This window comes from Leucoraja erinacea, unplaced genomic scaffold (genome assembly GCF_028641065.1).
Source record: "Leucoraja erinacea ecotype New England unplaced genomic scaffold, Leri_hhj_1 Leri_753S, whole genome shotgun sequence".
In the NCBI taxonomy this organism is placed as follows: Eukaryota; Metazoa; Chordata; class Chondrichthyes; order Rajiformes; family Rajidae; genus Leucoraja; species Leucoraja erinaceus.
Genome location: NW_026576678.1, coordinates 1 through 71,708, shown reverse-complemented (window position 1 = coordinate 71,708; position 71,708 = coordinate 1). Strand labels below are relative to the sequence as shown.

General features: G+C 47.7%; 2 protein-coding genes across 2 annotated transcripts in view; one reads left to right on the top strand and one right to left on the bottom strand.

Moving 5' to 3' along the window:
- Positions 1–16,294, bottom strand: part of LOC129694682 (CD276 antigen-like) — a 16,334-nt gene extending 40 nt beyond the window's left edge. The window contains exons 1-5 of the mRNA XM_055631413.1: positions 13,999–16,294; positions 12,173–12,517; positions 8,282–8,578; positions 5,481–5,825; positions 1–4,198 (exon numbers count right to left, since the gene is read on the bottom strand). The exon at positions 1–4,198 is cut by the window's left edge and continues 40 nt beyond it. Of these exons, the coding sequence (XP_055487388.1) occupies positions 4,020–4,198; positions 5,481–5,825; positions 8,282–8,578; positions 12,173–12,517; positions 13,999–14,080 (1,248 nt within the window). The 5' untranslated portion in view covers positions 14,081–16,294 and the 3' untranslated portion in view covers positions 1–4,019. The remainder of the gene's footprint in view (positions 4,199–5,480; positions 5,826–8,281; positions 8,579–12,172; positions 12,518–13,998) is intronic.
- A 24,474-nt stretch (positions 16,295–40,768) lies between these two features.
- LOC129694683 (SUN domain-containing protein 2-like) lies at positions 40,769–71,689 on the top strand. The gene is made up of 14 exons (XM_055631414.1): positions 40,769–42,534; positions 45,600–45,786; positions 46,545–46,732; positions 48,193–48,261; positions 50,257–50,350; positions 55,215–55,267; positions 58,232–58,317; positions 61,974–62,195; positions 62,603–62,674; positions 63,824–63,867; positions 64,812–64,968; positions 67,581–67,793; positions 68,983–69,067; positions 71,431–71,689. The coding sequence occupies exons 2-14, from the start codon at positions 45,665–45,667 to the stop codon at positions 71,598–71,600; spliced, it is 1,575 nt and encodes a 524-aa protein (XP_055487389.1). The 5' UTR covers positions 40,769–42,534; positions 45,600–45,664; the 3' UTR covers positions 71,601–71,689.
- Positions 71,690–71,708: the final 19 nt, after the last annotated feature.

Sequence of the window (71,708 nt, the reverse complement as noted above, 5' to 3'; positions counted from 1 at the left end):
CGACACGCCGGCCCCGGCAAACACTCGTCCGTCCCGGCTCCCCGCATCTGTTCCGGCCGCTGGTTCTGCTCCCATCCCTCCCGCAGCCTCTTCTCTCCAACACCCGCGGACCGTGCAGTTTATCCGAGTTTTGACATTTTCGTTGATCACAAAATTTCTCACCACTGAGCGTGAGAAATTTCTGATGAGCGTGAGGGCGTGAGAGTTTGCTTGAGGGCGTGAGTCTCACGCTCAAAGCGTGAGAGTTGGCAGCCCTGATATGTATACAATCATGAGAGGAATAGATCGGGTAGATGCACAGAGTAGGGGAATCGAGAACAAGAGAACAATAGGTTTAACGTGAAGGGGAAAAGATTTAATAGGAATCTGAGGGGTAACTTTTTTACACAAAGGATGGTGGGTGTATGGAACTAGCTGCCAGAGGGGGTAGTTGAGGCAGGGACTATCCCAACGTTAAGAAACAGTTAGACAGGTCCATAGATAGGACAGGTTTAGAGGGACATGGGCCAAATGCAAGCAGGTGGGACTGGTGTAGCTGGGACATGTTGGCCGGTGTGGGCAAGTTGGGCCAAAGGGCCTGTTTCCACACTGTGACTATGATTAATTGGATTAACCTCTATCAGGCAATTCACCATGGACTTGACACTCACTCTGCATCTTGGCTTTGATGTGCAGTGGGAACACTCGGTCTAACCCGCCCTTCTGTTAACTGGGCTGATGGAATATTTTGTGTAGGAATTATAATAATTGAATATTGTCAAATTCCTGGGCGTGTATATTTCCGACAATCTTTCTTGGACCCAGCACAATGATGCAATCATAAAGAAAGCACAACAATGCCTCTACTTCCTGATAAGATTACGGAGATTCAGTATGTCAAAGAGGATTGCATCGTGGCCTGGTTCGGCAACTTGAACGTCCAGGAGCAGAAAAGACGGCAAGAAGTTGTAAACACTGCCCAGGCCATCACCGGCTCTGACCTCCCCACCATCGAAGGGATCTATCGTAGTCGCTTTCTCAAAAAGACAAACCAACATCATCAAAGACTCACACCATCCTGGCCACACACTCATCTCACCACTGCCATCGGGAAGAAGGTACAGGAGCCTGAGAACTGTAACATCCAGGTTCAGGAACAGCTGCTTCCCTACAGCCATCAGGCAATTAAACACAACAACCTCATATGCAATGATGATTATTATTATTATTACACTGTTATTGTTTGTTCTTTTTTTCCGGAGTTTTTGTTATTATTTATTATGATTACATATTCTGTTGTGCTGCAGCAAGTAAGAATTTCATTGTTCTATCTGGGACATATGACAATAAAACACTCTTGACTAGATTGAATAAGTTTATTGGCCAAGTATGTTCACATACAAGGAATTTTCCTTGGTGCTCCGCTCACAAGTGACAACATGACACACAGTGACAATTAAGAATGACACATAAAACATTAAGCATTAAGAAGAAAACATTATCGATTAAACATGTGAATTAAATAAAATACCAGAACAAAAGGAGGCTACATATTTTTGGTTATTCAGTAGAGCTACTACTCATGGAAAAAAGCTATTTTTATGTCTGGCTGTGGCAGCTTTGAAAGTCCGGAGTCGCCTTCCAGAAGGAAGTGATTCAAAGAGTTTGTGGCCAGGGTGAGAGGGGTCAGAGATGATCGCATAGGAATGATCCATAGGAATGAAGGGGCTGTCGTGAATAAATAGTCTATTCTGGAAAAAGAACGGTGAACATGAGAAAAAAGAGAATTGTCTAGCAGTTGGGTTCAGGAATCTCCAGGGGTCCACATAACCATTTTGTTGCATAAACAGTGAAAAGGCCTTTGCCAAACCAGAAGGTGTCCCCTTAGAACTAGACCTATCAAGCAGTGGATTAATAGCACAGATCAGGTCTCCGGAAAAAATTAGTTGGTGCGTGTTCAGATCGGGTATTAATGACAAAACCTTATTTGCAAAGTGAACATCATCCCAATTAGTGGCATAAACATTCACTAAGACGACAGGTTTTTGAAAAAGACACCCGGAAACTATAATAAACCGGCCATTAGGGTCACTGACTATGTCGGACGGTGTAAACTGTATTCTTTTGATGATTAATATTGCCACACCCCTGGACCTGCTATTAAATCTGGAGTGAAAGATCTGACTAACCCACGTTTTACACAGTCTATTATGATCTTCCAGTCTTAAGCGAGTTTCTTGTAGAAGTAGTATATCTGTTTTTAGTTGTTTCAGATGAGAAAAAACTTTAGCTCTTTTAACAGGACCATTAAGCCCCTTTACATTCCAAGATATAAACCTCACAGCCTCCATCAATATCACCATTAGCCATATTTCAAAATATACGTTTCAAAAATACATACAGGGTCTGCCATCCAAAACAACGCAAAGGTTGCATGTGAGAGCCCACAATGGGGAAAAAAAAGAAAAAAGAAAGTCGAGCGCATTTGTAACTATCAAAGAATAAGCTGCCATTACCCCAAAACCTTTCCCTCATCCCCCTTACAATATCAAAAAAAACATTTAACCCCCAAAAACCTAGATCTTCTTCCCCAACTGAGGACAATCGCAGGCATTACAAAACAAAAAACTTCCAAAGTGTTCCCTAACTAAAATTTTAGATCCAATTGAGGGTGGCTCCCTTCTTTGAAAGTTGTACAGTCGTTTGTTCTACTTTTAAGATATATAGCCTAAATATAACCCCGGACAAGCAAAGCATTACGAGAAAGAAGGAAGTAAAAAATTGTATCCCAGAGAGCAATTTAAAAGTCCTCAACTCACTACTCAAATTCTGTAGCATGGCAGTTCAGCTCAGTCGAGTTCCACAAAATTAAACTGAAGAATGAACAAATCTTACAAAGATGACCAGTTTACTGCCGCAGGAGGCCGTGCCAATGCCGCGTGGATATCCTAAAAGGTCATTGTTCTTCACGGCCGTCACCTCCCCAGCGCGAGTAATTAAACATTTTGGCAGCCTCTTGTGTATCGAAGTAGTGCTTTTTACTTTCATGAGTGACCTGGAGCCGGGCAGGATACAGGAGGCAAAACCAAACCCCTTTCTCGTAGAGCAGGGATTTTATTTCACTAAAAGTTGCACGTTTTCTCCCCAGCTCCGCGCTGAAATCCTCATGAAAAAACACCCAGTGCCCTGGGAAGGACAGTTCCTGCCTCCGTTTGGTGATGATACGATATTGATCCTGGAAGTAATGAAAGAGAACCAGGAACATTCTTGGCTTAGATGGCTTGATATTCGGGACGTTCGTTAGTGTTGGTCCAATTCGGTGGGCATGCGAATGCATAAAAGGTCTTGGGAAGAAATCAGCCCCCAGCACTTCTCCAAAAAACTCAGTCATAAATTTAACAGGGTCCGAACCTTCCAACCTTTTGGGAATCCCGACCACCTTTAGGTTGGATCTCCGCGAGCGGTTCTTGAGGTCATCTAGCTTCACTTTCAGAAGCGCATTTTCACTCCGTTGTACCTATGGCAGTTTCAGCGCTCACCAGTCTCACTGTGGTCATTCAGGCCGTCTTCAACCTCGCGAATGTGTTCATCATGCATTTCGTAATAGGATTTAACTTGCTCCAGACTGGTGTTCACCGGCGACAAAGCCACTTCAAGTTCTCTTTTTAGGACAGAGTTAACCGCTTGTGTCATATCGGCAAGGAGTGCTGAACGAAGCCTCTCGAGATCCTCTGGTAGTTCAAGGCCAGATTCAGGCAGCGGTGCCAAAGCTGCAGCACTCTTGCTTGAGATTTTGCCGTCTTTTCCTCCAGTTTTAGCTCGACGGCTCATTTTACTTATTGTATCAGGTGCTTAATACTGCCTCGAGTCCTTCATAGTGTTTAATAGTGGCTTATCTCAAAAATTGTTCATTCCATGTTCAACCCGGAAGTCCACTCCAGCATTTTGTGTCTATCTCAAGGATGTGCAGATGTGGTTTACACTGAAGATGATGGAGTCCAGCATTACTCCAGAATTTTGTGTCTACCAAGTCAAACCTTCTAGCCTGCTCTTATGTCTAATTTCGCTAAATTATAGAGTTTAAAACACTCACCATTTAGTAAGACATTTCGTAGAGAGAGGCAGAGCAGCAGCAGCACTATCATAGCAGCGATGGCAATCAGCTCAACCCACCAGAAACGTTTGGCTCTCTTCGACACAACCATTCCCTTCGTATTCTCTAGCGGGAAAGACACCGACACAGAAACATCCACTCAATATTGATGTAAATATTAAAAATCAGAAACCAAAAAAACTTTCATGCAATTTTCCACAGAATCCTTGGAGGTATGAGGAATACATTGTAGTTTAGAGCTTTAGAGATACAGTGCGGAAACAGGCCCTTGGGCCCACCGAGTCTGCACCGACCAGCGATCCCCACACATTAGCACTATCCCACACTAGGAACAATTTACATTTATACCAAGCCAATTAACCTGTACGTCTTTAGAGTGTGGGGGGAAACGGGAAATCTCGAAAAAAAAACCCAGCATCGCGCGGTCACGGGTTGAACGTACAAACACCGTACAGACAGGACCCGTAGTCAGGATCGAACCCGGATCTCTGTAAGCGATGTAAGCCAGCAACTCTACCACTGAGCACACCACCATGCCACCCAAATAGAACGTGCTGCCTGGACGTCTTTGGAGTGGTGAAGGGAGATAGTTGATGAAAATTTAACTTGTATTTAAGGTACAGACAACTGGGCAGTGGGAATGATCAGTGAATGATAAATTTATGCAGGGACCCCACGTACAGACACTGTGCTAAACATCTGGTGAAGGCCGGTGTACCTGGAAAGTTCTCATATAGACTGCACATAGAACAGTACAGAAATAGACACAAAGTGCTGGAGTAACTACAGCACGGGACAGGCAGCATCTCTCCGAGAGAAGGAATGGGTGCCGTTTCAGGTCGAGGCTTCCCTTCATATCAGATCATTTTTCGAAAAGGACCTCGACCTCAAAGCTCTTCACCCATTCCTTCTCTCCAGAGATACTGACTGTCCCGCTGAGTTACTCCAGTGTTTTGCGTCTATCTTCAGGTGTAAACCACGCACTCTGCAGTTCATTTCACACACAGAACGGTAACAGCGCCTCCGTAAAGCCCCCGGTGTTTCTCAACTGTGGAAATATCAAGCTGTACTCTCTCACTGAAACTAAAACAAAATTGTAACCAAACTGCAAATTTCCTACCAATGCCTTTACATTTTGACAACTCCCACTTGTCACCAATGCTTGTGTAGGAAGGAACTGCAGATGCTGGTTTACACAGAAGCACAGACAGATCCCTCTGTTCACCTACATTCTTCAATTCCCTACCATTTACCATGTAAAATATGCTGGAGTAACTTAGCGGGACAGGCAGCATCTCTGGAGAGAAGGAATGGGTGAGACCCTTCTCCAGACACCACCGCTGTTATTACAAAGAAAAGCTTAAAAACAAAGATCATGAATCTTTACCTGCTATTTGTAGTGTGACTGTAACTCGTAGAACCACGCTGTTGCCCTCAGTGGGGAGTTTCAACTGAATGAGGCATGTGTACGTGGCTGCGTCGCTCACTCGGAAGTCGGTGAGAAGAAGGGAGAAGTTGCCATGTTTGAACTCTGCGGTGAACAGCCTTGCCCTGGTGCCCAGGCCCAATGTGTTGTCCTCTCTGCCCTTATGGAAGGAATGGATTAACCGGGTGGCCACCTGCCAGTAAACACGAATATCATTGTTGGCTTGTTTCCCCACGTTGGTGTCCAGACAGGGCAGGAGGGCACTTTCACCCACAATCCCCGTCACTGTGAGGCTAGACGGCGACACTGGGGATAAAATAAGGACAAAATAAGCCCGGGTCTCGTCCACTCCTTCTCCCCAGAGAAGCTGCCTGTCCCGCTGAGTTACTCCAGCATTTTGTCTATCTTCGGCTTAAACCAGCATCTGTAGTTCCTTCCTACACATTTTTTTTTAGTTTAGAGATACAGCGCAGAAACAGGTCCTTTGGCCCACCGAGTCCACGCCGACCAGCGATCCCCGCACACTAACACACTAGGGACAATTTACAATTATACCAAGCCATTTAGCCTACAAACCTGTACGTCTTTGGAGTGTAGGAGGAAACTGGGGATCCCGGAGAAAGCCAACACAGGTCACAGGGAGAACGTACAAACTCCGTACAGACAGCACTCGTAGTCAGGATCGTCCCCGGGTCTCTGGCGCTGTGAGGCAGCAACTCTACCGCTGCGCCACCGTGCCACCCCGGTGTTTCACAACTGCGCTGAATGCCATTTTAAATTCTCAATGGCCCTTTCACTACTTCCAATTGTTTTACTACCCTTGATTGCCCAAAATAGGTGAGAGGGGGAAAGTTTAAAGGAGAAGTGAGAGGTCAGTTTTTTTACAGAGTGTGGTGGGCGTCTGGAATGTGCTGCCAGGGGTGGTGGTGGAGGCTGATACGATAGTGGTGTTTAAGAGGCTTTTAGTTAGGCACAGGGATATGCAGGGAACGGAGGGATATGGATCATGAGAAGGCAGGGGAGATCGGTTTTACTTTGCATCATGCTTGGCACAGACATTGTGGGCCGAAGGGCCTGTTCTGTGCTGGATCTTCATAAGTTCGTAAGTGATAGGAGCAGAATGAGGCCATTCGGCCCATCAAGTCTACTCCGCCACTCAATCATGGCTGATCTATCTCTCCCTCCTAAACCCATTCTCCTGCCTTCTCCCCATAACCCCTGACATCTTCTATAACTTTGCCACCAGCTACAGCCGGTGATGGCATAGTTATGGGGCGTGAAATAGGAGCTCAACAAATCAAAGAATTATGACAGAACGGAACCGTCATCTCAGTGAAAGACAATACAAGTTTTTTTATTCTATGGATCCCAGAAATAACAAATAGAAAATACTTAGCAGGTCAGGCAGCATCTATGGGAAGAGAAGTATTCAACGTTTCAGGTTGAATAGCCAAGAGACATTTAGTTTAGTTTAGTTTAGTTTATTGTCACGTGTATCGAGGTACATTGGAAAGCTGTTTTTGTTGCGTGCTATCCAGCCAGCGGAAAGACTATACATGATTACAATGGAAGAAATCTCACAATCCAAAACGTCACCTGTCCCTATTCTCCAGAGATGCTGCCTGATCCGCTGAGTTACTCCAGCAATTACTCATGACTGCGTAGCCGGTCAAAGTGCGAACTCCATCATCAAGTTCGCTGACGACACCACTGTTGTGGGACGTATCACTGATGGGGACGAGTCAGAGTATAGAAGTGAGATCGACCGACTGACCAAATGGTGCCAGCACAATCTCATGGCCCTCAACACCAGCAAAACCAAGGAACTGATTGTGGACTTTGGAAGGGGTAGGATGGGGACCCACAGTCACGTTTATATCAACGGGTCGATGGTGGAAAGGGTCGAGAGCTTCAAATTCCTGGGCGTGCACATCTCTGAAGATCTCTCCTGGTCCGAGAACACTGATGCTATTATAAAGAAAGCTCATCAGCGCCTCTACTTCCTGAGAAGATTATGGAGAGTCGGTTTGTCAAGGAGGACTCTCTCTAACTTGTACAGGTGCACAGTAGAGAGCATGCTGACCGGTTGCATCGTGGCTTGGTCTGGCAACTGGAGTGCCCAGGAGCGAAAAAGCAGTAAACACTGCCCAGTCCATCATCGGCTCTGACCTCCCTACCATCGAGGGGATCTATCGCAGTCGCTGCCCCAAAAAGGCTGGCAGTATCATCAAGGACCCACATCATCCTGGCCACACACTCATCTCCCCGCTACCTTCAGGTAGAAGGTACAGGAGCCTGAAGACTGCAACGTCCAGGTTCAGAAACAGCTACTTCCCCACAGCCATCAGGCTATTGAACTCAACTCAAACAAAACTCTGAACATTAATAGCCCATTATCTGTTTATTTGCACTTTATCTGTTTTATTTATTCATGTGTGTATATATTCATACAATGGTATATGTACACACTGATCTGGTCAGTATTCATGCCTTCTATATTCTGTTGTGCTGAAGCAAAGCAAGAATTTCATTGTCCTATCTGGGACACATGACAATAAACTCTCTTGAATCTTGAATCTTGAATTTGTGTAAACCAGCATCTGCAGTTCCTTCCTCTACATGATTACAATGTACGGATACAGGATAAAGGGAATAACCTTTAGTGCAAGATAAAGTCCAGTAAAGTCAACTTGACTTTAAACGTTTGTTGTCTATATTGAGGGCGTTTTTCAAGGAGAGAGATGTTTTTTTTTCCCACTTACTTGCGGTAAAGGTTTCAGTTTGTTTCTCCTTCAGCCTGGTGTTGTGAATGCTACAGGTGATGCAGTGTACTCCAGCAGACACCCACAGGAACGAGGTTACGTTGCACAGTCTCTGCGGGGAGCAGTCGGTGTGGGTTGTGGCCGTGCTGTTCGGATCTAGGTTCAGGGACCCGCAGGTCCAGCCCACCGCTGGGGCTGGATACCCTCCCCAGGAGGAGCAGGTCAGCCTCAGCACCCCTCCTGCACCTTGCTGTTCCTCCGACAGATGCGTACTCAGGGTCGGCTTGGCAAAGTGGGCTGGAATGGAACAGCAGCGTTAACATTAACAAGACAGCGCTGACTGGCTAGCACCCAACAAAAGCTTTTCACTGTTCCTCGACACACTTTTATTTTACATTTCAAAATATACTTTCTTCGAGAAATAAATATATCTAACACATGATCCTTACAAGTCTCCATCCAACATTCTCGGAGGCTATACATACATTCAATACTGTTTACACAAATCACACAATTTTACCCCACACCCTTGCCACTCATGTGGCCCACTTGCATGGAATCCCTTCCCTTATTTTAAGGGACGTCTCCACCACACCCTGCCCCCCATGTCCAGCAGCAGAAGGACCCTAGACTGTGGTCCTCCCCCACCGAGCCTTGGCGTTGGCTGCACCGAGCTTCAGTGCGTCCCTTAGCACGTACCCCTGCAGTCTGCAGCGGGCCAGTCGGCAACATTCCCCGACGGACATCTCGCTCTGCTGGGTGGTCAACAACGCTCGGGCAGACCAAAGAGCGTCTTTCACCGAGTTGATGACCTTCCAGCAGCACTCGATGTCAGTCTCTGAATGTGTCCCTGGGAACAGTCCGTAAATCACAGAGTCCTCTGTGACGGAGCTGTTCAGAATAAATCGTGACAGAGATGGGTCTCCAATTCTTTATATCCTTCATCTCCCCCTTCTGCTTGTAGATTAGGGTGATGCTGCCCTTCCTCATGGAGTCTGACATGCTGCCGGCTAGAAGCATGTCGTTGTACATTTCCAGCAGGTCCGGGCCCACCCAGTACCACAGAGCCGAGTACAACTCGGCCGGTAAGCCATCATTTCCAGGAGTTTTACTCGTCAAAGGAACGGATGGAGCCAGTCAGCTCCTCTAGGGTCAGTGGTTGGTCCAGACTCTCCCGCTTGCTGTTCTCCAAGACCTCCGTGATGGAGGACAGGAAATTCTGGGAGGCGGTGGTGCTGTCCGTGGCCTTTCTGGTGCACAAATCTGTTTAAAAGGTTTTGCAGATCCTCAGCATGTCCGTCTGCAAGGATGTTACCGAGCCGTCCTCCTCCCTAAGGCTGTTCATCACAGAGCTTTGGTTTAAACCAAAGATAGACACAAACTAGCAGGAGGAATCAGTGTCAGGAGGAATCAGAGGGATTGTGTGTCTATCTTTATGTACTTGTATCCCACGGTCTCTCAGTTCTAAGAATCTCCCTTTCATTCACTGTGTACCTGCTGGCGTAGCTTTGGGTTAAATGTACAAAATGTTGCATTCCATTGAATTAAATTGCAGCTGAGTTTGAGTTTAGTTTATTGTCACGTGTACTGAGGTACAAGGAAAAGAGTTCTGTAGAGAGCTCTGCCATTCGCTTGCCCATTTCCCCAGTTGAACTTGACCCTGGTGCAACTATAAACTACCTTCCTCACTGTCCACCACACCTACAATTTTGGTTCCATCTACACACTTGATCATCTATATTCTCTTCCACACTGCAAACAAAGACCAGCCAGTCCAAATCGGTGCCATTTTTAAATTGGTGAAGAGAGAAGATTGTTCATGACATGGTTTTTTTGTCTCTGGAGCGTCAGAGACAGATTGGAGATCTGTTAGGAAGTAAATAACATTCCAAAAGCTTTAGTGTTGACAGTCAAACCCTTTATCCCCAGGGAGGGAATGTCAAAGACTAGATGGCGTAGCTTTCAGGTGAGAGGGGCAAAGTTTAAAGGAGATGTGCGGGGCAAGTTGTGTCACACAGACACAGGGTGGTGGGTGCCTGGAACACGCTGCCAGGGGTGGTGGTGGAGGCAGATACGACAGTGGTGTTTGACATGGTAGTGCAGGGATTAGATCGATGTGGATCAAGTGCAGGCAGATGAGATTAGTTTAGCTGGGTATCATGTTTGCTGGGCCGAAAGGTCCGTTCCTGTGCTGTACTGTTCTATGTTCCACCTATCAGCTACTGCTGGGTCCTGAAGAATATCTGCAGACGATGACGATCTTGAGTGTACGGAGCAACGATCAGGGAAACGAGTCGGTCACAACCATTACGAGTAATATAGAAGGAACAAGTCCATTGGGCAGCACGGTGGCGCAGCGGTAGAGTTGCTGTCTCACAGCGCCAGAGACCCAGGTTCGATCCTGACTACGGTCACTGTCTGTACGGAGTTTGTACGTTCTCCCCGTGACCTGCGTGGGTTTTCTCTGGAATCTCCGGTTTCCTCCCACATTCCAAAGTTGTACAGGTTTGTAGGTTAATGGGCTTGGTATAAATGTGAAATTGTCCCTAGTATTATTGTGCGGGGATTGCTGGTCGGCATGGACTCGGTGGGCCAAAGGGCCTGTTTCCAAGCTGTATCACTAAACTAAACTAAATTTCCTAAGTATGCTTACATTTTATAGGTATGTTACAAAACTTACCTTCAGCGGCGCTGCAGTTCTGCCACTGGCCGTGTGCGCGACTTTGGCGCCTTTGAGGGGGGAGGGCGGGGTTAAAATGCCGTTTTCTCCTGCCTGTCTGAGATATATTTTCTCGGGCTGCAAGTTAAATCCGACTGCCGTTCTGTGAATTTTTTATATAAACCGCGGGACAATTTCAACGCTGTAGTAAAATAAAAATCCATTTCTAATGCTGTCAACGCCGACAACGGGACGGATCTCCCATACGGGACAGTTAAAGGTAAGCCGTTTATTTTACATATAAACGTGCTTCTTAGGATGACCTTAATCCAAATTTTACGTTGCGAAAAGGTGATTTAGGCCCCATACTAACCGGCAGTGTTTTTCCTGCCGATATGGGGTTTAAATTCACAGCAAACCGCAACGTTCCAATCAATCGCATTCCACAAAATCCCACTCACAAGATGATTTAAATGGCCATTAATTTACGGGAATTAAACACTAAATTCCTTCCATTTGGCCTATAAATTCATGACAATGAGATTTAAAAATCATGTTATATTGTGAATTCTTGTGTGAATGTTATTTGGACACAGACTATTTAAAAATGTTAATTTTTTTTAAAGAAATGGATAGATGTTGAGATCTAGTAATTGAATTTTGTAATTAGCTGCAATTAGGTAACTAACTAATTATATGCTTTAATTTCAGGTCATCCAAGTAAGATTGTTTCATATTTGTTTCAGAATGCTTCAATCTATAATAACTGAAAATGTATTTCAGTTCTCTTAATTTTTAAGAAAGTTATGGGCTTTTGACTGTACTCAATCACAGCTTTTGTGTTAAGTCAATGAAAAAGCAATAGGGAACAAGATGCTAACTTCCGAGTATGAAAATGGCCATATCTTTTTTAATACTGAAGATATGAAAGTGAATTAGGTGTCAAATTAAACTTCTTTTTATGCTTTATCTGATGGGATAAATTGCAGACTTGATTTTTAAAATCTCAAAATGTTGTAACATTGCTACATTTGACAACTTCCACTTGTCACCACCATTGTGTAGGAAGGAACTGCAGATGCTGGTTTACACAGAAGACAGACATAAAATGCTGGAGTAACTTAGCGGGACAGGCAGCATCTCTGGAGAGAAGGAATGGGTGAGACCCTTCTCCAGACACCACCGCTGTTATTACAAAGAAAAGCTTAAAAACAAAGATCATGAATCTTTACCTGCTATTTGTAGTGTGACTGTAACTCGTAGAACCACGCTGTTGCCCTCAGTGGGGAGTTTCAACTGAATGAGGCATGTGTACGTGGCTGCGTCGCTCACTCGGAGGTCGGTGAGAAGAAGGGAGAAGTTGCCATGTTTGAACTCTGCGGTGAACAGCCTTGCCCTGGTGCCCAGGCCCAATGTGTTGTCCTCTCTGCCCTTATGGAAGGAATGGATTAACTGAGTGGCCACCTGCCAGTAAACACGAATATCATTGTTGGCTTGTTTCCCCACGTTGGTGTCCAGACAGGGCAGGAGGGCACTTTCACCCACAATCCCCGTCACTGTGAGGCTAGACGGCGACACTGGGGATAAAATAAGGACAAAATAAGCCCGGGTCTCGTCCACTCCTTCTCCCCAGAGAAGCTGCCTGTCCCGCTGAGTTACTCCAGCATTTTGTCTATCTTCGACTTAAACCAGCATCTGTAGTTCCTTCCTACACATTTAGTTTAGTTTAGAGATACAGCACGGAAACAGGCCCTTTGGCCCACCGAGTCCACGCCGACCAGCAATCCCCGCACACTAACACTATCCTACATACACTAGGGACAATTTACAATTGTTACCGAAGCCAATTAACCTACTAACATGTGTGTCTTTGGAGTGTGGGAGGAAACCGGAGCACCCGGAGAAAAGCCACACGGGTCATGAGGAGAAGATACAAACTCCGTACACACAGCACCCATAGTCAGGATTGAACACGGGTCTCTGGCGCTGCGAGGCAGTAACTCTACCGTGGCTCCACCCTCTTTTTCTGAAGAAAAAGTATAACATACAATATTTCTAAGGAACGCAACTATTGTGTTATGGCAGCGCTGCAGCTCAAAGTCCCCCTCTTCATCTCCCAGGGTTATTGCGGGTCCGTCTGTCCTAGAGTCACGGCTGCCACTAAGTCTGGGCACTCGCAGTCGAGAACCTTCTGGCCACTGGCAATCCCTGTGGACTGGGATCTGAAACTATAACTTTGTCACTCACATGGAGGAAGGCTGAAATGACTGAGGCTTGGATTGAGTCCTCTCCGGGCGTGCTTCCCACAGGCTGGGGTTGCCCCACCACTGGTGTACGTGTGGGACAGGCTGTCGACAGACAGATGAAGCATAACTGCCTTTTCTCAGACACAACAGAGGTGATCCGTGCATCTTTTTAGAGTTACAGAGGGTGGTGCAGCGGTAGAGTTGCTGACTTACAGCGCCAGAGACCCAGGTCTGGTCCTGACTATGGGTGCTGCCTGTACGGAGTTTGCACGTTCTCCCCGTGACCACGTGGATTTTCTCCGGGTGCTCCGTTTTCTTCCCACACTCCAAAGATTCAGGTTTGTAGGTTAATTGGCATCTATAAAGTGTAAATTGTCCCTAGTATGTAGGTTGGTGCTAGTGTGGTGCTAGTATGCGGGGTGATCGCTGGTCTGTGTGGACTCGGTGGGCCAAAACATACACTGTATCTCTAAACTAAACATGAAATCAAACCCCTTGGTCCACCGAGCCCACACCGACCATCGATCACCCATTCACACTAGTTCCATGTTATCCCACTTTCAAATCCACTCCGTACACATTAGGGGTAATTTTACAGAGGGCCAATTAACCTACAAACCCGCACGTCTTTGGGATGTGGGAGGAAACCGGAGCACCCGGAGAAAACCCACATGGTCACAGGGAGAACGTGCAAACTCCACACAGGCAACACCCAAGGTCAGGGTCGAACCCGGGTCTCTGGCGCTGTGAGGCAGTGGCTTTAGTTCATGAAACTAATGGACCTTTTCAGAGAAGTGGAAATGAATTCTTACCTGTTCTGCAACACAAAAGCAGCAAAGCACATTGGAGCAGCCCAGCCACCCGTCTTGTCACCCTGCAACACAGTGAATGCATTGATATTTCAACGGTGAATCCGTTTACAAGTTACTGACAATAGCCACACGCAAATTGGAGGAATAGCATCTCATATTTCGCTTGGGCAGCTTACAACCAGCGGTATGAATATTGATTTCTCTAATTTCAAGTAACCCTTGCATCCCCTCTCTCTCTCTCCATCCCTCCCCCACCCTAGTTATCCTGCTAGTTTCACTGTTTGTATCCCTTTGTTATCACCCCCTCCACAGCCAACAATGGACCATTGTGGGCTCTTTGGCTGACGGTCCCAGCTCTGATTTCTTCTGTACATTTTCATACCTCCAGTTTCCCTCTTCCCTGACTCTCAGTCTGAAGAAGGGTCTCCACCCGAAACATCACCCATTCCTTCTCTCCACAGATGCTGCCTGATCTGCTGAGTTACTCCAGCTATTTGTGTCTGTCTTCAGTTTAAACCAGCATCTGTAGTTCTGTCCAACACATCTCAACTTCCTTATCTTTAGTCAGACTTTAATGGACTTTATCTTGCACTAAACATTATTCCCTTTATCCTGTACCTGCATCTGACGGCTTGGTTGTAATCACATATAGACTTCCTGCTGATGGAAAAACAAAAACAGTTTACATTGTATCTTGGTAAACGTGACAATAATAAACTAAACCAAAGTTTATTTTTTAGTTTAGTTTAGTGATACAGCGTATAAACATTTCCTTCAGCTCACCGAGTCCATGTGACCAGTGATCCCCGCACACTAACACTAAGCTACACACACACACACACACACACGAGGGATCATTTCCACGCTGTATCTCTAAACTAAACTAAACACCATACAGACAGCACCCATAGTCAGGAACTCGGGTCTCTGGCGCTGTGAGGCAGCTACTCAAATTGAATACAGGAAATGCTGCAGAGACACATCAGGTGAGGCCGGGTGTGAAGCGGTTAATGATTCAGGTTGACGGCTTTTCAACAGAACCGAAAGATGATTTAATCTCCTGGAAACTTTCCCAGCACTTTCAGCACAGCTTGAACCAGAGGAGCCATACACGGCCTTCCCTCTCCCCAGCCGCTGCCCGGCCCCATCACACTCACTCACTCTCCTGGATCCACTAACACTTACTTTACTTCAGTTTAGTACAGCACAGAATCTGGCCCTTCGGCCCATCGAGTTCGTGCTGACCAGCGATCCACGCACATTAATTGGCTTGGTATTAATGTAAATTGTCCCTAGTGTGTGTAGGATAGTGTTAGTGTGCAGGGATCGCTGGTCGCCACGGACTCGGTGGGCCAAAGGGCCTGTTTCCGTGCTGTATCTCTAAACTAAACTAAAAATTAACTATCTACACACACTAGGGACAATTTACTTTTTTTTATACCAAGCCAATGAACTGACAAACCTGTACGCCTTTGGAGTGTGGGAGGAAAGTGAAGATCTCGGAGAAAACCCACGCAGGTCACGGGGAGAATGTTAAACTCTCTCTCTTCTGCTCTCTTCTATGTTCGGTCACAGATAGAGCATGCAAACTCCACACAGACAGCGGCAGATATCCCGATCGAATCCTGCCCACAACAGCGCCACCTGCTGAACCACTGCACCACCCAGTGGTCGGAGGACTGTTCACCGGTGAGCTCAGACTCGAGACATTCAGCAGAAATAAATGTGCCCATTGCAAAACAAATCCCTGATTCTCTAATAATAAACTTGTTGACACAAATCTACCAAGAAAGTAATACTTATTTTCACGAAAGAGTCCCAGGGTAATACCCTGAATGAAAAATGGTGCTCGGTGAAAAAAAAGAAAATGTCATTTATTGCAGGGGGATTTTCTGATGGTCACTAGGAATGAGAAAAGAATATTAGTTCCCTGCCCCTAACCAATTATTTTCCTTCCTCCAGCTCTTCCTATTCACTTCTGAACTGTGAGCAGTGCAGCGTACTTTTTGCACAAGTGCTCAGGGCAGTGCATGTCAGCATTAGAACATAGAGCAGTACAACAAAGAACAGGGTGGTACGTTGGCTCAGCGGTAGAGTTGCTGCCTTACGGCGTCAGAGAGCCGGGTTCGATCATGGCTACAGGTGCTTGTCTGTGTGGAGTTTGTACGTTCTCCTCGTGATCGTGTGTTTTTTCTCCAGGAACTCTGGTTTCCCCCACACTCCAAAGATGTACAGGTTTGTAGGTTAATTGGCTTCAGTAAAATTGTAAATTGTCCCTAATGTGCGTGTGTAGGATAGTGTTAGTGTGGGGGGGGTCGCTGGTTGGTGCAAACTCGTGGGCTGAAGGGCCTGTTTCCACGCTGTATCTCTTAACTAAACTAAAATTAAATCAGATAATACAATACATAAATACAATCACGCCAAACTCAAGTACACCAGGTAGAACAAAGGGGAAGGTACAGAGTGCAGAATATAGTTCTCGGCATTGTAGCGCATCAGTTCCAGAGACAAAGTCTAGTGTCTGCAATGGAGCAGAGGTGAATCGAAAAGTACCATAGATTATGGATGGACCATTCAAAGCCTGATAACAGAGGGGAAGAAGCGGTTCCTGAGTCTGGTGGGCGCGCTTTCAAGCTTCTGTGCCTTGTGCCGGATGGGAGAAGTTGGATTAACCTGGGCGGGACAAGTCTTTGATTATGTTGGCTGCTTTCCCGAGGTAACGTGAAGTGAAGATGGAATAAATTGTGAGGTTTGTCTGGTGTGACGGACTGGGCTACATCTATAACTCTCTGCTATTTCTTGCAGTTTGTGCCAAACTGTTCTGAAACCAAGCTGTGATGCAGCCCAACTGCGTGCTTTCTGTGGTGCATCCGTAGAAGAGTCACTGGAGACTTGCTGAACTTCTTCAGTGTCCACTTGAAGTAGAGGCATTGGTGTGCCTCCTTGAGTGTTGCATCAATGTGGATGGTCCACGACAGATCACAGATTGTATTCATGGAGTCCATGTAGAACAACAAATGCAAGCCCCCATCACTCTTTCTGTAACAAAAAAAATGTGCCCCACACATCTCCATGAAACTTTCCCCCTCTCACCACATAGCTATGCCCTCTAATGTTGGACATTTCCACACTGGGAAAAGGGTTCTGACTGTCTACCCTATCTAATGCCTTTCATAATTTTATATACTTCTACCAAGTCTCCGCACAATCCTCAACGTTCCAGAGAAAGCAATCCAAGTTTATCCAACCTCTCCTTCCAACTAAAACCCTCTAATCCATGCCCCCTTCTGTTAAACCTCATCCGGACTCTCCCCAATCTCCACATCCTTCCTGTAATGCTGCCAACCAGAACTGCACACAATACTATAAATGTGGCCTGATCAAAGTCTTACAGAACTGCATCCTGACTCTTGTACTCAATGCCCCCAGTAACAAAGGCCAAGTCAAGAGAGTTTTTATTGTCATGTGTCCAAGATAGGACAATGAAATTCTTACAAGTATTGAAACATGGCTTGAAGAGGAACTGGTGGATGTTGTTCTTTACAGGAGGTGTGGAGTGACCTCCATAAACATGTCGCAGTCAATCATGGAACAATAATCAAGTTGCAGCAGCCAACCTTTGATCCATTCATCTGCAGAAAATCAATTGTTCTTTCTTTTCATTCATTTCTCTATCGTCTGGTGGTCGTCGAGGAGCTCGTTGCGGCGAATGCTGAGGGCATCGGTGATCGAGGTCAGGCCACGTGGGAGCCGTCGGGAACAAAGGGGGACCCAGCGTGGGGGGGGGGGGGGAGGGGGGGGGGGGGGGGGGGGGGGGGGGGGGGGGGGGGGGGGTGGGGGGGGGGGGGGGGGGGGGGGGGGGGGGGGGGGGGGGGGGGGGGGGAACAAAGGGGGACCCAGCGTGGGGGGGGGGAGGGGGGGGGGGGGGGGAGGGGATGGGGATGGGGGAGGCAGAACTAAGGAGGACTTGGCACGGGATACTTTGTGTGGGGATTGTTGGTGGGCATGGACTCGGTGGGCCGAAGGGCCAGTTTCTGAGCTATGTCTCTAAACTAATCTAAATGTGTCCTTCCTTATTTTATCAGTAAAGTGTGTCGGATAGAACCAGCGAGCGGGCAAGCGCTGGTCAGTGTGGACTTGGTGGGCTGAAGGGCCTGTTTCCACGCTGTATCTCCAAACTAAACTAAACTTAAACTGCCCTGGACACAAGCTCCGTGCAGGATGGTTGGGGGGAATGTAAAGCTAGCTAGCTCTGGACACTTCATCACGCCACAGCACAGGTAGCGCACAGATCCTAGTCTGACGTTGGTGGGACCTTCAGCCATCTTGCTGGCTCCGTTGCTAATTTCCACTTTCTGTTTCCTTGTTAGTTCACAGCCTTGTCTTTTGTAACCTCAGTGCAGTTCCATGGCCAAGAACGTTCCTTCAGGAAGGAGATAAGGAGGATTTTTTATAGTCAGAGGGTGGTCAATCTGTGGAATTCATTGCCACATAATGCTCTGGAGCCCTTCAATTAATATTTTAAGGCAGATAGATAGATTCTTGATTAGTACGGGTGTCAGGGGTTATGGGGAGAAGGCAGGAAATGGAGTTTGATTGAATGGCGTAGTAGACTTGATGGGCCGAATGGCCTAATTACACTCCTTACTTATGAACATGACTGTGATTAGTGTTCATAGATCAGAGTCCACCTTCTCCTCCTAACTTTCCTGACTTGACCCTTACACCTCTATTCCCCGCACTCACCCCAGACGCCCGTTTGTACATTCACGTTTACAAAAGGGGCCTGTTTTAACTTTTATTCCCAAATACAAAGTGCTGGAGTGATGCAGTGGACAGGTAACATCTGATTGCAGCCAAAGACAGTCTATAGATGTTCATTGCTGAGTTTAGTGTTGTCTAGTGTTCAAGAGCCTGATTATTGTTGATGACTGGCTGATTAATCTGTCTCCTGAGCTACCCTGGCCATGTATCACAGACTTTTTTAAATTTCAAAATAGACTTTCTTCAAATAGTAAATATATAAAATACATGAACCGATCAAAAAATTCATCCGACATTCTCAGAGGCTAAACAAAACATTCAATACTTTTTCCACACATTACCCAAATTTCACAATTTTACCCCACACTATTGCCACAGTGGCCCCCTGGCGTGGAATCCCTTCCCTTATTTTGAGGGGCGTCTCCACCACACCCTGCCCCCCATGTCCAGCAGCGGAAGGAACCTAGACTGATACTCCCCCACCGAGCCTTGGCGTTGACTGCACCGAGCTGCAGTGCATCCCTCAGCACATACTCCTGCAGTCTGCAGTGGGCCAGTCATATCCCACGGACATCTCGCTCCGCTGGGAGGTCAACAACGCTCGACCAAAGAGTGTCTTTCACCGAGTTGATGACCTTCCAGCAGCTCTCGATGTCAGTCTCTGAATGCGTCCCTGGGAACAGTCCGTAAATCACAGAGTCCTCTGTGACGGAGCTGTTCGGAATAAACCATGACAGGGACCCTTGCAAACCTCTCCAGACTCGCTTTTCAAATCCACACTCTGCAAAGAGGTGGGCAACCGTCTCCTCTCCATAGCAGCCGTCCCGAGGGCAGCGTGAGCTGGTAGTGAGGTTCCGACGGTGCAGGAAGGATCTAACTGGGAGGGCTCCCCTCACCGCCAGCCAAGCCAGGTCTTGGTGCTTGTTGGTGAGTTCTGGCGATGAGGCATTTTGCCAGACAAGCTGGGCAGTCTGCTCTGGGAACCACGCCACCGGATCCATCGAGTCCTTTCCCTGCAGTGCCTGCAGGACATTCCGTGCTGACCACTGCCCGATGGACTTGTGGTCAAAGGTGTTGGTCCAGAAGAACCTTTCCATGAACGACAGATGGGGCGGCAATGTCCAGCTGACTGGCACATTGCGTGGCATCTGCACCAGGCCCATCCTTCGCAACACCGGGGACAGGTAGAACCTCAGCAGGTAGTGACACTTAGTGCCCACGTGCCTTGGCTCTACACTCCGCCTGATGCAGCCACACACAAAGGTGGCCATCAGGATGAGGGCGACGTTGGGCACGCTTTTACCCCCGTTGTCTGCCGACTTGTACATTGTGACCCGTCGCACCCGGTCCATCCTCGACCCCCAGATGAACTGGAAGACGGCCCGGGTGATCCCTGTGGCGTAGGAGGGAGGGACAGGCCACACCTGCGCCAAGTACAGCAGCCCCGAGAGCACCTGTTGTCGGCACTGCCAGATCGTCCAGCCACATCGATGATGCAGTTGAAGTCACCGGCCAGAACGAGCTGCCGGGATGTGGCCAGCAGTGGTGGGAGCAGCTGGAGAACGGCCAGCCGCTCACTCCGCACAGGTGAGGCATATACATTAATCAGCCGGAGTGGAGAGCCCCGGTACATTACATCTCCTGGTGGTGCAATGTACCACGGATGCGAATTGTGGACGCAGCCCAGACCAGCGCACAAACCAACCTCCCTTCCATTGACACCATTTATACCTCACACTGCCTCGGCAAGGCCAGCAGCATAATCAAGGACGAGTCGCATCCTGGCCACTCCCTATTCTCCTCTCTCCCACCAGGTAAAAGGTTTTGGTGTGTGAAAATGCACACCTCCAGATTCAGGGACAGTTTCTTCCCAGCCGTTATCAGGCAACTGAATCATCCTACCACAACATGAGAGCAGTGCGGAACTACTCTCTACCTCATTGGTGATTCTGGACTATCCTTGATCAGACTTTACTGGCTTTACCTTGCACTAAACGTTAATCATTTATCATGTATCCTCCACTGTAAATGGCCCGATTGTAATCATGTTTAAGAAAGAACTGCAGATGTTGGAAAAATCGAAGGTAGACAAAAATGCTGGAGAAACTCAGCGGGTGAGGCAGCGTCTATGGAGTGAAGGAATAGGTGACGTTTCGGGTCGGGACCCTTCTTCAGATTGTAATCATGTATTGTCTGTGACTGGTTGGAACAGAACAAAAGCTTTTCACTATACGTCGGTACACATGATAAAAAACTAAACAAAATGAAAAAATGCGTGGGAAAGATTTCCTGGTGCCCATCCCTGGGGAAGTCCCATCTTCCCTCTGATTCAACAAGTGATTTTTCACAACCAATCTTTACTTCCTGTTCCTGACGCAATTTTCTATCAGTCCTGCAACAGCTCTTTTTATTCCCCCACAGAGTTTGGTGTTTCCACTCCATTTTCCAGCCCCTGATTTCACCCCCACCCTCCCCTCACCCCATCTGGTACATCTGCATCTTTACTTTTGCCTGGTGTGTTCATGTTCTTCCCCTCCCACACATTGCTCCATTTGCCCATCATCTGCCTGTTCACTTTATACTTTAGTGATAAAGCACAGAAACAGGCCCTTCGGCCCACTGAGTACCCGCCAAGCTGCGATCTAGCACTATCCTACACACACGAGGGACAATTTTACCCATGCAAAGTAACCTACAAACCTGTACGTCTTTGGGGTACGGGAGGAAACCTGAGCACCTGGAGAAAATCCATGCAGTCACTGGGAGAACGTACAAACTCCGTACAGACAGCACATGTAGTCAGGATCAAACACGGGTCTCTGGCACTGTGAGGCAGCAGATCTAATGCCTTAAATGTGTCACTTGGTTCCATCTATGACACACCAGCCCCTGTCTCACCGCTCACCCTCATATCTTCTATCACACCTCTCACCCTCATATCTTTACACTACCTTACACTGACTAAAGTAAACATGTCATTGTTCCGTTTCGGGACATATGACAATAAAACTCTTGACACTTGACTCCCTCCCTCTAAACACACAGTCCTGTTCCCGATGTCGGGAGAGTCCAGAACCAGGGGCCACAGTTTAAGAATAAGCCTTTTAAAACAGAGACGAGGAAAAACTTATTCTCACAGAGAGTTGTGAGTCTGTGGAATTCTCTGCCTCAGAGGGCAGTGGAGGCCAGTTCTCTGGATACTTTCAAGAGAGAGCTAGATAGGGCTCTTAATGATTGCGGAGTCAGGGGATATGGGGAGAAGGAAGGAATGTGGTACTGACTGGGGATGATCAGCCATGATCACATTGAATGGCGGTGCTGGCTCGAAGGGTCGAATGGCCTATTCCTGCACCTGTTGTCTATTGTCTATTGCAAGATCCTGAGCCAAAACGTCGATTGTCTGTTTGCCTCCACAGATGCTGTCTGTCCCACAAGCCCTCATCACTCAACGTATACAAACACTAGCCGTCCCATCCTTTAAACGTTGCCCCTCTCACCTGAACGCTACGGCCTCTGATTCACCCTGATGATGCCTCATAAACAAGTAAGAATACATTTCAAACAATATGGACTTTTTCAGTGAAAGACCGACTCAGTAAAGACTGATACATAAAGAAGTAAACAAATTGTACCCACCCCATCACTTCACACCAGCCACTCCCTCTTCTCCCTTCTCCCATCAGGTAATATAGAAGTGTGAAAACGCACACCACCAGAGATACAGCGCGGAAACAGGCCCTTCAGCCCACTGAGTTCGCACCGCACATTAACTCTATCCTACAGAAGCCAATCCCGGGGAAAACCCGCGCAGGTCACAGGGAGAATAGAAACATAGAAAATAGGTGCAGGACGAGGCCATTTGGCCCTTCGAGCCAGCACCGTCATTCAATGTGATCATGGTTGATCATCCACAATCAACAACCCGTGCCTGCCTTCTCCCCATATCCCTTGATTCCGAATGTGCAAACTCCGTACAGACAGCACCTGAAGTCGGGATGGATTGCGGGTGTGTGGCGCTGCTGTCTACCTGCGCTTCATCCCGGGTTATCCTACCTTGCTGCTCGCCAAATCCCTGGATCCATCCGTGCGGGACAGATGCACGACTCCGCTGCTGAAAGGCGCTTGTTCAAAACAACAACAAAATAGGCTTCTAAAGCAAAATAATCAATGTTTTAATCTTGATATTCTGTTACTAGGAGTCAATGTCAGTTTCACTCTCTGCTCTGGAGACCGAAACTGTCTTCCTGGAGTGAAATTGTCAATTGAAAGTATTGAGAATGTTTTCTGAACTTTCAATGGACAAAAGGCGGGGGCGGCGCCGCAAATTTACCGCCGAGCTTTCCGGACTTTTTTCTGGTAATCTGACTTTTCATGTGGCCGTTCACTGGCAATTATAAACGGGTGGAAAAGTCCCCGGTGATGTGTTCCCTAGTGTATGTAGGATAGTGTTCATGTGCGGGGAATCGCTGGTCGGTGCGGACTCCGCGTTTCCGCGCTGTCTCTCTAAACGTTGAGGTATGGAGCAATGAATATTGTGTAGTCTAATCAGGGTAGGACACATACCTCAAATGGAAGGGTCCAGGGGAGTACTGAGGAACTCGTGTACCTTGGTGGCCCTGAAGGTGGCAGGACATGTAGATCAGGTGGTGAAGAAAGCAGATGGAATGCTAGTTTCATTTACACATGGCATACTGTAGAACTGGCTCTTGCCCCTCCACTCTTCAGCTTTCTTTCACCCCACCCCTGCAATCAGTCTGAAGATGGGTCCCAACCCAAAATGTCACCCATCCATGTTTGGCACGTTCATAAGTTCTAGGTGTAGAATTAGGCCCCATCAAGTCTACTCCGCCATTCAATCTTGGCTGACCTATCTTTCCCTCTCAATCTCATTCTCCTGCCTTCTCCCCATAACCCCTGACACCCGTACTAATGTTTTCCAGGGATGCTGAGCCACTGAGTTACTCCGGCATTTCATATCTTTCCATAGCATGGAGGTCTGTCAACAACTTTGTAAAACATTGGTTAGGCTGCACAAAAACCCAGGTCTAAACAAAATTACAATTTAAAACAGTAAGGACAAGGAGTTAATAACATAAAAAGCACAGATTTATATAACTACTAGACTAAGTGGGACCCAACGGGAGGCCTGGTCCCCCAACGCAATATTCCCCCTCTCCAAGTATTCCAATATTGGTGACCAGTGGGGGGGGGGGGGGGCTTTCTGGAGCGCTAGTATGGGTGTTGTGGTCTGAAGCAAAGGGTTCCCAGAGGGCCAGTATGGACATTGTGGGCCGAATGGATTCTTGGGCTGGCGGCTTAGTCACTCAAGCCTGTTGTGCTGGCAGCTCACTCACTCACGGCTGGTGGGCTGGCAGTTGACTCATGGCTATTCGTTGAAATTCCATTTCAAGCTGGGTGCAAGGCCACTAAAGACAGCGAGTCGTGACTTCTCTGTACTCCATCTTGCAGCAACTGAGCCACGCCCACACTTCTGGGTTTTATAGTCCCTCCCACCAGAAGGGGCATGGCCTTCATGGCGTGATTGACAGGAGAGAGAATCTCAACATTTTTTAAACACTAATAACTCTTTTATTTTTCGTCGATGGGAAAAACCCTCGGCACCTGATCAGCGGAGGGGGACTCCGAGTAAGATGGCCAAAAATCACTGTCGTAAGTGGCAGCGTTTTTTCTAAAATCAATATACAGAACAACAGGAAGTGATCAAGATCAGACTTTTAGTAATATAGATTTATAATATAAAATTGAAAATGTAAAAGGACAAAAAACTGAAACACTGAGGCCAAATACAGATTAAAGTCAGATTAAAAGATTTTTAGCTGCCATTTAAAAATGTCAACTGTGTGGGCGACTCTCATAGCCCTGGGTCAAGTATTCCACAGCTTGGGGGCGTCATGGAAAAAGGCTGCTTCACCAATTGTTTTTAATGCTGTGGCACTGAGAGGCTAACAGGCCAGCTTCAGAAGACCTGAGCGCTCGAGTAGGGGTATAGGGAGTCTGTACAGAGGGAGTCTGTAGAATATGCTGCTCTTTCTGGGCCTGTCCCACTTTAGCGATTTTTTAGACGACTGCCAGCGACTACGACATTGAAATTCACCGAAGTCAACACCGGCAACAACCAACGTCACCTGTCAACAACCAATGACAACCAACGACAGCACCTACGCCAAGTTACGCTCATTTGGCTTCAAACCCAAGGTTGTCACTAGAACAAGTTCTAAACACTCACTGTGTAAATAAATTATCTCCAAGTCACTTTGGGGTTTTTTAGGGATCAGTTTCATTCTACTCCCCCTTGTTCTTGACCCCTCCACCAGAGTAGTTTCTCACTCAACTCCTTTCACACTTTTGCATCTCTCAGTTTTCTTCGTAACCCCTCATGTTCCTGGAAGAACTGACACGGCTAATTATAACACAATGGAATTCTTCATCGTTGGAAGGTGACATGGTTTAATTTTCAAGGAATGTAGCAAGACCTACACATCATTCAAGTATGGGCTGAGAGGTGACCAGTAACATTCATACTACAGTAGGTGTTAAACAATCTGAGGCTTCGGTAGTGGGGAAACTGCTAGAGTCAGTTATTAAAGATGGGATAGCAGCACATTTGGAAAGTGGTGAAATCATTGGACAAAGTCAGCATGGATTTACGAAAGGTAAATCATGTCTGGCGAATCTTATAGAATTTTTCTAGGATGTAACTAGTAGCGTGGATAGGGGAGAACCAGTGGATGTGGTGTATCTGGACTTCCGGAAGGCTTTCGACAAGGTCCCACATAAGAGATTAGTATACAAACTTAAAGCACACGGCATTGGGGGTTCAGTATTGATGTGGATAGAGAACTGGCTGACAAACAGGAAGCAAAGAGTAGGAGTAAACGGGTCCTTTTCACAATGGCGGGCAGTGACTAGTGGGGTACCGCAAGGCTCAGTGCTGGGACCCTAGCTATTTACAATATATATTAATGATCTGGATGAGGGAATTGAAGACAATATCTCCAAGTTTGCGGATGACACGAAGCTGGGGGGCAGTGTTAGCTGTGAGGAGGATGCTAGGAGACTGCAAGGTGACTTGGATAGGCTGGGTGAGTGAGTAAATGTTTGGCAGATGCAGTATAATGTGGATAAATGTGAGGTTATCCATTTTGGTGGCAAAAACAGGAAAGCAGACTATTATCTAAATGGTGGCCGATTAGGAAAAGGGGAGATGCAGCGAGACCTGGGTGTCATGGTACACCAGTCATTAAAAGTAGGCATACAGGTGCAGCAGGCAGTGAAGAAAGCGAATGGTATGTTAGCTTTCATAGCAAAAGGATTTGAGTATAGGAGCAGGGAGGTTCTAATGCAGTTGTACAGGGTCTTGGTGAGACCACACCTGGAGTATTGCGTACAGTTTTGGTCTCCAAATCTGAGGAAGGACATTATTGCCATAGAGGGAGTGCAGAGAAGGTTCACCAGACTGATTCCTGGGATGTCAGGACTGTCTTATGAAGAAAGACTGGATAGACTTGGTTTATACTCTCTAGAATTTAGGAGATTGAGAGGGGATCTTATAGAAACTTACAAAATTCTTAGGGGTTGGACAGGCTAGATGCAGGAAGATTGTTCTCGATGTTGGGGAAGTCCAGGACAAGGGGTCACAGCTTAAGGATAAGGGGGAATACCTTTAAAACCGAGATGAGAAAAACTTTTTTCACACAGAGAGTCGTGAATCTCTGGAACTCTCTGCCACAGAGGGTAGTTGAGGCCAGTTCATTGGCTATATTTAAGAGGGAGTTAGATGTGGCCCTTGTGGCTAAGGGGATCAGAGGGTATGGAGAGAAGGCAGGTACGGGATACTGAGTTGGATGATCAGCCATGATCATATTGAATGGCGGTGCAGGCTCGAAGGGCCGAATGGCCTACTCCTGCACCTAATTTCTATGTTTCTATGTTATACTAGAAATGTTCCCTTTGCCTTTCCACACAATACTGAGCTATTTCTTATATTGGCTGCTCCTGTACACTCTCAACTTCTGCACCCTCATCTGAACATACCACGACAGTCCATTCTGTCAGTGAGGGAGATCCCAGTGGGGGATCGCTCAATGCAAGTCTCTTTCCTCTTTATATTGAAGACTTAGGATAGACTGTGCGACACTGAACATATAGAAACAAAATGCTGGAGTAACTCAGCGGGTCAGGCAGCATCTCCTGAGAAAATGAATAGGTGACGTTTAAGGTTGAGACCCTTCTTCAGTCTGAGAGTCAGGGGAGAGGGAAACTGGATGTATGAGGAAGTACAAAGGACAAATGAATGGTTTGAAAGGAATGAATCAAGGCCAGCCCACAGTGTACCCGCTGAGTTATTCCAATATTTTGTGTCTATCTTAGTTGAAGATGGTTCCATTGCCTCAAACGAGACCATTAAATGCTGGTCTGATTAGATTTGTCCTCCCGATACGGTGCCGAAAAGGTGCATTCCTTCCTTCCAGAGACTCACATAGGCCGGATGATTCACACCCATTGACAAGCCACGCTTAGCGCTTTCCCACACAGCGCTGAATCGCCGAAGCCCTCCTCTCCATGGGGCAACGTTTTTTTATGATATACCAGAAGAGAATAAAATCGTTAAAACGCACCTAAAAAAAGCAGATCATCGAACTACCCGCCACTCCCAGGCCCAACCCGAGCCCGCCTGCTGGGGGCAGCCATCTTGGATTGCGTTGGCCCGGGCAACGCGGGCCCAGTGCCATTGCTGCTCGCCCAATGGGATCCAGCGGCAGTGACAGGTGGGTCCAGGTGCTGGACGCTTCACACTGAGGCAGAAGCAGCCCGAGTGGGATTGTGGCCACAGGGACGGGATGGTGGACGCTCTCAGGTCACCGCACGCCGTCTGATGTGTCATTGTGACCATTAACTCTATTAACCGATTCAACAAGATCCAGGATTAAAAAGTCATAATTTAACACCTAAAAATTACATTCATTCATTCATCCATCCATGGAAGTTTGAAGTGATGAGGCAGGTGAGCGCCAGGTGAAGGTTGGCCAAGATTCAGTTTCAGCCACTGACCATTCAAAGGGTTGGTGAAGGATCTAAGCTTCAGTAAGAATCAACTTCAGTGAATGCTGCAAGTTCACTTGTTCAAGGAGCTGTCCTTGGATAAGAGAAAATGGGGTTATGCACAAGGATGGGGGATCAAATTCACCACTGCAACATTGACAGAGACAGCCAGGGGCGAGCATTGACAGAGACAGCCAGGGGCATCTTTGCCTATTTCAGGAACAGTAGGGTGAGGGATCGATGACGAGGCTGTTCATGGCCACCCATGCAGCAAACTTCAGACACTCCTGAGAGTAATGCTTTGACAGGCCACATGCTGAAACCCATGCAGTCAACCCAGAAGTGATAGAGGAGTTTTCTAAAGAACATTGGGCCGTAATCTGGGAGGTAAAGAAGTGGGTTTGGGTAACAACACTTTCTGACAACTGTGGTTGTTACCAAAGATCATGGTTGTTACTGTTAAGGAAGTAACCTTGACTTCAAAACACTGTTAATGTTTGACAATGTCCCAGGGGACCCAGACAACCTGGATTGCTTTCCCACCGAACTGGGTTATTTCCTACCTAGCGTAATGTTCCTTATCCTGTCCAAGGATCATGGCGTCATGTCCAATCTCACGATTTACTATGGAAAATATAGAGATGCAGGTACTGAGAACTGAAACAGAAATGCAAGAAGAACTCAGTCAGTGGCATCCGTTCCAGTGAGGAGGCCTTTTGCTCGGGTGTCTAGAATGTCCTCTTCCTTCCTGTAACGCAGTTTCCCCTCTGCCACAGTGGATGGAGCTGTCAACACATTTCCTCTATTTTATGAGAGTCTACTCTGTCTCGAACTACTCCAGGGCATATCAAAGCGAGGGTTACTCCTGGTACTCACTTCCCACTCCACCAGGATAATGCAACGGATTAACCTTTGAATTTCAGCTGGCTCCAACATGACTCAAAGGTCACATCTACCCCATATCTTCAATCCCACCACCAGGCATATCTTCTCATCTTCCCTTTCTGTTTTCCACTAGGATCACGTCTTCTACGACTCTGGTCCACTCTTCTGTCCCCAACCACCACGGCCCATCCCAAAGCACTTTACCATGCAATCTTAAGAGATGGAATACCTGCCCATTCACCTCTTCCTTTCCCACCTTTCAGGTGAAGCAGCAACTCACTTTCGCTTCATCCATTCTGATGGACTGCATTCATAATGTGTTCATAATGTGGGCTCCTCTACATTGGATAAACCAACGCAGATTTGGTCGTCCCTTAGCGGAGCACCCCCCTCAGTCCACAGCTTCCAGTTGCTTGCCAGTTTAATAGTAAGACTTACCAGTTTGAAGTTTGATCTTTATTTTATGAGGAGTAACGTTGAGGGAATAAGTGAAGAACCCCACCAGGACGCATGCGTGTCATTCTTCAAAGCAGGAAATCACAGATAACTGTAATGACTAAACATAGTAAGATTAGGGAAGAGATACCAGTTCAGGATATGATCAAGGGTGGGAGCGGAGGGCACGTAATCCCTCAACATTACTCCTCATAAAATAAAGATCAAACTTCAAACTGGTAAGTTCTCGTTTAATCTTACTATTTTACTTCGGAGTCACGTGAGTGACTACGTGAAGATTTTAAAGCTCTGTGATTTCATGCCGTGGAAACGAGTCCATGCATCACATCTGCCTTGATTTTGGGGAGAATAGAGTTAACATCATTAGACATCAATACGATATTGAAACCCAACGGTAAAAATATTAACACCAATTATTGCCCCTATTTATGGGGTAAATTATATTACAGAACTTAAATTTGTTTCTGCAAATGTTCCAGGTTCAATGACTGGATTGTTATAAAGTCGTTGGAAAGTTTCCTCCGTTGACCATCCTGCTGTCTTGAGGATTTGGTCCATAGGAACGTCCAACTTCATAGCTGCGGAAGTAGCTGTAGCCCTGGTGGAGTGAGATTTTTTAAAATGCTAGTGTCTACTCCAGCCTTTATTAGGACCTGTTTTAGCCATCTAGAGATGGTCTGGACTGTCACTGTTTTGAGCACCCAGCCCGCAAACTACGTGTTTGGAGAAGACCTGTCTAGACAGGTACGGAACCTGGATGATGAGGCAAAAACCGTGCGTCTCATAACAAGAGGTCAGCCCACACCCAGGGGCCTATCCACGAGATTCCACCCCTACAGCTCTCGGCGTTTTACACCTAGAGAGCCAGGCACCGGAGGAAGATTCACCCCTGAGACAAGGTCTTTTTTAGGGGCAGGCCCCAGCAGGCCGACAGCGAGGATGAGGAGAGAGCAACCACCAGCTCTGCTCCCCAAACCTCGCGGACGAAAGCCAGCACCATGACGCCAGTAACAACAGAGGTAAGTCAAACCAGTTCCTCAGGGAACATACCAAACCAACCTCACTTACAGGTGGGGGGAAGGTTGAAATACTTCTTAAAAGAATGGTGTTGGGTTACTAAGGATTCATTCATACTGCACAGTATAGATTGAGTTCAATTTAAATTTATCACCACCACCAACACATTCTAATACTCGCACATATGTCTTTTCCCAAAAAGAGACAATGGATATACAAAAAGAAATTGAAACGCTATCTGACAATAATGTCTTTGAGAGGTCATACACAGAACCTCACCAATTTATATCCAATATTTTTCCAAAAGAGAAAAAAGATGGAGGGATCCGTATTATTTTGGATCTTAAGGAACTAAATACATATGTGCAATACAAACACTTTAAAATGGACAATTTTGGAACAGCAACTCAGTTGGTTTCCAAAAATGGCTATATGGCATGCATCGACCTAAAAGATGCATACTATTCGGTGTCTATTCACAAAGAGTATAGGAGATATTTGAAGTTTACCTGGGTGGGTCAATAATGGCAATACAAGGCTCTGCCAAATGGGTTGACATCAGCCCCTAGACTGTTTACCAAATTACTTAAACCAATTCTGGGGCTGCTAAGATCTCAAAATCACATAGTCATGGCATATTTGGATGACATTTTCATCTTTGGAGTTACCAAAGAATTGGCGGAACCAAAACCCTGTTTGAAAAACTTGAGTTCCTAATCCATCCAGTAAAATCAAAATTAACTCCTACCAAGGTAATTGATTATCTAGGATTTACTATCAACACAGTAACCATGTTGGTGACTTTTCCAAAAGGCAAACAAAAAAATTTGAGGAAAGCCTGCAATGATCTGATAGAAAAACACAAACCAACTATCAGACAAACAGCAAGTGCTATTGGCAAATTGGTAGCTGCCTTTCCTGCAGTACGCTACGGACCTTTGCATTACCAGCATTAACAGCGGGCAAAGGAACGAGCATTGAAATTGCATGCAGGTCAGTTTGGCAAATCAATGCGGTTACCAGCTGAAGCCATTATTGAACTACAATGGTGGATGGCAAACATAAGACTCAGCTCAAGGGAAATCTTAATTGAGAGCCCATCAGTGTTTCTCCAAACCGACGCAAGCGGGTTAGGATGGGGAGCCACTAACACAGCCAGGAGCTGTGGAGGCAGATGGAATGAGCAAGAGTCAACTATACTCCAACAATATGGAATCAATTACCTAGAATTGTTGGGGGCACAATATGGACTCAAGTCTCTCTGTAACAACATGTAACATGTGCATGTTCAAATTCAGATTGATAACACTACTGCGGTAGCATATATCAATCACATGGGTGGTGTAAAATCTGTATCCTGTGACAGATTATCTAACCTAATTTGGCACTGGTGCATCGACAGGGATATTTGGGTCACGGCAGTATATCTACCAGGAAGATATAACATGGTGGCAGATGCAAGGTCACGAATGTTTAATGACAACATAGAATGGATGTTGAATCGTACGGTATTCAATGAAATAACTATACGATTTGGCACTCCAGATTTGGATGTGTTTGCATCTAGATTAAACCATCAATTGCCCAGATATGTGGCCTGGGAGCCAGACCCAGGAGCAGAGTCAGTGGATGCCTTTTCCCTAAACTGGGGAGGAATGTATATTTATGCATTCCCACCATAAACCGATGCTTGACTAAAATCAAGCAAGACAAAGCCACAGGCATTTTAGTAGTACCAGATTGGCCTACACAAGCCTGGTTCCCAAAAATACTGGGGATCATAGTCCAGCCATTAATGGTTGTACCTAAGAGGAGAGATCTCCTAGTAAACCCAGTTTCAGGGAGCAGCCATCCACTTTCTGACCGGATTGATTTGTTGGTTTGCAGATTCTGAGGAGACCATTTCAAGACATTGGATTATCCGAACGAACTGTGGATGTCATCACAAAGGCATGGAGGGACAGTACCAAAAAAACAGTATGCCACTCATATTAATAAGTGGGAAGCTTTCTGCCATGCAAACGATATAGCATACAACACAGTTCGGATAACGGATGTCTTGGAGTTCCTATCAATCCTGTACTATGACTATAAATTAAGTTATAGCGCAATCAACAGTGCCAGATGTGCACTATCCTCCTATTTGACACTGGAGGCAGGGCAAGGGCCGATAGGAACGCACCCCTTCGTAATAAAATTCATGAAGGGAATTTACAATTCGATACCCCCAAGGCCTAGGTACACGGACACATGGGATGTGAGCATGGTACTGACCTTACTTCGTCAGTGGGGACAGCCAACGGCCTTATCTTTGTCTAAACTAACATTGAAAGTGGTAATGCTGATGGTGCTAATAACAGCCCAAAGAGTCCAGACACTACAAAAACTACGACTGGACTACATGACCAGCAATACGAATAATATAACATTCGTTGTTAAGGACCTGATCAAACCGAGCAGGCCAGGAATGCCAGAGATGAAGATCCAGTTCCTGGCATATCCAGAGGACCTATGATTGTGTGTGGTAACACATTTACACCACTACCTGAGAGTCACGGAAAACCTCAGAGGCTCAGAACAATCGGTCCTCATCAGCCACAAGAAACCACACCGAAAGGTGTCGACATAAACTATCTCCAGATGGTTAAAGGAGGTAATGGTGGTAGCGGGAATAAATACTCATATCTTTAAATCTCACTCCACCAGGGCTGTATCTACGTCGGCAGCAAGAACGATGGACGTGCCCCTTGATGACATCCTAGCAGTTGCAGGATGGGTGAACGAAAGAACGTTCCAGCGGTTTTATAATAAACCCATAATCGGACCAGGGGTATTTGCTCGTGCCATCTTAAGTTCTGTTACCTAGCTTTCCCACAGGTTTGGAGGGGAAACAAATAAAACATTTATTTTTTCCTTTATTTTAAAGCATCAGTGTTGTTACTAACTACGTTATGTCTGAATGCTTTAACAATAATCTCATCCATGGTCAATCCATTCAGTGTGTGACGCCTGGATTCGTAGCCGGCGTAAAATCACAGAGCTTTGAAATTTCACGTAGTCACTCACGTGACTCCGAAGTAAAATAATAAGATTAAACGAGAACTTACCAGTTTGAAGTTTGATCTTGATTTTATGAGGAGTTACGATGAGTGATTACGTGCCCACCGCTCCCACCCTCATATTATCAAGGTCACATGGAAGTTCTAGTTTCTTTCACAATCTTACTATTCTCAGGTCTTCTTAGTTATCTGTGATTTAACACCGCTGCTTTGAAGATTGACGCGCACGCAGACGGACGGCCCTTCTTCACATAATCGCTCATCGTAACTCCTCATAAAATCAAGATCAAACTTCAAACTGGTAAGTTCTCGTTTAATCTTACTATTTTATATTGCATTTAGCAATAAAATTACATTAATTGTATGTTTATTGTTTAATGCATAATATATTGAATGTCAATGAAGCCCCCATGGGTAGATAACATTGCATTACAACATCGCTACTGAAATAAAGGTGTACAGGTCCCTTCTAGAACTGATCTCTTGGCACCTTCATACCCAGGAACACAGCCTGAATGCTAATTATATTATTCTGTTAATTGAAGCTCAATTAGACCAGACAAATGAATGTCATTTTATTGTAGACCAGCATCTGCAGTTACTTGTGTCTCCATATCAACGTCCACCAGAGCTGGATTGGCTGCACACACTGGTCACTTTCTGATCCACCTACATACTGCACATGTGATTCCGTAATCTAAAATCCATCGATCCCCACCATCTCTCTGACCTGCTCTCCACCACTCTCCCCCTGGACTCAACCCATATCTCACCTGATGATCTCACAAACCATCTCAACTCCACCTTGTCTACCTCCCTTAACATTCTGGCCCCCCTCAAAACAAGAACCGTAACTTCTAACACATCTTCACCCTGGTACACACCTGCACTTCGTAAGCTGAAACAGACTGGTCGCTGACTTGAACGACTCACAAAGAAATCATCTCTCACAGTCCACCATGAAGCTTACAAACTCCATCTCATTGCCTACAAAGATGCCCTCATTGCTGCAAAATCTGCCTACCTCTCCTCCATATTCACCGACCCCTGCCTAAACCACAGAACCCTCTTCTCCACAGTGGGCAACCTCCTCAAGCCTCGAGCCAACACTCTCCCTACCTCTACTCCGGATCTCTGCAACTCATTCCTCCACTTTTTCGCTGATAAAATCAGCACCATCTATCAATCTTTATCCCCTGTACCCGACTCCCCAGCATCTACTCCACCACCTACCAAGGCCCCTCCTTTCAACATCTCCACTGACCTCCTTACCCCTCCTCCACACTGCTTCCTCTCCCAGTTTGACCTGGTCACCCCTACTGAAATCCCCAAACTCATCAGCTCTTCCAAACCCACTACCTGCTCCCTCGACCCTCTCCCCACTCCCCTGCTGAAGTCCTGCCTCCCCGTCCTCTGCCCCTACCTCACTTATCTCTTCTACTCCTCATTGTCCCAAGGAATTGTCCCCTCCGCTTTCAAAACTGCTGCTGTCACACCAATCTTAAAGAAACCTGGTCTTGATCCCTCCTCTCTCATTAACTACCGCCCAATCTCCCCTTTCTTTCAAAAACCCTGGAGCGTATCGTTGCGGCATCTGCTCTGGTATGGCAACTGCTCTGTCTCCGACCGGAAGGCCTTGCAGAGGGTGGTGAAAATTGCCCAACGCATCACCGGTTCCTCGCTCCCCTCCATTGAGTCTGTCTAAAGCAAGCATTGTCTGCGGAGTTCGCTCAGCATCGCCAAGGACTGCTCTCACCCCAACCATGGACTGTTTACCCTCCTACCATCTGGGAGGCGCTACAGGTCTCTCTGTTGCCGGACCAGCAGGTCTAGGAACAGTTTCTTCCCGGCGGCTGTCACTCTACTCAACAACGTACCTCGGTGACTGCCAATCACCCCCCCCCCCCCCCCGGACACTCCTCCCACAGGGAAAACACTATGTCTGTATATATGCTAATGTAAATATTTATTCAAATCATATGCTATGTCGCTCTTCCAGGGAGATGCTAAATGTATTTCGTTGTCTCTGTACTGTACACTGACAATGACAATTAAAGTTGAATCTGATCTGAATCTGAATCTGACAACTTCATTCCCACCTCCTTGCGTATAACCTACTTGAACCCCTCCAATCTGGCTTTCGCCCCCTCCATAGCACAGAAACTGCTCTCCTCAAAGTCCTCAACGACCTCCTCACCTCTGCTGACACTGGTTCCCTCAACATCCTCATCCTCCTTGACCTGAGTGCAGCCTTCGATACAGTGAACCATAACATCCTGCTTCCCAGACTTGGGGACCTCGGCATTGAAGGCTCTGCAGTCAGCTGGCTCTGTTTCTACCTTTCCAACAGATGCCACTTCATCTCTCTCCATAACCACACCTCTACTACAGCCACAGTCACTCAAGGCGTTCCCCAAGGCTCCGTACTCGGCCCCCTCCTCTTCATCATCTACATCCTCCCCCTTGGTCAGATACTCCGCCATTTCAACCTGGACTTCCACTATTACGCTGATGACACCCAGATCTACCTCGGCGCCAAATCCCCCCACAACCCCCTCCCCTCCTCTCCCATATCCCATATGTTTGTCAGCTATAAAAACCTGGATGCAACATAACTTCCTCAAACTCAACAGCGATAAAACAAAATTTCTCCTCATAGGCTCCAAATCCACAGTCAGCAAAATCAATAACCCCACTCTCACCATCGACGGCACCACTGTCTCCCCATCTCCCCAGGCCCGCAACCTTGGCGTGATCTTTGATTCCACCCTCTCCCTTGAGCCTCACTTCCGCCATGTCATTAAAACCTCCTTCTTTCACCTCCGCAACAGCACCAAACTCAGACCCTCTCTCACACCTCCCGCTGCTGAATGACTCATCCATGCCTTCATCTCCTCCCGACTGGACTACTGCAACTCACTTCTCCTTGGCATCAGCTCCACCTACATCAACCGACTCCAACTGGTCCAGAACGCAGCCGCCCGACCCATCACCCATATCAAATCCTGGCATCATATCACTCCAGTCCTCAAACAACTTCACTGGCTTCCCATCTCCAACCGGATCACCTACAAAATCCTGATCCTCACCTACAAAGCCCTCCACCATCTGGCCCCCCCATATCTCACTGACCTCCTATCCCCCTACCAACCCTCACGGTCCCTCAGATCCACATCAGCCGGTCTCCTCTCCATCCACAAATCCAACCTCCACAGTTTTGGGGACAGAGCCTTCTCCAGGGCAGCTCCCAGGCTCTGGAACTCCCTCCCCCAACAGATCCGCAATTCCGTGTCCCTCACCATCTTCCAGTCCCGCCTCAAGACCCATCTCTTCACCTCTGCCTATCCTTAGCCCCACGTCCCCATCCCTTTTCATCTGTGCTTGAATTGCCTCATATTGTGTTTTGAATTGAATTCTGTCTTTAATTTGTGTACTAGTCATGTCTCTACTATTTATTTCATTCCGCTTACATGTTTTTCCTCTACTTGCTAAATTTTTGTAAGGTGTCCTTGAGACTCTTGAAAGGCGCCTATAAATAAAATTTATTATTATTATTATTATGTGAAGGAAGGCTACTCATTACTCACCTGGACAGGAGTAATTACAACCTTGCATTAATTTCCTTGCCACTGGCTGCTCACTCTGGCTGCTGTGCACATCACCCATGATGAACTTCACCAGAACTGTGCCGTGCAAGGTCCTGGCCACAGACGTAACATATGCAGGAAAGAATGTGGGATAACATTAGCTATCCTCCAATCCACAGGAACTGATCCTCAATCTATTGAACATTGGAAAATGATCACCAATGCATCCACTATTTCTAGAGCCACCTCCCTGAGGACCCTGGGATGCAGACCATTAGGTCCAGGGGATTTATCATCCTTCAGTCCCATTAGCCTACCCAATACTATTTCTCGCCTAATGAAATTTTCTTTCAGTTCCTCTACCCTCTTAGATCCTCTGTCCTCCAGTACATCTGGGAGATTGTGTCTTCCTTAGTACAGTATTTGGGATGTGGGAGGAAACCAGAGCACCTGAAGGAAACCCACACAGTCACAGGGAGAACGTGCAAAGTCCATGCAGGCAGCATCAGAGGTCAGGAACGAACTTGGTTCTCTGGCGCTGTGTGGTAGTAGCTCTGGCTCTGTGTCTAGGTGCCTCCTCTGTGTACATACTAACATTATTATTCCATCCAAAAACATCACCACACAATTACCATCTGCTGTGGAAAAGCCTCTGTTACCACTGCTCTGTGAAATGATGCATGGCCGTGGAAGTCGTAATGACAACATTGGCATTTAACCATCAAAGAGGCTGCAATCTGGGAAAAAAATATTCAAATTGGTCTGGGCGGTGAACAAAGCATTTAATGAAGCACACAGCCGGGAAGTTACATCTATAAGGCATTATATGAAGCCTGGCTTGAGTCCTGTGCCCAGTTCCAGAAATACAGGTACAGAAGGATTGTGAGGTTTGGAGAGGGCTCAGAGGGATTTACAGGAGCTCTCGAGAGATGAGGAATTATGTGTGGCAGACACAAAGTGCTGGAGTAACTCAGCGGGACAGGCAACATCCCTGGAGAGAAGGAATGGGTGATGTTTCGGGTCGAGACTCTTCTTGGGTGTATGGAGTGGGAAAGGGAAGCCAAGGATGTTTCCTTAGAGCTGAGGGGCAAGAGGAGCAGTAACAGCACTGTGGTGCAGCTTGTGGAGCCACCTTTTCGCAGCTCCTCTGACCCTGGTTCAATCCTGACCTCGGGTGCTGCCTGTGTGGAGATTGCACGCTCTCCTTCTGAATGTGTGAGTTCCCTTTGGACGCACCAGGGAGGCAGTCCCAGCTGTGAAGGGTGTGATTGTGATAACCAGAAGGTATTGATTAAAGGTGGTTGGATGAAGCAATGAAGACCAACATTGGAAGTACATTTTACATGAAGGGGCGAGTACTTGAAATAGCAGACAAAATGTGTAGGAAGGAACTGCAGATGTTGGTTTAAACTGAAGATAGACATATAAAGCTGGAGTAACAGTGGGACAGGCAGCATGTCTGGAGAGAAGGAATGGACGTTTCGGGTCGAGAGTTCTTCAGACTGAAAGTCTCGGGAAAGGGAAATGAGAGATATAGTTGATGATGTAGAGAGAGATATAGAACAGTGAATGAAAGATATGCAAAAAAAGTAACGATGATAAAGGAAACAGGCCATTGTTAGCTGTTTGCTGGGTGTAAACGAGAAGCTGGTGCGACTTGGGTGGGGGAGGGATGGAGAGAGAGGGAATACCGGGGTTATTTGAAGTTAGAGAAATCAATATTCTTTGCTGTAAGATACCCAAGCGAAATATTAGAAGATGTTCCTCCAATTTGCGTTTAGCTTCACTCTGACAATGGAGGAGACCGAGGACAGAAAGGCCTTCTGGAATTTCTTGAGGATGTGACAATTAAATTGGATGAAGGGGTGCCAGTGGATGTAGTGTAGCTAGACTTTCAGAAAGCCTTTGATAAGGTCCTGCACGGGAGACTGGTGACTAAAATTAGAGCACATGGTATTGGGGGTAGGGTGTTGACAGGGATAGAAAATTGGTTGGCAGACTGGAAGCAAAGAGTAGGAGTGAACGGGTCCTTTTCAGAATGCCAGGCAGTGACGAGTGGAGTGCTGCAAGGCTCGGTGTTGGGGCCGCAACTGTTTACCATATATATTAATGATTTGGAAGAGGGAATTAGGAACAACACTAGCAAGTTTGCGGATGACACAAAGCTGGGTGGCAGTGTGAACTGTGAAGAGGATGTTAGGAGGTTGCAGGGTGACCTGGACAGATTGAGTGAGTGGGCAGATGCGTGGCAGATGCAGTATAATATAGATAAATGTGAGGTTAGGCAAAAACAAGGGGGCAGATTATTATCTCAATGGGGTTAGGTTAGGTAAGGGGAGGTGCAACGAGACCTGGGCGTCCTTGTACACCGGCCACTGAAAGTTGGCTTACAGGTAGCAGGCAGGAAGTGAAGAAAGAATGTTGGCCTTCATAACAAGAGGATTTCAGTATAGGGGTAAAGAGGTTCTTCAGCAGTTGTATAGAGCTCTGGGGAGATCACATCTGGAGTATGGTGTACAGGTCTGGTCTCCTAATTTGAGGAAGGACATCCTTGTGATTGAGGCAGTGCAGCGTAGGTTCATGAAATTGATCTCTGGGTTGGCGAGACTGTCATATGAGGAAAGATTGAAAAGACTAGGCTTGTATTCACTGGAGTTTAGAAGGATGAGGGGGATCTTATAGAAACATATAAAATTATAAAAGGACTGCACAAGCTAGACGCAGGAAAAATGTTCACAATGCTGGGCGAGTCCAGAACCAGGGGCCACAGTCGTAGAATAGAGGGGAGAACATTTAAGACTGAGGTGAGAAAAAATGTTTTCACCCAGAGAGTTGTGAATTTATGGAATTCCCTGCCACAGAGGGCAGTGGAGGCCAAGTCACTGGATGGATTCAAGAGAGAGTTAGATAGAGCTCTAGTGGCTAGTGGAGTTAAGGGATATGGGGAGAAGGCAGGCACAGGTTATTGATAGGGTACGATCAGCCATGATCACAATGAATGGCGGTGCTGGCTCGAAGGGCTGAATGGCCTCCTCCTGCACCTATTTTCGATATTTCTACGTCTGAGTGGGAATGGGAAGGAGAATTAAAGTATTTAGCAACCGGGAGTGATCAGGGGCCCAGGGGGACTGGGGGTGTGGCTGGTGGCCAGGGGGGGGGGGGGTAGTGGGTGGGGTGGTGGGGTGGGGGGGGGGGGGTTGGGGATGGAGTGGGTGATGGGGAAGGGTGGGGTGGGTGGGGAGAGAATGGGGTTGTGGGGGGGGTGGGTGGGGTTTTTCCATGTGGTGGGGGTGGTGGGGGGGGGGGGTGAGGGTGGGGGGGGGGATGGGGGGTGGGGGGAGTTGGGGGGGGGTGGGGGGGGGGGGGGTGGGGGTTGGGGAACGGGGTGGTGGTGGGGGGGGGGGGTTGGGAGAGGGAGTTTTGGGGGGGGTGGGGGGGGTTGGGTGGGTGGGGGGGGGGGGGTGGGGGGGGGGGGGGGGGGGGGGGGGGGGGGTGGGTGCTGGGTGGGGGGGGGGGCTGGTGGGGGTGGTGACGGGGAGGTGTGGTGTGGCTGGGATGGGGGGTCAGGGGGGGGGGGGGGGCTGTGGAGTTTGGGGTGGTGGGGGTGGGGGGGGGGGGGGGGGTGGGGGGGGGTGTGGGTGGGGGGGGGGGGGGGGGGGGGGGTGGGGATGGGGGGTGGGATGGGAGTCAGGAAGTGTGGGGCAGGGGGGGGGGAGGAGGTTTTGTGGGGTGTGAGGGGGTGGTGGGTCAGGGTCAGGGTGGTGGTGTGGGGGGTGGGGTGGGGGGGGGTGGGGGTGTGGCATGGGGGTGTAATGTGGTGTGGTGTGAGTGTCAGGTGGTGCTGGTGCAGGGAGGGTGGTGGTGCTGTTGTGGTGGTGTTGTGTGGATCAGGGTGTGGGGGGGTGTGGGAGGGGTGGGGATCTGGTGTCGGGATCAGGAGGGGTCAATAGACAATAGGTGCAGGAGTAGGCCCTTCGGTCCTTTGAGCCAACACCGCCATTCACTGTGATCATGGCTGATCATCCACAATCAGTACCCCATTCCTGCCTTCTCCCCATATCCCTTGTTTCCGCTATCTATAAGAGCTCTAGCTAATTTTCTCTTGAAAGCCTCCAGAGAATTGGCCGCCACTGCCTCCTGAGGCAGAGAATTCCACAGATTCACAACTGTGTGATAAAGTTTTTCCTCATCTCCATTCTAAATGGCTTATCCGTTATTCTTAAACTGTGGCCCCTGGTTCTGGACGCTCCCAACATCGGGAACATGTTTCCTGCCTCTAGCGTGTCCAAACCCTTAATAATCTTATTTGTTTCAATAAGATACCCTCTCATCCTTCTAAACTCCAGAGTATGCAAGTTCAGACGCTTCATTCTGTCAACATATGGCAGTCCCGCTAACCCTGGAATTAACCTGGCGAACCTTCGCTGCACGCCCTCAATAGCAAGAATGTCCTTCCTCAAATTAGGAGACCAAAACTGCACACAATACTCCAGGTGTGGTCTCACTAGAGCTCTGTACAACTGCAGAAGGACCTCTTTGCTCCTATACTCAACACCTCTTGTTATGAAGGCCAACATGCCATTCACTTTCTTCACTGCCTGCTGTACCTGCATGCTTACTTTCAGTGACTGATGAACAAGGACCCTCAGGTCTCGCTGTATTTCCCCTTCCCAACTTGACACCATTTAGATAATAATATTCCTTTCTGTGTTTGCTACCAAAGTGGATAACCTCACATTTATCCACATTAAACTGCATCTGCCCACTCACCCAACCTATCCAAGTCACCCTGCATTCTCATAGCATCCTCCTCACAGTTCAAACTGTGTCATCTGCAAATTTGCTAATGGTACTTTTAATCCCTTCATCTAAATCATTAACATATATTGTAAATAGCTGCGGTCCCAGCACCGAGCCTTGCTGTTCCCCACTAGTCACTGCCTGCCATTCTGGAAGGGACCTGTTTATACCTACTCTTTGTTTCCTGTCTGCCAACCAATTTTCTATCCATGTCAGTACCCTACCCCCAATACCATGCGCTCTAATTTTGCCCACTAATCTCCTATGTGGGACCTTGTCAAATGCTTTCTGAAAGTCCAGGTACACTACATTCACTGGCTCTCCCTTGTCCATTTTCCTAGTTACATCCTCAAAGAACTTGGACCGATCCTGCTACTGCTATTTCATCGTTTACAGTCAGAGTGAGGCTATTGTGTGGAGGTGGGGATCAGGGAGGGGAGGTGAGGGTGGTGCTGGTTGGAACGTGGGGGTGTTGGTGCCGCAGTTGTCACGGTTCCTGTCCCCACCCCCGGGGGTTGGAACCGTGACACAAACTAACACTCTAGAATGTAGCATTTTGAACGATGCAGACAATGGGCAGCGGCACCGGGGGGCGGGACATAGAAACAGACACACAGACACAGACAGACGGCGTTGGAGGAGGTCGTGTCTGGTGTCTGCTCTGCTCTGCTCAGCTCAGCTCAGCTCAGCTCTACCCTACCCTACCCTACCCTAACCTACCCCACCCTAACCTACCCTCATCTACCACCATCTACCATCATCTAATAAACTATACTATACTCTAGGTGCGGCGAGGACAGGCGGCGACCAGAAGGGGAGTGGTTGAAGTGGCCACGCTCCCGCTCCTTGTTCCCGGCGCCGCAGGGCAGCTTCTGCCGCTCGGACCCCGCAGGGACCATCACTCGGTGAGTCTGTCTGTCTGTCTGTCGTGTGGATCCCTGGCCCCGCACAGGTGACCGCTCCTCCCTGCGCCGGGGGCCCTGCGGACGTGGGCAGCTCCCAGCCTCACCCCCTTGACTGCCTCCCCTTAAACACCGACCCACGGCAGCGCTGTCAGAGCCCAGGGGCGCTTCACCGCTGAATTAACTAACCGCACACTTTAAAGAAATATTGTACAAGTTATTGACATTTGAAACTTTGCAAAAATTACTTTTAAAGCCTCTTCCACTTGCCCTGCCTGTCAATGACATCACGATGGAATCCCGAATCTCATTTACATAAAATTCTAAACAAAATCTGTTTCATTCAAATTCTCCCGTTTTCATTCACAATAACGTCACACAGGGAATCCGAATCTCATTTACATTAAAAATCATGGAGGGAGGAAGGGAGTGAGAGGTGATTGAGGGAGGGAGAGGTGATTGAGGGAGGAGGAGATGGAAAAGAAGAGGGAAGGTGAAGATACTTGGTGAGGGCCGAGCCCCGGGGCTGTAGCCAGGCCTGGGTTTTGGGCGCTGGGGAGCGGACACTGACACAGACTGGGCTCTGAGCACGGCTCCGGGCCCTGGGCTGGGGTTCGAGCCGGTGTGGGGTCCGGGGGCTGCTGCTCCAGGCCCCTGGGGAGAGGGAGGAGCGGGATCTGGAGCAAGGACTAGGCCGCAGCCTCGTCCTCTCCATCCCCCAGACTGCAGCACAGCCTCTCCCTTCCATGGCTCCAGGCACCTGTCGACACGTGACACCTGTATGGTCGTGAATAGTTGTCTAAAGAGTCGTACCTTTTTCTGGTCGCCGCTGGATTTCCAACATGTTGAAAATCTTCGGCGACCTGCAGCGACTATGGCGGATGCCGGCAGTCGCCGAAAAACATTTGCGTAAGTGGGACAGGCCCTTTAGACTGTTGAGGAAGCCTTGTTTATGGGCTCACAGCCAGGTGGGGGCTGTAAAGCTCCACTTGGTTCCAGTTGGATTGTCTGGTCCCTGTATTGTCTTAGATAGACACAAAATGTTGGAGTAAATCAACAGGCCAGGCAGCATCTCTGGAGAGAAGGAGTGGGTGACGATTCTGGCTTAGACACTTCTCCAGACAGATATCAGGGGAGTGGGAGGTACATAGATAAGGAAGTGGATAGACAAGGAAATCTATAAGTGTATAGATAAGGATATCTCCCACTCCCCTGACATCAGTCTGAAGAAAGATCTCGACCAGAAATGTCATCCATTCCTTCGCTCCAGCGATGCTGCCTGTCCCGCTGAGTTTCTCCAGCATTTTGTGTCCATCTTTGGTGTATACCAGCATCTGCAGTTCCTTCCTACACAAACCATGTGGGCAGTCCGGTGGGGGTGAGTAGGAGGGGTTGGGCGAGATGTGTAAAATCACAAAGGATAGTGAGTGAGGAGAAGTCGTGAGTAAGGACGACAAAGTCATTGTGTTGACAGTGCAGGTTTAAAAGGCTGGCACGGTGGCGCAGATTCAATCCCGACTACAGGCTGTATTTACAGAGTTTGTACGTTCTCCTCGAGACCGCGTGGGGTTCTCCGAGATCTTCCGTTTCCTCCCAAGCTCCAAAGACATACAGGTTTGTTGGTTATTTGGCTTTGTATAAATGTAAAATTGTCCCTAGTGTGTGTAGGGTAGAGTTAATGTGCGGGGATTGTTGGTCGGTGTGGACTCGGTGGGTCGAAGGTGTGTTTCCGCGCTGTACCTACTCTACTCTACAGTGATTGGAAACAAGTGCCTGTAGGTTTCTTGCTTTCAGTCAGATTTGTTCTGAAACAGAGAAGGAAGCAGATCCGATGAACTTCTCAAAGAAACTGGAAAATGATGGAAATTATGCAGGCCAGTGGGGAGTGAGGGCGGGAGGATTGGTGATTGTTCAAGCATTTGTGACTATCTTCTTCTGTTCATGTAGCGGGCACAAGCAGCCATGGGTTAGACACTTGATATAGCTAGTTATATCTAGTCCCAAAGACGTGCGGATTTGTAGGTTTATTGACCTCTGTAAATTTTCCCTAGTGTGTAAGGGAGTGGATGTGAAAATGAGGTACCTTTGGGGTTATGGGGAAAGGCGGGAGAATGGAGATGATGGGGAAAGATAGATCAGCCATGATTGAAAGGTGTAGTAAATGATGGGCCGAATGGCAATTCTGCTCCTCGAGCATATGAACTTATGAACATAGAACTAGTATGAAAGGGAGATTGATGATCAGAATGGACTCGATGGGCCAAGGCACCTGGATCCTTTCTGTACCTCAGGTTTAGCTATATTCTTGTTACATGTGCTGGCGTACAGTGAAAAGCTATGTTTTGTAAGCTATCCAATCAAATCAGATAAAAAATATTCATAAATACAATCAAGGCAAGTCAAGTTCAATAGGTAGAGCAAAGGGGAAGATACAGAGTGCAGAATATAGTTCTCAGCATTGTAGCGCATCAGTTCCAGAGACTGTCCAATGTGCGCAATGTTGGTGGAGGTGAATCGGACAGTACCCTAGTTTCATTAGTTCATAAGTGATAGGAGAATTATTGGGCCATTCGGCCCATCAAGTCTACTTCGCCATTCAATCATGGCTGATCTAACTCTTTCTCCTAACCCCATCTCCTCCCCATAACGCCTGACACCTGTACCAATCAATAATCTACCTTTCTCGGCCTTAAAAATATCCATTGACGGCCTCCACAACCTTCTGTGGCAATGAGTTCCACAAATTCATCACCCTCTGACTGAAGAAATACCTCCTTATCTCCTTCCTAAAGGAACGTCTTTTAATTCCGAGGCTATGACCTCAGGTCCTAGAAACATCCTCTCCACATCACAGTTTATGATTATCCCTACTCTTTGTTTCCTGTCTGCCAACCAATTTTCTACCCATGTCAGCACTCTACCCCCAATACCATGTGCCCTGTCATGTGCAGGGAGGGTGTGTAGGATGACAGCAATGTGTTCCCCCTCCTCCCTCTCTGGGCCAGCGGGCAGGGTGCCAGTACCCAGTGCAGGGCTGCCCCTCACACTGTCTTTCTCTTTGCTCACAGTTAGTGCGGAAGACTCGACGTTCCGTGCTCGGGCTGAGGCTCGGGGTTGTGGTGCTACGGTGAGGATGTCTCGCCGCAGTCCCCGTCTGGCCGGCAACGGCTACTACCAGCCCCGCAACGACACCTCCAGCAGCGGCGGCAGCTCCGTCAAATCAGGTGCTCCCTCTTACAAGGAGACTCTCGTCAAGTAAGTCTCACTAACTCTCTCTAGTCTCGTTCCCCCACCCCCTCCCTCTCGTTCTTTCCTCTCTAAGCTATGCTCCTTTCTAACAGTAAAGATGCAGCCTCCACCCTAGTACCTCACACAGGGAGCTGTGTGTCACTACTCCAACTCTCCCCCCTACCCTCTCCTCCCCCAGCCCTGCCTCCCAACTCCCAAACCCCCCTCCCATTACCTCCTCCCCCCAACCCCAACTGAACCTTTCCTTACAGGAAAAAGTTCTAGACAAAAACTCAAGGAAAGTTCCAACAGCCTCTTCTTTCCTGCTTGGAATCTCAGGTGGAGGATGATCGGATGTAGGGTATATCTTCCAGAGGCCAAGGGCAGGGTTGCCATGCCAATAAGTTGTTGATGAAGCCATTCGGTTGATGGGCTCATGAGGGATGTTGGAGGGAACGTGAACAGGGGCTGCCTGACCCACTGAGTTGCTGCAGCACTTATTTTTAATAAACCAGCATCTGCAGTTCCTTGAGGAGGGGGAGAGGGAGAGAGAGCGAGTCATGATATTCCTTCCCCGTGTGAAACAATCCCCCCCCCCCCCCCCTTTCCCAGCTCTGACAAGCGACTCTCCTCCATCCCTCCCCCCCCCAAGTCGCACCAGCTTCTCATTCTCACTTAGAAAACGGCTAACAATGGCCAGTTTCCTTTATCATCGTTACGTTTTAGCTTCTCTTTCACAGTCCTGGTCTGCCTCCATCCTAAATCGTTGCCCTTTATCGTTTCAGGTTGCACAAGAAAAGGACAAACAGCAAGCGGCCGGGACCTGTACCTGGCGTCAAACATTCACCGTCCAACAGTTCAGTCGACAGCCTGAGTAGCTACATCAGCAACATCAGCAACGCCTCCAAGTGTTCTCAGCACTCTCAGCGCTCTCTGCACCTCGGCGGCAGCAGCAACTGGCAGGAGCCCGTCGGTACGTGTCCGGAGAGGGCAGCGCGGGGGGTGGAAGCAGGGCACCAGCACATTTCCTTCGTTAGAGGGTGGTAAACCAGTGGAATTAATTGCCACTGAAGGCTGTGGAGGCCAAGTCAGTGGATATTTGTAAGGCAGAGATAGACAGATTCTTCATTAGTACAGGGGTTACGGGGAGAACGCAAGAGAATGGGGTTAGGAGGGAGATATAGTTCAGCCATGATGGAATGTCGGAGTAGACTTGATGGGCTGAATGGCCTAATTCTCCTCCTATCACTTATTACCTATTACTCTTTGCTGTAATTCTAGAAACTAAATCAATCCTTAGGCTTGAAGTCTGAAGAAGGGTCCCGACCCAAAACGTCACCCATCCTGTTTCAGACAGAGATGCTGCCTGCCCCAGGGGTGGAAATCCGGGGGGGGGGGGCCAGGGGACACAAGTCCCCCTGTTTTGAGAGGTGGGGGTCGACCCCCCCCCCCCATTTTTTGTAATCCGAATTTTAAAACCCTTCAAATCTCCACTTTCCACGAGACAGTGGTGGTGGGACTGATGATCGAGGGCGCCGATTGGATGAGAGAGATGTTGGTCAGCAGGCAATGGGGGCGGGATGATGATTCAGCGCGATCATTGGAGGAGGGAGGTGTCGGTCAGAGGTGGGGTGGGACTGAGGATAGAGTGCGGTGATGGAGGCGGGAGACGTGCCAAAACTCCAAAGATTATAGCTCCGCTCTATAATCTTTGCAAAACACTCTGTGCACAGACTTGTGCCTCATCCGCAGCCAGGATCGATCCCGGATCTCCGGCGTGTCCCGTCCCCACCCGAGTGCCCCCCCCCCCCTCCACAGGTGGCCAGAGACGTCGGGAGTCGGACGGGAGCGGTCACTAAACCCAGCCCAACTTTGCCTGTCCCGCCAGGTTAACCTACAGCCCTGCCGGGGCTTGCGGGAAATATGGCCCAGGTTTACAGCCAGCGCGGAGAAGCAGCGCTGGTGTCCCGTCAGTCCAGGCAGGGTTGTAGGTTAACCCGGCGAGACAGGCAGAGTTGAGCTGCATTTAGCGCTGGATAGAGCCTCCGAAGCCTCGCGCGTGTGTATGAGTGTGCGCATGCGTGCGCAGCCGCCTAAGAATTCTGTCCCTCCTGTCCCCTCCATATTTTCCTAGCTATTTCCGTGCCTGGCCTGACCCGCTGAGGTACTCCAGAACTGTGTCAATCTTAGGCTTTTGACATCCTTCATTTAGTTTAGTTTAGAGATACAGTGTGGAAACAGGCCCTTCGGCCCACCGAGTCGGCACCGATCAGCGATCCCCGCACACTAACAGTCGAGCCGTGGGCCGATCAGTTGCATGGTGCTTTTGTGAAAAGCAGCACAAACATTGGGCCACATGGCCCTTTGAACATTGTAAACCTTGAGAGAAAGGTTTGCGTTGTTGACATCTTGCTGTTCTTTCCCACCCCCCAGGTTTGGCCTACTCTGAATCGTTCTCTCCCCTTGCCAAGCTGTGGGGCTGGATCTCGCTGCTGTCTCCAGGTACCTGCATTACTAATCTTCCCTCTTCTGTGGTCCATGGCCCCAAAACTCTGCTCCAGTCAACCAGTGCCCTGCTGATACTGGACCCAGTGGTGAGGTAGAGCCCGCTGCTCCCTCCTTAAACTCCCAGGGTTTGCAGAAGGCCTGGTCCCCAGTGCTGTGTTGTTCGTGCAGCCTAGGACCACAGTCAGTGCAGAGGGTTCCAGCTTGGTCCTCCAGTGTGTTTCCTCAGCCTGACTGGGTCACTCACTGAGATGAGTGGTGAGCTGCCGAGAGGACCATAGCGTCAAGAGACGACTGGCTGTCAATGCTCGGTTACTCGATCCTGACTGAAGTCATGTTGTAACACCTAAGGGAGGCCTGGTTTGTGCTCCAGGGTCACTGGGGTGATGAAAGAATAGGATCTCCTTTAGATTTCCCCAGCTGTGTGGCACCGAGGATGCTTTTGAAATGTAGTGTAACGTGGTGGACCGTGGCCAAGCTCACACACAGCATTGTGGTGATCACATGGCCGTCCGAAGGGGGGGGTGCGTTGGGTGCAATCGCACCCCCTTTTTTTCCAGAGTTAAAAAAAATTCTGAGGGAAAAAAATTGGAGCGCAATTATTCACAATCACGTTATGTTTGAGAATTCAAAATGTGATTTGTGATCTTGTTTATGAGTCATCATGGAACTAGAATTAGAAACAGCATGACAGTAAAATACATTAGTTTGAAAGCGATCATAGTAATGTAAATGCACCATTTAGTTTCACTTCAATTTTCATGATGGAAATTGAAGTTGAACTAAATGTAGTAGTCACATCACTATTTCATGTTGAAGTTGATTTGATGTGAAGTCGTTAGGTCAGGAGGACCATTAAAGATTCACTAAAGGTGTGTGTGTGGTGACGCCTAACAGCCTAACATAAATCTGGTGCAAAAATGCTCCAAAATAAGGCCCAGAATGCACCAGAGAGTATCTAAAACCCCAGAGCTTTCAGGGCCTGTAAGTGGGGCCTGGAACCCGGATGTGAGCGGCTTCCACCTTGTGATGTGCGCTGCATGCACATTATTTCACATAAAATGTTGTAATCCTGTCATGCCACCCCCCTTTTTGAAAAGCTTTGTACGGGCCTGGACCAGCAGACGAGCCCATGTTCAATAAATCTCGATTTCTCTAACTTCAAGTAACCCTCTCTCTCCGTCCCTCCCCCTCCTTAGTCGTTGTACTAGTTTCACTGTCGTCCTGGATCTCTGTGTTGAAAGGTGATAATCCCTGCTCGGTGGAAGTGTCATTGACAATCTCCCGTTTATTTGGTCTGGACACAAAAGGAGGCCATTCGGCCCGTCGTGGCCTCTGGAGTACCCCCATCAGTGCTGTAATCCTGTTGATATCCCTGCTACCTATTCTTTCTCTAGTGCCCTATAGCTCCCCTGGGTTCTCCTGCCACCACCTTGCGGTGGACTTTCTGTGGTGGTCCCTGCAGGGGAGAAGGTCTCTCAGCCTCACGTGGTTCCACAGTATCAGTGGGTTCCGTGTTGGAACGGCACTGACTTTGACATCACGGAGCCTGGGATCTTTTTGTTGGCTTCGGAAGCCGCGGTCTCTGGCAAGGAAGCGGCGTTCCAGGTATCCCAAGCCACTGAGAGGGTTCTCCTGACGCAGGAGCACCATCACCCGGCGAGAAGGGCCTGATACATCGGGCCACCGTAGGCCTGCAGAGGCCTCAATAGGCCCGACTATGGGTGGACAAGGGGATGGGGACTGGACTTTGTGCCTTGCCTCACAGTGGGAACCATTGTGGGGGGATGTTTTTATGTTTTATGTTAAATTCCTTTATAATGTTAAGTTGTATTCTTATTAGTGTGCTGCAATGGCAACTCGAATTTCACTCCACCATATATTGGTGTATGTGACAATAAATGAACCTTTGAGAGTCTGAGCTCTCTCCGCTTCCACTGTTGGGAAGCATCGGGGCCCAACGTTGTCTAATGTTGTGTTGCTGTCTTTCAGAAAAAGCTCTGCCCCTGGTGTACTGGTGGTTGCGCACAGCCTGGTACCAGTTAACAACGGCCATCTCCTTGATCGATGTCTTTACTCTGTCCAGGTACGTGCTCCTGGGATCCACAGACTCCCTTCCTCCACCTGGTTAACTGAAGCAAAGTCACCCATCCCCACTGCCTCCTCCATCTCCTCCCCACCTCTGTACTGAACACACCCTCCCACAGGACACCCAGTCACACTGAGCCCCCGATAAACCCATCACAGAACAGCCCACTCTCACTGCTACAGGTACATTCACCATAGAACAGCCCATTCTCACTGTAGCCGACAATGCCTTACAACGCTTACAGCAACAGAGACCCCATGACCTGAGGCAGTGCAAAGACGTACAGGTTCATAGTTTGATTGGCTTAGTTTAACTGTAAATTGTCCCTAGGCCGGGGGGGGGGGGGGGGGGGGTGGGGTGGGATCTTGTACAGGACAGAGACACGTGAGAGGGTAGAAGTTGGTATGGAGGGTGGTGTGGGGAAGGTTAGTGGACAGAATAGGCAGGTGAAAGGCAGAGAACGAGGAAGGAGGGTTGGTTTAAACTGCACATAAAGGGGTCTGACGGGTGGGGCAGATGAGCTGAGCGCATGGATAGGTACGAGCGACTGGGATGTTGTAGCCATGACTGAAACCTGGTTAAGGGAGGGGCAGGACTGGCAGATCAATGTTCCCGGGGTACAGGAGCTTCAGGACAGACAGGGGTGGGGAAAAAGAGGAGGGGGGTTGCATTGTTGGTTAAGGTGGATGTCACGGCAGTGTTCAGAGGTGACATTACGGACGGTTCGTCTAGTGAAGCTATATGGGTGGAGCTGAGGAACAAGAAAGGGATGATCGCCTTGTTGTGGGTGTACTACAGACCCCCGAATAGTCAACGGGAATTAGAAGAACAAATGTACCAGGAGATTGCAGTCAGCTGCAGGTCAAATAAGGTTGTTGTAGTAGGGGATTTTAACTTTCCCAATATAGACTGGGAAAATCATAGCGTGAAGGATTTAAATGGGGTGCAATTCCTCAAAAGTGTTCGGGAGAGTTTTCTTAAACAGTATGTGGAGGCCCCCACACGTGAGAGGGCAACGCTGGATCTAGTATTGGAAAATTGGGAAGGGCAAGTTATTGAAGTGTGTGTGGAGGAGCCTTTTGGGTCCAGTGACTACAGGACGATTAGGATTAAGATAGTTATGGATAGGGACGGTGAGGATCCACGTGTTAAAATACACAACTGGGGTAAGGTCAACTTTGAGGGTATGAGAGAAGGTCTCGCTCAAGTTGACTGGAGCAGGTTGAAGGTCTCGCTCAAGTTGACTGGAGGAGTTTCATGAACTAAAGAGTAAGCTGAAAAAGGTGATCAGAAGGGCAAAAGGGGCCAGGAGATAGCTCTGGCGGGTAGCAACAAAGATTTTATAAATACATAAGGGAGAAAAGGAGAGAGTGGGACCGCTCAGGAATCAAAGCAGTCACATCTGTGTGGACCTACAGGAAATGGGCAAGGTCCCCAATGAATATTTCTCCTCTGTATTTACCGAGGTGAAAGACAGATGGACGGAAGATACACAAAAATGCTGGAGAAACTCAGCGGGTGAGGCAGCATCTATGGAGCAAAGGAATAGGTGACATTTCTGGTCGAGACCCTTCTTCAGACTGATATGGGAGTGGGGGTGGGGGGGGGGGGGGAGAAGAAAGGAAGAGGTGCAGGTGAACCTCTGCCTCATCTGGAAAGACTGCTTAGGTCCTTGGATGGAGTCAAGGGAGAAGACAAATTGACAAGTGCAGCATTTTCTGTAGTTGCAAGGGAAAGTACCAGGGGGGGGGTGGTTTGGGTGGGAAGGGACGAATTGGCCAGGCAGCGGCCTCTGCGGAAAGCCGAAAGGAGAGGAGATGGGAAGATGTGGCCAGTGGTGGGATCCCGTTGGAGGTGGCGAAAATGTCGGAGGATTATCTGTTGTATGTGACGGCTGGTAGGGTGGAAGGGGGGACAATGGGGAACTCTGTCCTTGTTACAAGTGGGGGGATGAGGAGTGAGAGCAGAGCTACGGGATATAGAAGAGACCCTGGTGAGAGCCTCATCTATAGTCAAAGAGGGGAACCCCACGTTTCCTAAAGAATGAGGATATCTACGATGCCCTGGTTTGGAGCACCTCATCCTGGGTGCAGATGGGGCCTAGACAGAGGAATTGGGAATAGGCGATAGAGTCCTTACAGGAAGCAGGGTGGGAAGAAGTGTAGTCCAGCTAGCAATGGGGGTTTGTAGTAGATGTCGGTCAGTAGTCTGTTACCTGCGATGGAGATAGTGAGGTCTAGAAACGGTAGGGAGATGTTGGAAATGGTCGAGGTGAATTTGAGTGCCGGATGGAAGTTAGTGGTGAAATGGATGAAGTCAGTGAGTTCTGCATAGGTGCAGGAGGTAGCACCAATGCAGTCGTCAATGTAGCGGAGTTAGAGTTCGGGGATAGGGCCACGGTACACCTCGAACAAGGATTGTTCAACATAGTCTATAATGAGGCAGGCATAGCTGGGGCCCATGCGCGTGCCCATAGCTACGCCTTTGATTTGGAGGAAATGGGAGGAGTCAATGGAAAAGTTATTGAGGCTAAGGACCAGCTCCGATAGGACGGTAGGATGGAGGGACTTGGAGCAGTCAATGGAAGTGTCTTGAGAGCAGTCTGTGTTACCGTCAAGGAAGTATTGAAGGTACTGTCGTGTTTGAAGGCAGACAAATCTCCGGGACCTGAACAGATATATCCGAGTACATTGCGGGAAACTAGAGGGGAAATTGCGGGAGCCCAGGTTGAAATTTATGAGTAGTCCTTGGAAAGTTACTAGAGACTTATTCTGAGGGATAGGCCTTATACAGGCAGGGCTGCAGGGAAACTGGCTGACTTTGTGGCTTAGTCAGCATGGAAAGTTTTGTATGTGGGAGGGTTATCATGTCTGGGCAAGGGCTGAAAGTCAGCATGGATTGGTTTGTCTCACAAACGATTGATTCTTTTGAAAACGTGACCAAAAAGGTCGCTGAGGGCAGAGCTGTCGTGTACATGGACTTCAGTACGACGTTCGACCAGGTTCTGCATGGTAGACTGCTCTGACAGATTAGATCGCATGGGATCCAAGGAGAGATAGCTGAATTGATAGGAACTTGGTTCCATGGAAGGAAGCAGAGGGTGATGGTGGAAGGTTGCTTCTCGGACTGGAGGTCTGTGACTAGTGGTGTGACTCAGGGTTGGGTGCTGGGCCCGTTACTGTTTGTCATCTACATCAATGATTTGGATGAGAACATACAGGGCAAGATCAGCAAGTTTGCTGATGATACAAAAGTAAGTGGTTTTGCAAATAGTGAAGATAGTTGTGAAAGATTGCAGCAGGATCTGGATCGATTGGCTAGGTAGGCTGAGGAATGATTGATGGAATTTAATACCAAGATTTGTGAGATGTTGCATTTTGGGACATTGAACAAGGGCAGGACCTACACAGTAAATGGTAGGCCTCTGGGTAATGTTGTAGAGGGAATCTAGGAGTATGGGTGCATGGTTCCTTGAAGGTCGAGTCGCAGGTAGATAAGGTGGTCAAAAAGGATTTGGCACATTGGCCTTCATCAGTCAGAGTATTGATTGTGGAAACAGGGAGATCATGTTGCAGTTGTACAAGACATTGGTGAGCATTTAGAATATTTGTTCAGTTTGGGGCACCATGTTATAGGAAAAATATTGTCAAGCTTGAAAGGGTTCAGAAAAGATTTACGAGGATGTTGCCAGGACTAGAGGGTGTGAGCTATGGGGAGAGGTTGAGAAGGCTGGATCTCTATTCCATGGAGCGCAGTAGGATGAGGGGAGATCTTATAGAGGTATACAAAATCATGAGAGGAATAGATCGGGTAGATGTACAGTTTCTTGCCCAGAGTAGGGGAATCGAGGACCAGATGACATATGTTCAAGGTGAAGGGGAAAAGATTTAATAGGAATCCGAAGGGTAACGTTTTCACACAAAAGGTGTGGGTGCATGGAACAAGTTGCCAGAGGAGGTAGTTGAGGCTGAGACTATCCCATTGTTTTAAAAGGCAGTTAGATAGGTACATGGATAAGACAGGTTTGGAGGAATATGGACTAAGCGCAGGCGTGGGAATAGTATAGCTGGGATATTGCTGGCCAGTGTGGGCAAGTTGGGCCGAAGGATCTGTTTCCAAACTGTATCACTCTATCACTCTAGACTGTGTAGGGTAGTGTTAATGGATGGGAATCGTTGGTCGGTGCGGACTCAGTGGGCCGAAGGGCCTGTTTCTGTGCTGTGTCTTTAAACTAAACTTAAAAAATGATAACCCATTTATTGTACCCCTGGTAAACCCACCACAGGCCAACCCACTTGTACTACCCCAGATAAACCCACGAGAAACATAGAAAAAACATAGAAAAATAGGCGCAGGCCATTCGACCCTTCGAGCCACATACTATAAGATAGCCTGCCCACACTCTACCCCAGATACATCCAGCACAGAACAGCCCTCTGATACTGTACCCTAGGTTGACTAATCTTTACACCAGTGTCACCGTGGCTCTGAGCTTTGGGTGTGTGGAGTGAAGGTCTGTCAGCAGCGTGGGTCCATGGAGGGGTCTGTCCATCTCTTGACCATAATCATTGACCTGATTCTGTCTGTTTGATGGGAGCATTCGATTTGCTTGAAACGTGTGTGTGGGAAGGAACTGGAGATGGTGTTTTAAACCGAAGATAGACACGAAAAGCTAGAGTAACTCAGCGGGTCGGGCAGCGGCTCTGGAGAGAAGGAATGGGTGACGTTTCAGGACAACGCCCTTCTTCAGACTACAGAGATGCTGCCCGACCCACAGAGTTACGGCAGCTTTTTGTGTCCATCTCGCTTGAGACAGGGTTGGGTTCAATAGCCGGCTGACTTGTGTGTGTTTCCCCTCCAGGTGTGTCCCTCACGTGAAGAAGTGGATGCTGCTGGTGTTGCTGGCATTACTGGGTAAGGACCTGCTCCATTTCACATCTCACTTCATCGATCATTGATGTCTGCAGGACAATATGAAGAGAAAATCTTCACTGAGGGTTCGAGCAGTTGAGGCAAAGCATGAGGAGAAACAGTCATGTTGAGAGTAAAGGATTAAAGGTGGAGGGAAGGATTGGGGTGGGCCCTGGGCTGTATTTAGCAGTCTGTTTGACAGAACAACACTGGTGAATTTATAGTGTAAACTGAGTATCCGGAGCCCAAGGTTCTTATTGGAATTAGAGAGTGAGGTCCAAGCAGCTGAATTGAGGTTGTGTTATATTGTTCATAAATTATAGTAGAATTAGGCCATTTGGCCCATCAAGTCTACTCCACTATTCAATCATGGCTGATCTATCTTTCCCTCTTAACCCCATTCTCCTGCCTGTTCCCCATAACCTCTGACACCCGTACTAATCAAGAATCTTATCAATCTCCACCTTTAAAATACCCATTGACTTGGCCTCCACAGCAGTCTGTGGCAATGAATTCCACAGATTCACCACTCCCTAACTAAAGAAATTCCACTCCACATCCACTTTATCCAGGCCTTTCACTATTCGGCAAGTTTCAATGAAGTCCCTCCTCATCCTACAGCGAGTACAGGTCCAGCGAGTACAGGCCCAGTGCCTACAAATGCTCATCACACGTCAACCCACTCAATCCTAGGATCATCCTCTGGACCCTCTCCAACGCCAGCATTTCCTTCTTTAGAGGTGGAGCCCAAAACCGCTCACAATACTCCAAATGTGGTCTGGCCAGTGCCTCATAAAGCCTCAGCATTACATCCCTGTCTTCATATTCTATCATCAGGGTGCTTGTATTTGATAATCTTGCTGTTCTAACGCGTGCAAAGATGCTAATCTCCAGATTGCTCCCAGTAGCTGGTACAGTGAGTGTAGGTGTGGGTGATGAGTAGGGGAGTGATGGTGCAGGAGAGAGGGCTGAATATTCCTCGGGCACTTGCACTGGTTCTGAGGGCAGCCCTTGGGTTCCTCCTCTTCCTTTTTCCTTTTTCATTTCTTCTCCCCATCGCCCCACCCCCCCCCCCACCCCCACCCTACATCAGTCTGAAGAAGGGTTTCGGCCCGAAACGTTGCCTATTTCCTTTGCTCCTTAGATGCTGCTGCACCCGCTGAGTTTCTCCAGCACTTTTGTCTACCTTAAATGTACAAGGACAATGTTGTTGGATTTCAATTCCCCGGGGGTGAACCTTGATTAGTTGTAACTATTCATACGAGGGGGATAATATTGTTACAGTAAACAAATGTGAAATATTGTATGGGACATGTAGAGAATAAGGGGAGGCATCAAGAGTCCGTCATTTTAGTCAATGGGTAACTCACCAGGCTCGGATGAAATGTATCCCAGGATGTTGAACGGAGCCAGGGAAGAAATTATAGATGCTCCAACCGTGACATTTTAATTCTTCCTCACTGCAGGAGTAATACTGGAGGATTAGATTACTAACATACGGTTGTTTAAAATGGGAGCATGGGAGAGCCCAAGAAATTACAGGCCAGTTAGCTTAACCTGTGGAGGACAAATGAATGCAATAGATTTTAACTGGTATAAAATTAATTTAGAAATGAATGATTTTTAGAACTGAGAGTAAGCATGCAGGTAAAGCAGGCAGTGGAGAAAGCTAGTGGCATGTTGGCCTTCATAACAAGAGGAGTTGAGTATAGGAGCAGAGTTCCTTCTGCCGTTGTACGGAGCCCTTGTGAGTCCACACCTGGAGTATTGTGTGCAGTTTTACATGCAGTCATGTAAATAGATTTATTGATTGAAATCATATTCTATGTCGCTCTTCCAGGGAGATGCTAACTGCATTTCGTTGTCTCTGTACTGTACACTGACAATGACAATTAAAGTTGAATCTGAATCTGAATCTGAGTTTTGGTCTCCATATTTGAGGAAGGACATTCTTGCTAGTGGATGCCAATTCTCTGGATGCTTTCAAGAGAGTGAGATAGCGGAGTCAATGTATATGGTGAGAAGGCAGGAACGGGGTACTGATTGTGGATGATCAGCCATCATCATATGAAATGGCGGTGCTGGGTCGAATGGCCTACTCCTGCACCTATTGTCTATTGTCTAAAAGTTGAGTTAAGGAGAGGTCGTCAGGATGGAGTTCATGCAGGAAAGCTCTGTCTGACTGATGGTTAAATGTTTGAGTTGGTGACAAAGAATTGATAAGGGCAGCATGTTTCATGGAGACTATGGTTTTCAGTGAGGTTTTTGGCAAGGTCCCACATGGCAGGCTGGTCCAAGGGTAAAAGGTGAGTGGTACATTGGAACCAAAATTAGATTTGTGGTAAAAAGCAACTGTTAATGTGTGGGAAGGAACTGCAGGTGCTGGTTTACACCGAAGATAAACACAAAATGCTGGAGTAACTCAGCAGGTCAGACAGAATCTTTGGAGAAAAGAAATAGGTGATGTTTTGTGTCGAGACCCTTCTTCAGACTGAGAGTCGGGGGAAAGGGAAATGAGAGATATAGACGGTGATGTAGAAGATGTAGAACAAATGAGTGAAAGATATGCAAAAATGTAACTGATAACGAAACAGGCCGTTGTTAGCTGTTTGTTGGGTGAGAAAGTCTACAATGAAACTCATCAAGATGACTGAAGCTGGTACAACTTGGGTGGGGGAGGGATGGAGAGAGAGGGGGAATGCAAGGTTTACTTGAACTTATAGAAATCATATTCATACTGCTGGGTTTTAATATGAGATGTTAGTCCTCAAATTTGCATTTGGCCTCACTCTGACTATAGAGGAGGCCCAGGACAGAAAGGTTAAATGTGGGAATGAGAAAGGGAATTAAAGTGTTTGGCAACTGGGAGATCTGGTAGGTCCAGGCAGACTGAGTGCAGTGAGCGGACTGAGGCGACTGCATACCTTGAATGTTGCTTGCTTCAGTGCAACCTTTCTGCCTCTGCAGGCATTGGCGTCTTGATGTCACCCAGAGGTATCTGGTCTCGTGCCGAGAATCCGGGTGCGCTGGAAAGCACTCAGGTGAACCCTCAGGTGAGTCCCATCCTCGTGCACTCAAGCTCTTCCTCCTGGAGCCCTCCGCCTCCGTAGGTCACGGCTGCCCGTGAGCAGTCCGGGTGTCAGAGGTTATGGGGAGAAGGCAGAAGAATGGGGTTAGGAGGGAGAGATAGATCAGCCATGAGTAGATGGGCTGAATGGCCTAATTCAGATCCTATCACTTATGACCTTATTACCCTGGAGCTGTCCTGGCTGCAGGATCCCTCGCAGTCCATTCACCCCTTTCCCACCTTCTGGTACAGCCACACGCAACACAGTAACGTGCACAATCACAGGAGGTCATCGGCACAATCATGTCATAGAAACATAGAAAATAGGTGGAGAAGGAGGCCATTCGGCCCTCCTAATTTTATCAAATTAGGAGACCAAAACTGGACACAATGTGGTCTCACCAGAGCCCTATACAATTGCAGAAGAGCCTCTTTACTCCTATACTCACAAAGATCACAATGAATGGCGGTGCTGGCTCGAAGGGCCGAATGGCCTCCTCATGCACCTATTTTCTATGTTTCTATGTATACTGAAATCCTCTTGTTATGAAGGCCAACATGCCATTAGCTGTCTGTCCCTGGGACTCCAGGATAGTCATGTGTTGACCCCCCCCCCCATGTTTTGTAATCCGGATTTTGAAATTCGGTGAAAAAAAAACTTCTATTAAAATCTCCGCTTTCCGCGAGACAGTGGGGGTGTCACTGTTAAGCGCTTGTTAATTGTCTCTAGTAACATCGTATTAACACAATGTGTCACCAATTGTATTTTGACCTTCAAGTATTACTGAAGGTATTCACGGAGAATTTTTTAAAGCTGTCTGATGCGGGTACAGTTACCATTTGAACTAATTGGATGTATTGGTGGATGGGAAAGATTAAAACGGTTCGAACGGGTTTACTGGCTGGCTTGCAGGTAAGTCCCTCATTCAGGTCAGTCACGTTATTTAGTATTTTTTTCCCCCTTCAAGGTCGGTTCTTCTGTTTGCCTTTATTTGCTTCAGTTTTATTTGTTTAAGTGTTATTTATCACATTGTAGCTTTTGAAAGATTCAAGCGGGTATCAGAAGTTTTCTAAGGGCTGAATCAGCCGATTCACGGGGCCTCTCATCGCCCGGCGCGGCTTAAAATCAATCTGTTGCATTGAGATCGAGGCTCCCAATGTTGAAGCCTCCGCCGGCCGATTTTAAACCAAGCCGGGCGATGAAAGGCCCCGCAAACGGGCCGATTCAAGCCCCACAATTCGGGGCGGACGAAGCTGCTGTTGCTGGAGTTCGGAGTCGGTCACCAACCAGGTCAGCTCCCGATGTTACTGTCCACAGGGCACATGGCCGAAACCTCGCGTGTGTACGTGTGTGTGCGAGCGTGTGTGTGTGTGCGTGTTTCTGTGTTGTGTGTGTGTGTGTACGTGTGTGTGCGTATGTGTTTGTGTGTGTGCACGTGTGTGTGCGCGCGCATGTGCGTGGCCACCAAGGAATTGTGTGTCCCTCATGTTTTAATAGCGATTTCCGCCCCTGGGAGAGAAAGAGTACCCAAGGATGACAGCAGGGGTAGTGCACCTCCTTGAATTCACCCTCTGAATCCCACTCCAGCCTGCCCTAACTGATTTCTGCAGGTGCAGTTTACTTTAGAGATAGAGCAGTCGTCCACGCTCCCAACACCACTGAACCGACCACTGTGCACAACTGCACAGACTTGCGAAACATTAAATGCTGGACTAACTCAGCAGGTCAGGCAGATTCACTGGAGAAAAGGAATAGGTGACATTTCTGGAAGTTCTCGACCCGAAACGTCATCTATTCTTTCTCTCTGGAGATGCTACTTGACCCGCTGAGTTACTCCAGTTTTTGTGTCTATCTTCTGTTTAAACTAACATCTGCAGTTCCCTCCTATGCATTCTGACAGCTTGCTAGCTGGTTTCTCGACACTAGCCGTGTTGTGCAGCTTTGAGCTCCCCGCCCGTGTCTGGGGTTTGCACACCCTTCGTTAGCTGCCCGCTTCTGTGTGGCCAGCTCACCTCCCTCGTGAGAACAATCCCTGTGGGCCAACTCATACTTATTTAGATCCAAAGCATTCTGGGGGTAATCTTTGTCATTTGACAGTTACCGCACATGGTATGGATGTCTGCTCCGGTCAGTAAATGTGGAATCAAGGACGGCACTGTGGCATAGCGGTTGAGTTACTGCCTTACAACGCTTGCAGCACCGGAGACCCGGGTTCAATCCTGATTATGGGTGCTGTCAGTATGAAGTTTGTACGTTCTCTCCGTGACCGCGTGGGTTTTCTCCAAGATTTTCGGTTTCCACCCACACTCCAAAGATGTACAGGTTTGTTGGTTAATTGGCTTGGTATAAATTATCCCTTGTGTGTGTGGGATAGTGTTAGTGTTGGGGATCGCTGGTCGATGCAGACCCGATGGGCCAAATGGTCTGTTTCCTTGCTGTATCTCTAAATGAAATTAAACTGCACACAATCCCCAGGCAGAAAGTGCAGTGAGACTTGCAGCTTTGTGGCTGTGGTTGGGAGGTGTTGGCCAGAGCTGCCACCCAGGGACAAGGCAGCGTTTAATTTCACACCCGAGAGGTGTCGCGCATGCACACACGCTCACACCCGAGGTGGGATTTGACCTTGCAGCCCGTAAGTGTTGTTGCTGGAACGACTTGAACCCAAGCACCGGGCTGTCACTGGAGAAATGTTGATCAAAGCTTTCCCATGGCCAGTGGGGGAATGGGTGAGCAGAGATGAAAGGCAGAGGAGTGCTGGAAATGTGGGTGGGAGGAGGGAGCAGCAGGGGAATAGCATTTCAGCCCCCAATGTCAATGTCGAACATAATGCAAAGATGACTAATCTTGCTTGACTGCACACGATCCATATCCCACCATTCCCTGCATCTCCATACGACTATCAAATACCTCTGTCGTATCTGCCTCCACCGCGTCTCCTGGCAGAGCGTGTTCCAAGCATCCACCTGGTTTAAAAAATCTATCACCTTTTATACTTTATCCCTCTCATCGTAAGCTGTACCTTCTGGTCTTTGACATTTCCACCCTGGGGAGAAAGTAGTTGAGGGGAAAATAGAGGAGAGATGTGAGATAAGTGGAGGAGAAGGGGTGGGCTGCTGGGTGCAGAGTGAATGGGGTGGAGAGTTGGGGGTTGAGATGGGGTTGCAGGATGGAGAGTTTGCCTGTGTTGGCTGCAGTTGGCCTGCATTAGGTTGGAGGTGTCCCCCCTCCATGCTGTGGAACCTGGCCTTGACAATAAATGTGTGGTGCACGGTCTCATTGAAGGGCGGCGATGGCTATATTCTGGGTCAGGTTGATATGGACTTTAGTTTAGAGATACAGCGCGGGAACAAGCCTTTTGGCCCACCAGGTCCACACCGACCAGTGATCCCCGCACACTAACACCATCCCATATACACGAGGGACCATTTTACATTAATACTAAGCCAATTAATCTACATTGGAGTGTGGGAGGAAACCGAAGATCTCGGAGAAAACCCATGCAGGTCACGGAGAGAACGTACAAACTTCGTACAGGCAGCACCTATAGTCAGGGTCAAACTCGGGTCTCTGATGCTGTAAGGCAGCAACTCTGCCACAGCGCCTCCATACTGCCCAAGCTGACCGTCTTGCTCTGTTCTTAGGCTGACCTGCAGGTGCGAGTGCACAGAATGGAGAAGGAGCTGGATCAGTTGACCGCTGCCTTCCGGGCTGGGCTGGACTGGGGCAGTGAGTCGTCTGAAACCATAAGCCTCCCTCTCTCGCTGACACCAGCCCAAATCATCAAGCTGCTGGGCAAGGTAACCCTTCAGAACCAGGATGAGCTTCAGAACATGCTGCCCTTCGAGTCGCTGGAAAGGGTGGAGGTGAGTGTCAAATGCTGGCAGCTTGGCCTCTTCCCCCATCCCTGTCTGGCAGTGATTCTTATTTTTATCCTTGTAATATCATTGCTGAGGTGACCCTTTGTCTTGTCTAACACATTTCATTGTACCGTTGACCCTCTGTTAACCTACATATGACAAATAAAACTGAACTGAACTGAAAAGCTTTTCACAGTACACGTGACGATAAACTAAACTTTATTCTTTCCATATTGTCTCCCCCTGATTCTCCACTTGCCGACATGGAAGAGGCAATTTACCACGGCCAATTAACTTACAAATCTGCACACATTTCATAATCTCTCTCTGCAAATGCTCTCTCTGTGTTGGACAGAGGTGGGGTGGGTGCGTGCCCCTGGTGAGACTGTAACGCTGCTTGTGTTTGCTTCCAGCCTGACATTGCCGCCATCCAGCAGATGCATGAGGAGCTGACGGAGCCGGCGCTGTCACCAGATGATTGCAAGGTGGGTGCGGGGAGAGGGAGCTGGTGCGGGAGAAGGGGTAGAGAGGGCACAGGGAGTCGTGGTTCATAAGTGATACGAGCTGAATTAGGCCATTCAGCCCATCAAGTCTATTCCTCCATTCAATCATGGCTGATCTACCTTACCCTCTTAACCCCATTCCCCTGCCTTCTCCCCATAACCCCTGACACCCATACTAATCAATAATATATCTATCTCTGCCTTAACAAGATCCACAGCCTACGGTGACAGTGAATTCCACAGATTCACCACCCTATGATTAAAGAAATTCCTCCTCAACTCCTTCCCAAAGGAATGTCCTTTTATTCTGAGGCTAAGGCCTCTGGTCCAAGCATGGCAAGCTTTCCTTCACTTTCTGTCTGAAATGGCTGCTTTTAGTCTTTTTATTGTTTTGTTTTAGAGATACAGCGTGGAAAGTCTGCGCCGACCAGCGATCCACACACACTACCACTATCCTGCACACACTAAGGACAATTTACAATTTTACTAAGCTATTTAGCCTACAAACCTGTACGTCTGAGTGTGGGTGGTAGCCGGAACACCTGGAGAAAATCCACGCAGGTCACGGGGAGAACGTACAAACTCCGTATAGATAGCACCCGTAGTTGGGATCGAACCTGGGCCTCTGGTGCTGTGAGGCAGCAACTCTACCGCTGCACCACCGTGCTGCCACTCAGCTGCTCTACCTCTCAGTCAGACCATATATCTCGGCATCAAACGCCATACTCTCAATTCCGTGATATCAAGGCCAGTCACCTCGGTGTTGAACTGTTCTCAAGGACTAGTCTCCGTAGCCACTTGGGCAGAGAATTCCCTGCATTTCCCATCCTCAGGGTGTTAAGCTGCTGCAGTTCCGTGAAGTTTGCTTTAAATGGAATGGTGGATTCTGCGGGCAATTGATGGGAATTTATGAGGAACTAGTTTCAAGGAAAATTTGTGAAGGACTGGGGTTCTCGGAGAGCTGGCATTGATTTGATGGGCTGAAATGGCCTATGTTATAAGGAAATATGAAGTGTGGAAAAGTGACATATTTGTAAATTTGACGTGTATGTTGTGAAATAAGTAGCTGCGAGTAGAATTAAAAAGCCTCCGAACTTGAAAATAAACTTTTTTTTAAATTTCTATTCCTAGATGATGTTGCAGAAGGTGAAGGAAATGGAATCTGCTGTGGAAAGGTACAAAGCTGCACTGTGGCAGTTTCTAGACTGCACCAACTGCTCACAACGTTAGAGATAAATAAATAATTTAAGGGCCTGTCCCACTTGGCAGTTTTTTTCGGCGACTGCCGGCGTTGCCAAACGATTTTGAACATTTCAAAATCCAGCGGGGACAAAAGAAATGTTGCGACACAGAAAAAAACACCGTGCGTCATACGTCATCACGCTGCGTCACGCCGCAGATTTTTCGGTGACCTGATACGTCCGTCAATGATGCCGGCAGTCGCTGAAAAACTCGCCAAGTGGGACAGGCCGTTTAGGTGTTGGGTGTTGATGTTGTAGGCCACAGTATCTGCAGATGCATCAAGATGCCCCTGGGGTGTATCACGGCAGCAGGTTTGCCTGTGGCTGAGCTGTGAGCAGTATAACGCTGATGCTGTGTGTTTCCAGATAGGAGTGGAGTAGCAGCAGACCCTTGGGGGGGGGGGGGGGCTTCGTCGGCTGCTGCGTGAAACAGATCAACGTCATTTTTAGTTTAGAGGTACAGCGTGGAAACAGGCCCTTCGGCCCAGCGAGTCCGTGCAGACCAACGATCACCCTTACACCGGTAGTCAGGATTGAACCCAGGTCTCTGGCACTGTAAGGCCGTAGGTCTAATGCTGCACCACCATGCCACCTCTGCTCCTGTACTCTGATGGCTTGCTTTGTCCTGAATAGGACAAGTTTTGCCTGGGCCACAGCCAGCCATAAAAACAATATTATTCCACGAGCAGTAGCTCTACTCAACAGCCAAAAATCTGTCGACTCTTTTTACTCTGGTACTTTATTTCCACATGTTTGAATCATAATGTTTTATTTTTAATTGTCCACTGTATATCATGTTTTTGCAAGCAAAGCACCAAGGCAAGTTCCTTGTATGTATACATACTTGGCTAATAAAATTATATTTATTATTATTATAGGTTGACAGATGAACAGAAGCAGCTACTGACTGCACTGGCGCTGCTGGAGGAGCAGCTCAGCCAGACACGGCTGGAGCTACAGGCTGTACGTGCGGGCCAGAAGGACATGGACTCCACTATGCAAGCTCTGGAAAGCAGAGTTAAAAGTATGATTGATGTAAGTTTTCCCAAATAGTCTTTTATTTAACTGTAAAAGGCCAAAGCTTAGCACTTCTGCCTTGAAGATGATCAAAGAGATTGAGATGAAGAGGAAAGTGTGGAAAGTATCTTGCCCTCTTCCCTCCCCTTCTTTCACACTCAACTCCCACTCACCCCCTCCCTCTCTACTGCGTTCTTCCCTTTCTCTCACTGTCTCTCCTTTTCCCCCTCTGCTCCTTTCCCTGTGTTCACGATGTGGTCTCCTCTACACGGAGAAACTAAACAGGCGTTGGGTTTCTACTTTGTGGAGAACCTGTGTTCGCTCCATGGGGCACTCCTGAGCTTCATGTTATCTCATTCTGACTCTTGGATGTGGGAGTGACTGAACAGTCTGTGACTTCCTGCACTGTTGCAATGAGGCTCAAAGCAATCTTGAGGAATGGCATCTCACCTTCCATTTGGGCTCATGGCAGTCCTCTGGGCTTGAACTGAATTCAATAATCTTGGGCAACTTGATTCCTCTGTTAGTATCAGTTGCACATTTGTGATAATTGGGTTGCTTTGTTTTTTAAAAAATCTCTATCCAAAAGTGGAGGGCATGTCCATGCTGACCTGCCAGTTATGTCTTGTCTCCACCTGAAATGTCACCCATTCCTTCTCTCCAGAGATGCAGCCTGTCCCGTTGTCTATCTTCGGTTTAAACCAGCATCTGCCGTTCCTTCCTAGACATGTCTTCTTGCTCTGCATTTTGCAATTGCTACGATCTTTTGTCTATTTTTCTTATCATCTAACCGCTTCTATTCACTCCATGACCAGATAACTTTGTGTGCAGCTTGTCCCCATGGCCACCTGGTTTTACACTATCAGAGTCATCCACCCACCTGTGCAGCTTTACAAGTTTCTTTTGTCACCTCCCCAATTCTGTTTCTCTGGCTACAGATGCAGCCTGACCCGAGTGCTCCCAGCATTTTGTTTTTCAGATTTATTCCATCTGCAGTTTTCACGCATTTATTCTAACCTTTTTTTCTATATGACTGCCGCCTTTCAGTCCATGTTAGAACACTTCCTCTAAATTAAGAGGGCTCTTAATTTTTTTGCAGCAGCAGCCTCATATGTGGCAAATGCCTTTTGGAGATCTGAATACACACTGCATTTACAGGAGATTGACACAAAAAGCTGCAGTAACTCAGTGGGTCAGACAGCATCTCTGGAGAAAACAAATAGAAAATTCCTTTTCTCCAGAGATGCTATCTGACCCGCTAAGTTACTCCAGCTTATTGTGTCTTTCTTTGGTTTAAACCAGCATTTGCAGTTCCTTCCCACTACATTTACAGGTTTCCCGTGTCAACTCCCTATCACATCCTGTCAAGTTTTGCCACACATGATTTTTATTAAACCATGTCGGCTCCGTTTGATTAGATGCAGCTTACCAAATGATCAGTTATTTCCTCTTGCGAACTATGAGTGCTGGATGAATTAGAATCATAGAGTGATACAGTGTGGAAACAGACCCTTCGGCCCAATGCCCACACCCGCCACCATGTCCCAGCTACACTAGTCCCACCTGCCTGTGTTTGGTCCATATCCCTCCAAACTTGTCCTATCCATGTACCTGTCAATTGACCTATAGTTCCCAGCTTCTGTTTTACGTGCTGGGAGGCCAGGTGAATCTCGCTCACAGCCTCTTCTGCTGGTTCAGGTGCCCAGTAAATGTGAGTTCTGCTTCCAACAGCCATTCGCGCAGTGAACCCTTGGCCCACTGTACTAATTGCATCAAACCCTTGTGCCAATTGAATTACATTCCCAACTTTGTGTCGGAAAGATGGTTACCTTGTTTACTCTGAATGGGCCAGTAAGAATATCATCATCTTATGTATGGGGAGAAACTGCAGATGCTGCACAGATAGACATCAGCGAGACAGGCAGCATCTCTGGGGGGGAGGAATGGATGACATTTCGGGTCGAGACGTCTGAAAAAGGGTCTCAATCCGAAACATGATCCATTCCTTCTCTCCAGAGATGCTGCCTGTCCCGCTGAGTTACTCCAGCATTTTGTCTTTTTTTCTATACTATTATAACCACTCAAACAATCTACCTGCTGCAGTTCCTGGCGACTCTCTCTTTGCAACCTTTCTTCTGCAGTCCTGCCAATGTTGTAAACCTTTCTTGTGTTTCTCTAGTGAACTCCCATCAATCCTGTAGGGAGGCAACCAGAATCCACACAATGTTACAGGTACGGCTGAGCTAACAGTTCCAAGATGCCTGTCCCACTATCTTCAAAGACGCATGAACAAGCTCTCTAAAGATAGACACAAAATGCTGGAGTAACTCAGCAGGAGGGAACATTAGATGCTGCCTGGTCCGCTGAGTAACTCCAGCATTTTGTGTCTATCTTCAGTGTAAACCAGCATCTGCATTTCCTTCCTACACAACAAGCTCTCCAAGATCTTTCTGTTCCCCTCCACGGTTCAGTATCCTTTCAGCTATAATGTACTCCCTTGCCTTGTCTCCCTCGCCAAAGGATCAACAATTGTAAAATAATGCATTTTTTAAGATGACAAAGATACTGCTTTGCATTGATTTCAAAGTTTACAAGGAGGAGCACTGACTATCCAGCTCTTGTGTGTTTAGAAGGAGACGACGTTGCTCCCACTGGTCCACAAGCTGCTCTTCGGTTCATCAGAAGACAGCACAGGGGAACCACTGACAGCACAGCTGGTGAAGCGCAAGGAACTTGAGGCCCTCCTTGCAGGCTTGGAGAGGAAGATCCTCGCAGAAGCTTCATTTCATCGTGGTCCGGCTATGGAGGCACACACGGCAGCTGTCAGAGCAGGGATTATGAAGGTACAAGCATGCAAGCATCCAGTGGCTCTAACTCTGGAGCAGATTATTGTAGTTCAGAACAGTAATGTATTCATAATATGTAGAGTTAATGAAATTGGGGCATGTCTTGCTCTACGTTTCATGAATTCAGCACTTTCGCTTGCAATGTGTCAATGAACACCACATCCTTAACAGTGCTCCCATGAAGTGTCTGAGAGTCCCTCAGTGTCTAGTGGTGGCCAGACCTTAGACCAAGGCCACTCCCCCACAGCCTCTGCGGTGACTGCACTGAGCTTCAGTGTGTCCTTCACACCACATACACTCGCACCTTGGAATGTGCCAGTCGGCAGCAATTAATTTACCAACATATATCCGACACCTTTACCAACAGGAAGATCAATTTTTGTGCAGACCAACGTGAGTCTTCCGCTGAGATAATGATCTTCCAGCAGCAGTTGACATTTATCTTGTTGTGCGTCCCTGTGGACAGCTCATAGATCACTGATACACAACTGCTCAGGGTGAACCATGACAAGAGCCCTTGCATTCTTCTTCTGACCTTCCTGTCAAACACCCAGTGCATAAGGAGGTGAATGTTGTCCACACCACAACCAGCTCAATGGCAGCGTGCAGTGGGGTGCTTTTCTGACCGAGCAGGCAGGGTTTGACTGGGAGGGCTCCTCACACTACTGTTGCCGAGTTCCTCGATCTGCTTGGGGAGCCATCTGATGGGATCCATCAAGTCCTTCTCCCACAGTGCCTGTAGCTCGTTCTATGTTGATCACTTGTGGTCACAGGTAGTTTTCTACAGGAACCTTTCTGTGAAGGACAGATAGTAACGCAATGTCAAACTGAATAGAACATTGCATAAATCTACACCAGCCAACATGTTCCAGCTACACTAGTCCCACCTGCCTGCGTTTGCCCCATATCCCTCCAAACCTCTCCTATCCATGTCAATGTACTGTAATAATGATTGACCTGATCACATAATCCTGCTGCCTTCTATGCAGTATATGTGGGCTCTCCATTGCTCACTTTTATTGGACCTTGCTAATTCCAGATTATGAGAATGGATGAGGGATCATTTTGTGGGAACTGTTGAAGGGAGCATTGCCGTCTGGTTTCTGTATGTGTGTGGGCTCTACACTCTATTGCACTCTACTGCCCCCTTCTTATCCCACATTATTGTTATTTTTTCCTTTGGTAGGAAGTGAAAAGCATTGTGGAGCAAGCCTTGAAACTGTACAGCGCTGACAGGGTTGGATTGGTGGATTATGCACTGGAATCTGCTGGTAAGTATCAGACAAAAGCCCAGGCCAAGTAAAACTCTGAATGTAACAGACTGAAAGGGTGTTGTGTGGGCTGGCACTTTAGTCATGTTTGACTTGATCCTGTGGAATGGGGTGTTCTTTCACATCAGTGGGATGGCCTTGCCCTGGGGCACCATTGGCTATCTTCATTCTGTCCACTGCTCCATCATCCCTGCAAACATATTGGTTAATCTCTTGTGCACTCTCTCCGAAGCTTCATGCCTTTCTGAGGGCAAGGCAGCCGGGACTGGATGCATTGCTCCAGCTGTGGCCAAGCCTGTGTTTTACAAAGTTCTCCCATCACTTCTTTGCTCTTGTACCCTGAGCCGTTATTTAGAAGGTACAGGAGTTTTTCAACAACATCCGAAACTTCCTTTTTTCAGTAAACTAGACACATAAACCACCCACGTGTGTAAGAAGGACGTGAAGGTCTGATGAAGGGTCTCGACCCGAAACGTCACCCATTCCAGAGACACTGTTGTTTCTTCACTCCTTTTAGAATTGTGCCCTCCAGTTTACATTGCCTTATTCCTCCTCTCAAAAAGAAATATTTCACATTTGAATTACAGCTGTAACCAGCCTGTTCAAACCCTATTCTGTATTTGCCTCCAATTCCATTAATATCTCCTGTTCACAGTATCATCTGCAAATCTGGAACTCCAAGTCATTCAATGCGTATGAAGAAAAGATGGGTCTTATTCTGCCCTCTGGCCAATTTTACAACTTACAATTAACCTACAAACCTGTACATCTTTAGAGTGTGGGAGGAAACCAGAGCACCTGGAGAAAACCTATGCAGCCACAGGGAGAATGTAAAAACTCAGTACAGACAGCACCCGTAGTCAGGATCAAACCCAAGTCTCTGGTGCTGTCAGGCAGGAGGTCTACCGATCCATCACTGCTGCCCTGATTTAATTGCTCCCCTCTTCTGTTGGTTAGCCAGTTTTATTCCTTGAAGCAAAGTTTAAGTTGCAGAGAAAGTGAGAACAAAATAGATGGACTGGAGACCAGGAGACATTTGAGATGAACATCGACACCAGCTGGATCGATGAAGATGCAACTAGTGGTAGACGAATGAAATCTTAAACACTGTAGAAGTGCAAGGAAAGAAGACAAGCTCATGGTTTGAAGGGTGGATAGAAGCTTGGTTCTTCTCAAGCTAACATTGGACAATTGGAATTGTGTAGAAAGCTGAAGATCTACTTTAGGTTTCAGCCATCTGCAGAATCACCAGGATGCTGCCTGGATTAGACAGAATGCTAGAATAGAATATTAGCTATAAGGGGAGGTTGGACAAACGGAATGTTTTTGCTGGAGCGTCAGAGGCTGAGATGAGACCTGATAGAAGTATATAAAATTATGAGAGATATATAGATGGAACGGCAGTCTTTTCCCCAAGGTGGAAATGTCAAATACGCGAGTTAAGGTGAGGGGGGGGGGGGATGTTTAAAGGAGATGTGTGAGGCAAGTTTTTCTTGCTCTGCTGTAGGTGTGTTGTCAGGGGAGGTGGTGGAAGCAGATACAATAGTAATATTTAAAAGGCATTTGAACAGATACATGTACAGACAGGGAGTAGACCGTGTCCAGTCAGATGGATGTGTTAGGTTGACATCATGGTCGGTGCAGACACAGTGGGACAAAAGAGCCTGTTCATGCTAAGTAAATAAATGTTCTACAATATATGAGAAATATATGTTCTACAATATAAATTGTCCTTTCTGGATTGTCTCTAAACTAGGTCAGATGTAATGCTATATGATTTTATACTATTGAGACAAAGAATCTATGCAGACAGGAGTCATTTGTTGCACATGTTCCCAGCTAACTGCACACAAATAACAATATTTTTATACCTTGGTCAGCTGGTGGAAGTTTTGCTTCCATTTTATGTTACAGAAATCATTCTCATTGTATTTTTTGTTTGCAAAAATAGCTCCTTGTTTATTCTAGTTGTATTGAATGGAAAAATGATGAAAGCAAGTAAATGGTTGAGATTTGGGAGGGTACTTATCCAACCACTGCCACCTGGTGGCCATTCAGCTGTGTATTTAAAGTTTCAGCTGGATTCTGTGCTCCAACCTGTTGGACATTGTATGAAAATTAGCTTTCAAGTTTACTTAAACAATTGTGATTGTAACATTCAATTATTTCAACATTTGTGCTGGATGTGTTGAGTTCTTGGACAAATTGGAAAGTTCTTCTTAGTGGTCAGCACTCAAGCAAAAACTTTCCAATCCCTCTGCCAGAGTTTTGCAGTTCTCTGCAAACCTGTATATTTCTTGAAGGATTCATGATTAACTTTGTCCATTCAGTGATATGATAATGATTATTTTTTCTCTTGTCAGGTGGCAGTGTGATCCACACACGCTGCTCAGAGACGTTAGAGACCAAGACTGCTCTTCTTAGTCTGTTTGGCTTTCCACTGTGGTACCAATCTCGGTCACCCAGAGCTGTCATTCAGGTATATAATCCTTGTACTGCTGCTCCCTTCTGTCTTGAAAGCAGTGACCTTTGAATACTCTCCTAGAGGCAGCAAGGTACAGGGACGCTATAGGTCCACAACTTCAAGATTTGCTGTTGGGGGCACCACAACTAGTGTGTGTCTTCTGCATGGAATAGAAAC

What these genes read in the sequence shown, in the direction of transcription:
- LOC129694683 (XM_055631414.1), top strand. Translation starts at nt 45,665, where the DNA reads ATGTCTCGCCGCAGTCCCCGTCTGGCCGGCAACGGCTACTACCAGCCC. An exon ending in GGTGTTGCTGGCATTACTGG is followed by an intron (nt 55,268 to 58,231) that starts GTAAGGACCTGC and finishes CTGCCTCTGCAG; the next exon opens with GCATTGGCGTCTTGATGTCA. An exon ending in GAGTTAAAAGTATGATTGAT is followed by an intron (nt 64,969 to 67,580) that starts GTAAGTTTTCCC and finishes TTGTGTGTTTAG; the next exon opens with AAGGAGACGACGTTGCTCCC.